Below are 72,089 nucleotides of genomic sequence, written 5' to 3' on the forward strand. Positions count from 1 at the left end.
CGTTTCCGGTCTACGAAAGAGGCCCCCGCGCGACACCCTCGCGACTTTTCTTTTATCGACTTCCCCCCTCGACCGTCCATTGTGCGTCGAATCAACGGGTGGCCGAGAAATCTCGTATTAAAAGCTGAAACACACACAGAGGACGCGTCGTCGCCGGCAACATTGTTCGACTCGAGGAACCGTAACGACGGTGCAAAAGACTCTTGACCTCCTTCCGTCGGCAACCTCACACTTCACGCTTCGCGTTTCCGCGTAATAATCGGCAGACGCGAGAGGACAGATACTCTGTAACGAGTTCCACCCTTTTGCATTTTCACGAGTAACCACGACCGGGTGCAAAGGTGTCTCGCCAAGCCAGAACGACTCTGAGCGTTTCGGACTTTGATATCAGAGCTCTGATGTTTCGAACCAGAAAAATTTTCATCTCGAGAACGCGAGAGAATAATACTAGGTTCGATTCTCTTTGCGAGAACTTCCTCGGTGACGATTGATTCCTTCGAGATTGCTTCTGTAATTGATTTATAAACGAACTTTTCTTCTCTTTAGTCTCAAACATCGCTAAAATAGGTTTTTATTAGCGAACGTAAATTATTTACTTCATTGTGTGAAGATACAAACTATACAAATGTATAAAGGAAGAAATATAATAGTGAGCAAGGTGAAGCCAACGTGTTAGAACCTTCGTTTGTATACCTGTTATAAACAAGTAGGATTTATAGTATTGGAATAGTTTAGATAAGATCTACGGTTAATTATGCTGAGTCACGAAAGTATTCAATCGAAGAATTTCAGTTCCTCGTAGTTAAATGTTATCTACCTTTAAAGAACTTCGGTGAATACGTTGGTTGCGTAAATTACAAAGGTTAAGTTGGGTCACGCAATTAAGATGGTTTGTAGCTTCCTTCACATTTAAGGTAGGAATAAATAGTAGAGGAAAAAGCTGAATGATATAACAGAGTCTATCTCTCTATGACCTTACTTTCTTCTTAACTGCAATAACGTGCCTGAAAACTACAATTGCACTTTCTTTAGAAATTGCACTGAATAATCCTTGCAACGTAAATCGATTCATGTATTCGCTCTCGAAAAGAAAAGAAAATGCTAGGAAACATGCAGAACACGCAGTAAACACAACATTTTTAACTTCTCAATAATTTTTATTTTGAAACATTAGTGTTTACAGTCTGTATAATATTTCGACCATAAGTATGCGACCATTTTCGAATACGGTAAACGAGGAAAATTAAAAATTAAATAGAAACAATTGTTACGTAGTAAAATCCGGGGTATGAAGTTTGAAGTTGAATCTGAAATTGAAAATTTGAAAAGCTGTCGTGACCGTTGCACGATAAATCACGGCAAGTAGCTGTGATTAAGGGTAGCAATGAGCACAGCTTAATTCAATAATGCTTTTCCTCCCTCGCCTGGATGTCTTAATCTTCGCTCAAGCTTTATCAACTCGCTCCATTTTCTTCCTCGGTTGACCTTGCGTCTCGTTTCCCTCCATCTTTCCCGGGTATCATTCGATTAACCTTGCGCAATAGCGAACGCGCCCGTTCATCAGCGAAACCCCTATGATTCAGCTCTCATTGGTCTTTCATTGTTCCGAGGTTGCGAGCACAAGCGAGGACCAAAGAAGCCACACACAGTCGTCTTTTAGACGAAACGGCGCCAACGACGTTCCTTTCGTCGACGATCCTCTCTGCCACTCGCAATAACACCGGCGCGAAATCTTTCAGAAATATTCGACAAAGAAACGGAACGTTCGCTGCAGGAAGCAGCAACGTTACGTCTCGGTGATTACATTGTTGCACGAGTGGCCCAGAACTGAAGTGAGCCTTGAACTAAATTAATTTCGCTCGAATCATTGACTGCCGCACGAATTAATTAAGCCTCTCGCGGGCTTGAACCATTTCGCCCCGCCACGAATGGGAGCTTCTCTCCGGGTGAACGCGGATTTTAAACAATTTTCTACCATCGCCACTTCAATATAGTCACCGAGCTACTAAATACGAGTCGCTGCTCCAAGGAATGCGACGATGGGTACGGTTTGCGTTTATCGTACAGTAGTACCTCGATTATTGCGCGAAAGTACGGCTGGATTAACGAATAGGTGCAGTAAACGCGTCCGTGTTACAGTTGACGAAGATGGTCAAACGAAGTCAGTTTTTAAGAATAAATTTACGATTTCTTCACAAAATGATAGCATTCCCTTTTAAAAAGTATTCAGTACACAATTATGCCACTTTGTATATAAAGTACTTGGAAGTTTTGGTTGGATAGAATTTACAAATGTATTGTGAATCTTTTGACAATTTTATTGTTTGATATAAGGCGAAAAGGATACTTAAGGATTCTTTTACTTTTTTGCGTTTCCGGGCTGTAATGCTCCTTGGCAAGGTGAACTAGCGAAATCAAGGTTTCGTACTTCGATCGTAGCAGAGATTTAACTATTTGTTGCTTATCGTTTTATCAGACTGTTCAAATACCCTTTAAGTCCAGAGATTGAATCAGTTTTCCTGCATCTCCCTCTTTAAAGCCTCATTGAAGTCCTGGGATGGGATTTTCCAAAAAGGCTGGGGTAGTTTACTGGCAGCTTTCTTATCGGCCCCTTCGTTGCCAGCTAATCCATGGCGGGAAGGAACCAGCATTAATTGAATTTTGTTAGAGATTTATTTTTGTATAAAATAATTCCATTAGAATTGAGAACATTTCAAGAAGCATTTTTTCAAATTATAAATTTATTAATTGAGTAACAAGTGTATATGTTCTAGAAAATATATCAGCTGACGTTCAAGATTATAATTGATTGAAGAAATAATCGCAGTGCAGAGAATGTTTTTATTAGATTAGCACTTCAAGTAAAATGTCTAATAACTATTCCAGTTTACAGTTCCAGGATAGATGGTCATTTTGTCCGTTCACTCGTATATTTAAAATTACAGCAATTTATTTCACTTGTTAATGTATCGAGTGCTCTTAATATCTCTGAAGATGTTGAAAAGCAATAATTTATTTGTGATTTTATAAAACGTCGATCATGATCTAAACCATCAATCATATTCCGTGAAATAGCACCAATTATTGCGATTTATCGAGATAAAATTAAAATTTTAAAAAGTCTTTCCTTTCTTAGGTTTAAAAACATAAAAAAGAATTTCATTAATCTAACAAAATTGTATTTTTGAGTAAGTTCGATCATCGAAACGACATTTTATGAAATTACCACCAACGGAAGCTACAGCTATTCGACATCGTTAGGAATACTTGGAACACCCTCTATATACAATCAGAGAAAGTTTTTAGAACAAACTTTTAGAAAGTTCTTAGAGTACACTGTTGAAACTTAACCTTTAGCAGAGGAAGACTCGGGGCGTTCCCAACAGTACACCAGTATGTGATTGTGATCCATTTTTAAATTTTAATTTGTAACTTTTCTATTTTTTATTTCTACGTAAAAATGACACGAACTATATACCATAACATAGTGATTCTATATATAATATTCGTTTGTTCGTAGCATATTTATTTACATTTATCTTTGAAGAAATCGATCTGCAATATATTCTTGTCCAATTTCGATCATTTACCGTCAATTTCAGTTCCTACATTCATGTTTTTACAGTTCAATAAATTGTGTTTTTCCGATCGTAGAAACTTAAACATTTTCTCTTTGTTAAGTGGCGTTACGTTTTTCTAAACGTCTTGCGTTCCAAGCATCGCCGTGTTGGTTTGGCTTCACGCAAAAACAATCGACGAGTTACAGTTCTACCACTTATTTGCATGATTCAGTCCGTTCACTTTTCCTTGCTTAATTCGACCACGCCGCGATTACCTTGGAAGGTTCTTGCCCACTAAGCAGGTAATACCTAGATTAAAATCGCGAGTATTGTCTGGTTTCGCATTTTTCTGATTTTATATCCACGATGCAATGTTTATTGGTATGTCGGTACCGTAATTCAGCGATTTCATCACTATTTCGAAAGCAAAAACTGCTGACATTGAAGGAAGCATAAAGAGTTGATGTATAGTGTAATATACATTTTATTGCTTCCTTTTAACATTTCTCTCTGAAACTTCAATACATAACTTAGCGTAGCTGTGCAAATTTTGAAATATTCATTTTTCCTAATGACTGAATCAACGTACGGATTCTTACGTTTTAACTAATTCTCCGCAGACTCGGTCATAATTTTGTACAAGTATTTGTTAAACAACAATAGCGGGTTGTCTGCTCGCTTTTGATTCGTAAACCAAAAAAACTGCAGTCATGTCGAGTAAATAGAGTGTATTTGTCTTTTACGTTTTCGGTGACCTGGATTGCAACCATTTTCAGAACACTAGTTATAATAAGAAAAAATACAAAAAAAAAGAGAAAAGATGTGTATATAGGACAAAAGAAATTCCTTATATTTCATTTGTAATTCTGTTTATTGTCTTAACTTCTGGAACACGTTAAAGAGAAATGCACTCTATTTTTGGAGCACTTTTCATTGTTGCATAAATTGAAATAAATTCTCCCTTAATCTCCGGATTGTTCACATATTTGACACATTTACATCTTCTGTTGTTGTATACTTAGTTGTTGTGGAACGGAAGGAAATAGAAAAGCGACTAATTGCTACAAGCAGGATAATTACAGTCGGGATAGAACCAACTGGTAGCTCAAGGCTATTTCGCCGCCTGTGTGTCACGCCATGTTAGCTTGCTCCTTTATTCCAGAGACAGAGTTAGTATGTCTAAAGGTTTACTCAAAGATACGGTAAATGGAACCACCAAAAAGGGGAGTACCTTTGCGATAGGGGTGGGGATGACCAATTCACAATGGTATTGAAATACCACTTGATTTTGTTCTGACCGTTGGAAAATTATAAGAATACACGATGTGCAAGTATACCACGTTGCTAATTCTTAACATCTGTAACTTTCAAAATTTTTTATATTTAATTTTTATAAGACTTTTCAATTTTTTTCGTTCAGATCTACAATTCGGAACATAAATGACATTGATACATTTTTCATATTTTAAGGGTTAATACTATTTTTTATAAAAACGACGAATATTCTAAAACCTGTTTCAATATAACGTGTCGTATTCATATCCTTCCCTTGTTACCAACAAACCTGCGAGCGTAGTTTATGAATTTGTCTCAATGCGCAGCGGGAAACCCTAAAATGAAACATCGTCGTAACCTCAAGTTTTGATTAAAGTTAGAAGCCAAAAGGAAACTGGTCCAGCTGACCTCGTTCTTGTTCTAAAAATGTAATTGGCACTGGAAGTGTGGCATACGCATTTTATATTCGACATTTGCAAGACTACGCACTAAAGGGTCGAACAGCCTATAGTAATGATGATTGAGTCTAACAGTCCCAGATTCAAAATGAACCAAATTTAATAATCTTCAATTCGTGTAAAACTTCATATAGAGTTAGAACTCCTGAGATAGAACTCCTCAATCGAACATTTGATTTTTAATTAGTAATCACAAGTTTCGGTCATAACTTAGACTTTTATTATACAATTCTGAGAGCAGATTGATGCCCAAAATAAATTACATAATTCGTTCCAGGTCTGGAGCTTCAAAATGAGAGTTGGAGGAAAGTGATTGACGTTTCGTTTAAGTTCTTCTAGTGGACTCGTTAGTGAAGCTGACTCGACAAACCTTGACTTAGACTTGCTTGACAATAGGATTTTAAAACGTCTGACTTTTGAATGGTTATTGAAGTGAACATTTCAGCAGCATTCTAAGGATCGTAGTAGTGACCATCTGGTGGTAGACCAACCATATCGTAATAAATAACTTGAGATTTAATATTTAGTTATTTATGATGATACCGAATCCAATCATCTAAATTACGAGTAAAAGTTAATTTCTCAAATGAGGCCCGAAAGAATTAAACAATATATATTTATAATACAATCACGAATGAATCAGCAGTCTTTGTAATTGGCAATTGTTTTGAATGTAGCTATTCACTGTATATTTTCTCAAACGAACAGGCGATAATGGTGATTATTGGAGACGCGGCGAACACTTTTGTAGGTATCGGAGATCTTGGTGCGTCGTGGATCGCATGGCTACGTGTAAATGACAAGTGTTTGGGGCAGAATGGGCGGGGAGAGTACCAGTTGCTAGCGAAACGTGGCTGGAATTGGATTCGTAGAATGCATCTGAAGACTTTAAATGCATAACAATGCTACCTATGTTGTAGGTAGAATGTCGAGTATGGAATACGAACATCACGCTTCTAATGTTAGTTTCAACTACTAGCCCTTTGCACTCCGGGCATTTTTTACTCCAGGAGAATTGCCTTCACCAGGCTCTAATGACGCTCACACACTACAGCGAATCTATAAATGTCGCGGCCTGGGCTACACGACGCTTATAAAGAATTCAACCTATTGCACAATATACACAAAAACTTATAAACTGAATTAATATTAAATTTTACGAGGTATCCTGTGAATAGTCGAGGGGGTTACACAGACTTAACTTATAATTGTTCCACTTTAATTATTGGATTTACAATCAAAAGGAAACAAGTGGGCATTAAATTACGCAAAATGGCGTAGGGGTTCAAACACATCGAATTCGCTAAAACTAAACATCCAGGTACCCGGAGACGCTGGTGTGCCGTAGACAGGCGGTGGTCAGTGGCCGCTGAAAGCGAAAGGACGAACGTCCTCCGCGAGAAAGGGGGGTAACCGGTGGATGTACGAACGTGTGCACACACGCGAATCATTTGCCTGTTGGTTCGTTCGGGGCACGTAGAGCACGGGTCGCAGTCGGTAGCGGCAGCCAACCAGGCCGCGAACGATACACCTCTGGCTTAACCGAGCGACGCTGAAAGTCCTGGGGGGGCCTCCTCGTGGGGAACCTCGCGGACCGATAGTGGTGGACTTACGGCCGTCGTCGAACCGCGGCCAATGCCAGTCGCCAGTGAAACGTGAAACGCGAAACTGGGCGAAAGTTTTGTGCCTCGTTTGGTGGCTACTCGAGCCCAAGAGGGAGGGCGTATTCGTCGCGAGGGACCTGCTGGCACCCGAATTCTTCTGGATCTTATTAGAACACGCGCGGTAAATCGGGACGGGTCATTCGGATGACGAGTGCCGTGAGGTGTCCTTGCATTTGGTGTGTTTATGTACTCGTCGGACTGTGGTGCGTTATCTTCCTTCCGTTGGAGCATAGATTGAACGAAGGTCAGTAGACGAGTGCCTGTACAGTGGTCCTGTTGTCACGAGTAGCGGTGAGATTCAACTCTGATCCTACTGGGATATGTAGTCTCTTAGAACGTATATCGGGTTTGAGTAACCGTTTGCACCTGTTTGATGCGAAGACGTTCGAAGTTTAGCTACTTTTAATGTGATTAATAAGGACTGTCGATTTAAATTTTGATACGTTCAAACGATACCCATGTCTAAAGTTGTATGAAGTTGTTGGGATCCGTTAATTGAAGTTTCGGCATGGTCAAACGTTTGCATATTTTTAACGTAGGTTTTGGTACGTTCGAACGGTTGCACTTGTTTGAAGAGGTTTGATTTGTTTGTATCTATCTAAAGTTGTTGTTTCCATGACCGAATATAAATACGTAAATTTAAATTTTAATGTGTTGAAACGTTTGCACTTGTCTAAACATGTTTGAAGTTTTGATATGCTGAAACGTTTGCATCGGTTTGAAAACGTTGAAGTTGCGTCTGGCCATAACGCGGTATAAGTTACTCTTGTACAAGTTTCTTAATTCTGGTATCGTATAAAATAATATGGCGGGTATTATAAAAACAAATGATAATTGGTAATGACTTAGGGGAGTAAGGGGGGAAACAAAACGAACCATCTTAGTTTAAAAATTTTGTCCTAAGTGATCCTCGCTGTTTATGACTTAGCATTGTCATGCAAAAGCACACCGCCCTTACGATTAATGATTGCTGGTCGTTCTGCTTTCAGTTTTTTCTGCACTTTCGCTAACTGATGGATATACAGTGTTGCCATAACTGTGTCATTACGTTGCAATAACTCGTAATGTATTATAGCTGTACGAAACCACTATACATAAAGGAAAATCTTCCTTCCGTAGCTTCGAGGTTTATTACAAAATGAACCATTTATGTTTATAGATAGAAATACATGAAACTTCCTTTTCCTAGCCTTTCAAGTGTGTCTTATTTTGATTGAAATAATTGTCGAGGATTCCTATGAATTTTTTAACATTTTTTAACATCCTGGAAGAAGAGTCGATAGTTCATAGTTTCAGCTATTATTTGCTGCCTCTTTAGCTGCTCGAACAGCTTTTTCACTCTTTAAAATACCTGAGAAACAATCACAATTCATCATTATTCGTACCAGCAATTACTTATGTCTGAACTTGAATCTGCTCATTGAATTCATTAGTAAGAATTATGTGGCAGATATTGCCTTAGATGTGACGTTATAAATCATTTTTAAGAGTCGTAAATGTTGTTCGTTCAATTCAAATGGCTGGCATGTGATATGTTAATATTCAGAATTTAAATTTCAACGTTTGATACTCTTCAAGAAATACAAATTACTTAAAGCAAAATTGGTTAAAGTGCTCTTTAATTATTTTTGTTACGATACGATTACATATAATTACACTGTATTTTTATAATAACTACACAGTAATTGGATAGTTATTACACACTTTTAAGATTTACAATTAAGATTATACTTCAATTAAACGATAATTATCGTCCGACTGCAGTGTTATTAGAATGTGATCACATGTAATCGTATCGTGACAAAGCCAATCAAATATTTAACTTTTACCAAACAAACTTTACCAAATATCAACATGTATATAATTTTTCTTGTTTTACTATAACAATTTTTTACAATTACAATATTTTTTGAATTTCCTCTACCTTCTGTTTTCATTTTTGAAGAAACTATTCTTCGTCTTATATTTTTATTTAACATAATTATATTCACCAATATTCAACAACAATTGCAGTAGAAGTACGGTAAAAGGGTGAAGTTTAATAAATTGCAAAGTTCTTTGTCGCGGATAAAATTGTTCAAGTACCCTATATTTATCTCATAAACAGTATTGACAGTTTTCACAAACAGAAACTAAAATTGTTTGATAGCAAGAGGGTTAAGAAAATAAGAGAACCGGAGCACGCAGAGACAACGTGTGCTCTGTTCGTTTGTACTCACGCTTCCGCACGTTTCTTCGTCGAGTCCCGTACACGTTTAAACATCCCAGGCATTTCTATTATTCCTCGACAGCAGTTTTGAACCTGTAGTTTCATCTCGTTTAACGTAACAACTGATGTGTTGTACATCGTAGTCTTTAACCTTTAATAGCCACTTATACGCACAATTTACACGTTTCGAGCCACGACTTTACTAAATTGTAGAGATCATAATGTAGGAAAGTAGACTCTCCGTTCAGTCCTGTCCCTAGAAAATACAGAAAATTAAATTTTGAAGTCAATTACAAGTAATTTTTCAAGCTCGTACTATTTCATTTTGTTCAAAAGAATTTTAATATACTAGACTTCACGACGAGTGTAGTAGCCTTGCGATTGTGAAATTTGGCATACAGAGTTCACGAGTCAGACTCAGACTCGCCATCGTGTGGCAAACGGTTGAATGCTCGAAGTTTCAAAAACGTGGAAAACTATAAGGTTTCTCGGTGTACAGTTCAACGTGTTGCGGTTCTCCTCGATAACACAACGGCTCAAGGCGTACGCTCGCGCCATTAAGACAGATACCGTTCACTCGCACAACGTGAAACACGTAATTGAGCGAAAGTTTAGCTTTGCAGCTCTTCGTCAGCCGGAACGGAAGTGTCGTGGCGCCGTTTAGAAGCTTCTCATTAGCCCCTGCCATCGCATCCCCAAGTCCAGCGTCTAGTTAAACCTGTCATAAGTTTCGTTGCACCAGTATTCGGCTCTTCTATCGTCAGAAGTATCGCAAACAAATTAGAAACGTCATTAATTATTAACAAAATAGTGGTATTATTAAAGGCGAATCGTCGTAAACTTTTAAAAAAATGTATTTATTTTGCACTTTCTGTGCTCGCCAACAGAGGGCTACGCTCAACCCGTACTTTTCTTACAAGTGCTCGATCGGCCACTTATATTTTCACTCCTTGACTGACGCAAGTTTATAGATACACTTATGCTTGTCTAGAGAATATTTAAGTACAATTAGCTGACAAATAATGTTGAGGCCGCACTAGAACATTTCATTGTACCTAAATAATTATGTTCGTGACAAGATTGCCTAGTTTTTCATCGCGTACGCGTGTTTTCTCGAAGCTCGCTCGATTAAGATTGATCGCCCCCATAGTGACGAGGCTAAACGTTCGCGCCGACACGAGCGACGAAAAACGGTGGACAAGTAACGGGGAGGTTTATCGCGCGTGCTTGTTAATCAGTATCCTTGAAGAATTCTCGAAGCTCGGTTCCATTGTCCCGTTGAGAAAGGGACTTGGGAGCAGGACAAATGCTGTCCTTTGGTGGCGCGCGGAACCGTGTTGAAACTCTACTCTTTGTTCGCGAACGAGCGTGGACAGGATCTGGGAATCCTCGATAATAATCCCGGAAAAGAATTCCCTTAAAGCTGCGTATCCGATTCCAGGAGCCGTCTCTGTTTTCTTCCGTGCCTGGTAATCGGATCGCATCGTCCTCGTAGAAAGCGCCGCGCGCCGTCCTTGCACTTGGTACGCTGAAATTTATACGGCTTTCATTCCTTTGCTACTTTAAAGTAGGTTTGGTATTTCACTCGTGCCCGATTCCCTCCTTTCCACTCTCTTTCTCGCCGTTTGTCGTTTTCTCCGCCTGTTTCGCTCTTCCTCGACTTCATACTGCGCTTCATCAGGGTCGAGCCAATGATCCGTGGCATTCGCTACCCATAAATGCTTATGGATCGTTACACGCCAAATTGATCACCTTTCACCATCGATGTTGGGAATTTTGTTGAAATTGAAGTACGATGTAGATCGTGTAAAATTAAGAGGGGGTTGTATTATCATTTTGCTGGTTTTGAAATTAACTAGGAAATACAGTCATCTCAACACCAATCTGTCAGTTCTGAAAATGTTACCGTTGTCTCGAGCTTAACAGTTTTCGCTTATAATTTAAAACTAACTAGGTTGCTGTTTAAGTTCTGTTTGCCACGTTGTTTGTATAAACTTTCTGTCGGTACCATTGCTTTTGCAGTGATACTAGAGCCTAAAAAAGACTGGAATAAAATATTTTCATTGATCTTTTAGAAGTGTTTTCATGAAAACAGAAAATGTAGCAAGTCATTACGTTTTATAGTTTCGTAGGTAAGCATTGTGAATTTAATTCGAAACCAACAAAACGGTGACTCGAGCCTCTGATTTTACGTAGACTACATTGTCTTTCAATCTTAACAAAATTCCCAACGTAAAAAGCAATTTGCAAAACGAATAAATACAAGCACATTAAAGACTTAATTGTATTACATTATCTGATACTATTGTAGTCACTTCTCGTTCGACTTGGAATGCATTACTTTTAGATTGGAACGTTCGTTTAAGTCTCCTTTCACTGAATATATCTTCAACTATGTACGCACGGATTATCAGGAACTCATTCCGCGAGGTGTCCATTGTAATAGAGGCATTGAAATAGTTGAAGGCACTGACGGTATGACACTGATGGTAACGATAAAAAAAGAAATCAAATTTCTATTCTAAATACGTACAGAAGTTCACGATCTATTCCGAAGTTCTCCGGAGTACGTCAGAGTGATTGACAGCCGCAACTCGTGTAACGCCAATTTGTTCGAGTTACGGTTACCAGCACCGTCGAAAGTGAAATCGATGCATGCAAAAACGTCGGCACAGATTTTTGCTATAATTTGTCGTCGAGTTCTTAAAATTTCCTGACACGTTTGTTGGCACAATTTTGCAACAGACTTTGCATTCAATTAACTTGTTTTCAATTTAATTATAGTATAGATCTTTTTATTTTTTTACAGTTTTATTACAAATACATATTATAAACGACTAACTTTTACATGTATTTAGTGGTAATTTTATCGAATTTATACGTTGTGTGTAAACTGTACCTGTATGGTATTCGTGTCATAGTCATGGTCCAAGTTCATTTCTTCCTTTATTATGAAAATGCCATTGTACATTGTAGAAGGATATTAGAAACTGATGTAGTTTGAGCATTGAAATTTCCCACGCTGAATATAATGAACCTTGCACGACGATCTTCATACCGAGAGATTAAAATCACTTTTCTTGAAATTCCTAACATAATTCCTTAAGTTTCGCTCATTGCTGCTACAACGTCCATAACTTTCACACGTTTGTTGAACTCGTAAATTGTTGCACGCTTTGCTTGCTCTTCATCTGTAAGTTTCTTTTTCATCCTGTTCAATTGCATACACGTCACTTGTAATTTAAAGAAATTAATAACTGAGTGTATGCGTAACGTTAGTAACTACTTCAACAGAAGATTATCGTCATAATTCATTTTGAAACAACTGTAACGATTATTTGTAAACAATTTTAATAATTCGTTATAACTTTTGCAAGCTTAATATCAATTAATCGTGAATGTAGTAATTGGTATAACTTTTATTTCAACAATTTTTCAAATATATTCTGACATTTACGATTTATAGACACTTAAATAGAAGAGACGGCTCAAATAACAGAGTTGCTTTCCTTCTTGATGCGAAAAAGTAGGACAATCCAATTGCGGCTAAATTCTTGGGATCAACGAACACCATTTCTGCAACGTTTCGTAAAAATCGGCTTGTATGGGTCACTTGTTAGGGGTTTCTTATTAGGCGAGATTTACCCTATACGGATTAAACGGTCTTTTAATTGCATTTATCTCATCCTGGCGACTTATCGTCGCTAACAATTTCATTTTCACGCATTCTGACAATTTTTATCTGGCCACGCACTGGTGTTTCACAAGCTCCGTCTAATGTATACAATTTCACCGCGAGAACAATTACACGATCTAACCGCGGACGTGAATGTATTACACTCGCAGATGCTCCCCGTGCTTTCTCTTTAACTTGAACTTAATTACACGGCGAACGTAGCCTCGCTTCCCTCTCAATGAGAGCGCTGTTATGCTTGGAACGTGGGTTACATCGTTTTCTAACCGACTAAAGTCTAACCGGTACCGTAAACAGAGAATCCCTCTAACCTCGCCGATCGCGAACCTACGAGGGTGATCTCAGAAGTATCCGGCCTAACAAAAAAAGATAAAGAAGGTTCCACTGTAATGAGAAATTGACCATCAATTTTTAATTGCACGTAATAATGGATGATCACGTATCCAGTATAATTGTATTTCGTTTGATACCGATTCATAGCATGAGCCGTAGCTCGTTCGAATCTTCATCGTTACGCTTTGGTGCGCCTTTTAAGAGAACCACGGCGTTGCGTTTAGCCGCGTGTATCGGACGCGCGTTGCATCCAGTTCAGTCCGCGAAGATGCAATGTCACGGTGCAGCGGCCTCAGCGATTGTCAGTCGAACACTCACCGTAAATAATTTCAGACATGCGCGAGGCTAAGCCGTGACCCGGGACGAAGAAGAAGAGGACCTGAACATGACACGATCAGGGAGGATGCTTTCGGATTCGCCGCTGATCCTGGCCGCGACGACGTTTCTGTTGCTCGTTACTAGTCTCGATCGCGTGACAGGTACGTCCACCATTTAAAAGTTTGGATAATTATATAAATAATAGCAACCTTTAAATTTCAGTAATTTTTAGATAGGTAGTACGTTCCACAATACTTCGCTGTCTCGAATATAGTGAAATTACATGCAGTATTAAATTCTCAAAAATAATAATCTTATTTTTTTATGAAACGCACATATAACACAAGTGATAAAACGAAGGTAGTAGTATAGCTTATGTGTGTCTGCTTCAAAGCGGATGGGCAAACAGCGTTGTTTGTCGTTACTGCTCCGGGCGCCAAAATATCTAAGCACGGCCTTGCGCGTATCATAACATGACCTAGAACCGACCTTGAGTGTTGATACCACATTGTTTGCCGGACAATTAACAATACATCTCGTAAAAGGCAGTTTAGTCGAATGATTATTTAAAATTTCGCTTCGAATATCGCTTGGAAATACTGAAATAATAAATACACAATATTATTACTATCTTCAAATTCACTTGTTGCAAACACCCCCTCACAATCGAGGTTCCACTGTACTCGTTATTAGACTCGACCTAGTATCAATTTAACCAACATAATACAATATTATGGAAATATTAGATTAATTTTACAATGATTATAAACAGCCACGTGTCTCCTACTTTTATTTTTTCATTTTAAGTTTGTTTGATTAATAATATAGACAATCATATACTGAAAGTGGTTGGGAGTTTATCTGAAAATATCATATGCAGCTTGTAAATATTACAACTATGTCAAACGTATATATACAGGCAAGCTGCCGTTTCAATTATTATTAATAAAAGTGTAAAAATAAATCGCAACGAGGATGCTTAATCACCAACAAACATCTCGCTTTAGCGAAATGAGTTTAAAGTACCAATAAAATTTGATTAAAGCAATTGAAATTGGAACGTTTGGTATTAAACAAGTTTCGACGAGTGTGGTTTACTAATTTATTGTCGATCACGTGAAGGGTACACGGTACACTCGACGAGCTTTTTAGTTTAATGAAATGGATTTAATCCTGTGATCGAGCAAAATGATTTTACTTGTCATTTGCAAATATTTGGAGAGTTCTAATTGTATCGGAATAATACTTCGTTGATGTTTTCACATCGAATTTCCTGCTTTTTCTCGTTTCAATACAGCGAACATTGTACATTCTTTTAAAAATTAATTAAATGAAATTTGGAAACCCTCAAAGAAACAATTTGTTAATTTGGCTATAAACGAATCTTGCACGCTTGGATAAAATTAAAGTCTTCGTTAAAATCAAAATGGAGTGGTAGTAAATTCCGTATACTTCAATGTGAGTTTGTATTTTATATTATAAAATTGCTTGACCCAAAATCTTAGACATGAAACGCTTAAAGAAACATATCGATTAAACTATGCTTGTTATTGCTAGATTCTTTACGAACGTTATTTGAATGCTTTGCATGTTTCGTGTATTAAAACGCATAAAATATTGTAGACTCTAATGCGGCAATAAGGACGCACGAAATGGCAGACACCGGTCTGCGTCGTTTCTGCCACGCGATATTTAATTCAACGGATTTCCTGTACCATTTCTTCGACATGTGACTTCGTTCACGGCGATCAAATTCCATTGACACGCTTGGATACTCCACTGCAAAGTTTTCATATGAATCTGCGACTTATTAAAACGGAAGAAAAAACCAAATTGTTCTTGTTTACCGATGAAAAAGTAACTCGCTGAGTTTTTACGCCGCTCATAATGAAAGGAAAAATAATGAAAATAATGTATACACTTCACATTGCATGTTTGCCACTTGTAAAGCTACAGAGTAAATATGTAGGGTGTTCCGTAATATATACCATTTTACTGGTGGATTGAATTTAAAATTAATTAAATGAGCTAAAGAAGCGCATATTCTATTTTAATTTATAAAATAGAATACTGATAATTAGTCTTCATTTATTTATTATATCTACACGTATATGTTTTAGTCGATGCAATAAATTAATTATGTATACTTTAAAAAATTTCCCGTGGCTTGTAAATAAATATGTAAATTGTAAAATTTTCAATCGATGTGTCGAATAGTTTTCTCTCAACAAAATTCAGAAGTTCGTTTAATTTTTAGGGTCAAGTTTTAGGGCGTGCGTATTACGGAGGACACTCTATAGATTTAGATAAATCTATTCCTGACCTACTATCGTGTACGACAGTTTAAGAAACACTGTTCCTTGTAAAGATGGACCGTTGATTCCCATCGTTACCATTTTAGATCGTGAGATCGAGGCCTCGTTCGTATTCAAACCGCAATTTGTTCGTCGTTAATGAATCTTTTCTCGCTCGTTCGAGCGCAAATGGATTAATTAAGTCGGTGTCTCGTTAGGCTTGGCGCGAATATCTTGGTGATCTTAGACTAGGAATAAAGTATTTTTAAATGTTAGTTGCATATTTTGTATACATACATATTGTTGTTCCAATTTTAGGTCCACCGAAATTTTTGTGCAAAGTTCAGTGACACGTGTGTTCGTTTTGTTTATAATTGTAAGTAATCTCGTTGACATCTCTTCAAAAGTAAAAGTTTCTTACTTTCTTAATGTTCGTTTTTTCCTGCTCTTCACCTCGCTGGTTCTAATTGTTTTCACGCCATGAACGCATACAGTCGGTTACAAAAATCTACATGCCTTGCATGAATTTGTAACATTATAGAAATTACGTGAATTTCGATACTCTTATGAATACTTTATTGGCAAAATTATTCTGAGAAAATAAAAATATGAATTTTAAGTTGGAAACTACAAAGTGATCGGTTTCTTTTGCGCGATATATCTTTGACAAGAAAGGCGACTAACATCGTCAGAATACACAATGATTACTTTTTCTTTGGACTTTACATACGATATATCGAAGCAGTGGAGGATCTTTGATCGCGGGCGTAAAGTGTATTTAGCTCCGTCGCTCGAGAATCTCGAGGATCCTTTTTCATGCCCGAATTAACGAGGACATTCCTGAAGGGAGGAAGACAAGAAGGACTGGAATGCAGTCGACAATGCACTGTCGCATAAACCGACGAAGCTACTTAAACTCGCATACACTGTTGTATACAGGGTGTTCGGCCACCCCTGGGAAAAATTTTAATGGGGGATTCTAGAGGCCAAAATAAGACGAAAATCAAGAATACCAATTTGTTGATGAAGGTTTCGTTAAACAGTAATTAACGTTTAAAGTTCCGACAGTACTGAATTTTTTTCTCGAAAATGCGCAGGATTTTGGGGGTCTATTCACCAAAAATGATTGTAATTGACCCCCGCAATCGAAAATAATTTTTGAATTTAATTGTTAATAAGTTTTTAACGAAGCCTCTATCAACAAATTGGTATTCTTGATTTTCGTTTTATTTTGGCCTCTAGAATCCTCTATTAAAATTTTTCCCAAGGGTGGCCGAACACCCTGTATAGTATTGAGACCAGTTTGCAGTGTATCGAAGACGAATTGTTCCATAGAACTTCCATTATAGACGTCAGAATTTTCGAACACTGTTTTGTTTCCAGAACAAGAATTATTTTTCGTTCATAATATACTTCTCGGAATAATTATCATTAAAATCTCTTAATGACGTGTGGGATAACAAACGGAAATAATAAAGTATCTGAAACAATTCGTTATTTAAAATTGTTACAAGTTATTTCGCTTCGAATAGAATGTGTTTGAGCCTACTGCTTAAACGTCTGGTCGGTTTACAATTACCGTAATCGCAGCTGTTTGTTTGCAATATGCCTGCACGTGAACGACACAAGGTGTTTCGGACTTATGGTCAACGATGTACGTCCAGCGATATGCTTGTGTCCGCGCCATAGCTCCGTCGAACCGATGGAAGTGCGGAAACGTGCAAAAAGCCGGTCGACCTTGTCCCACTTCCGTCGAAGCTTTGGGGAACGAGCTTACTTGTGTAAATGATACACAACACATGCAGCAGCCGCGGCCTGTGGCGCGTAGTCGAACCGTTTCGTTATGTAATCGTTTCGTTGTACACACTGGGTGTTTCGGAAACGCGAACAACCCAGAAGCTGTTTTGACGTTGTGATTAGTAAAGGAAACCTCGCGATTATTTCGAGGAGATAGTTTGAAATGATTGATCTTCTTTCCCCGAGTCTGGTCCAATGATGTTGCAGGGCGAAAGAAAAATCAATCCTGGTAGACATTGTGTTATCGAGTCAGGACCTTGACCTAACCCAGACCTCGAAAGTTCGGGAAATATTTTGTGTTCCAAAATTGACATTTCGTCCTAGATTGCTGAAGAGGTTGAAGGAGATTGTTTCACGATGATTGATCTTTCTTTTCCTGCTTCAGGGCTAATAACATAAAGGCCCAATTATATAGATATATTTAGTTTTATATTAGAGATACAGGATTCGACTGGTTCAAGCCATAGAGTTAAAACTGTAGAAGATAGAAGAAAATTATGTTAGGGAGAAAAATGGAAGGGTTTCTTTTCAATGATTTCTAGGTCACTTCCATTTTTTTAAACGAAACTATATGTATTTCTATAGCCAATCGGAGCAGTCAATCATATAGACTATTGTAAAAAGTTTAAAAAAAGTTTTGTACATACAATTTTAAATTGTAAATAGTCACTATAACAGTATAATAATACATAATTCAACGATCCCCTACTTTGTATGTAAAATGACAAACACTACGTTAGACATTAACCTAACAAGACCTATTTGTTTTAAAACAAGAAAGAAATATGTCAGGATTTGGAAGGTTACAAATCAAATTTTTTTTCTATTTTCCAGTGCTTTAACGCTATAGCTTGATTCAGTTTTGTGGGACATTCTGCATTTAGATAGTTAAATTGTCCTCACGGTCAGGGAAAGAAAGAAATAGAGAGACTTTGAATCTTGTCATCCACGGTGAAAAATATTGATCGGTAAACTAAGAATAAAAATAATACGACAAGTTTACGTGGTTCACCCTGTATACTTTGTATGCCTTGTATCTATTGTCGCAGCCGACGTATAACGTGTCCCGCTAAAGATTTGTCTTCGACGTTTCTTTCGGTCGTCTCTGGAAAGTAATTCTCTTCGAATCGACTCGAGAGAACAAAAACAGACAGAGTTGGAAAAAAAGAGAGACAGGGTAGAATGGGAAGTGCGAGAACAAGGCTGCGAGAGGAAAAGTGAAACAGATGGGGGGTGGAGGGTGAAAAAGAGGCAGTGGAACAGAGAGAAGGTCGAGATTTGCGAGGGGATTTCTTTTAAAACGACCACAGCCCTTCTTCTGTCTATTCACGATCCTTGAAAGCGCGCTTCCAAGCGGTTTGACAGTTCCTACGGGCGGAATTTCCGGCGGATTATGCGCCGTCGGTGTTTTATCCGGATGAACGATGAAAAGAATCGAGCGTCGATTGCTTCCACTAACAAACGTAATTCAGTCACCGCGAGGTTCGATACCAACTGCTGCCATAAGTACGAAGGACGATAAAAATGTTCTAACAAGGCATGTCGCGTAACATTTTGTCGACCGTACGCCTTTCGTGAACTGCTTGCAATAAAATAACTTAAATGCCTGCAATATGGGAATTAATAACATGAGACTTTTTAGTAATATTCATTGTGTCCCTTCGAAGCCATTCGAGGACAAAGTTTCTTGAAATTTTGTATTATGATTAGATTCTGACAGACACAAAAATATTCAGTACTTTTTTTAATGATTTTGGATATATGAAATTGCTATTTATCAATGTTACGTATTTTATTCTAATAAAATTGTTTATAGATAACTGGTTTTATTAAACGTTTATAGAAAATTGTTCGCTATGTCTTTCTCCCTCGATTCCTCAAAGTACAAGAGTCTGCTCAATTCGTTTCTACACTCCATCCACTGGATCTGGGTTGATACGGTGTCTTTTTACAAATCCCTGATTAGGCTAAGGGTTTATTCATGTGGGATGTTGGAAGCCTTTTAGCGGGAGCTTCGTCACGTTCGTTTTAATTGCATTTACATAGTCGAATCTTCACCTATTCAGCGTCATTTTGTTTCTTGAGAGTAGCATAGAAATATATATCTTAGTAAGAAATTCCTGAATCGAAAGGTCATAATGGCGAAATCTTCAATTAGACTTGCTTAACATGAACTGAAGAAGACGTTTACCTTGACAGAAATATTATAAATAATTTTACGACTATCATTAATACGTTGATTGGTGATTAGTAGCGATTGACACACCAAACTTATGTCGTAAGTATGCCACTATAGTTCACTGTAGTTAATGTAGACTTGAAAGAATCGACTTTTTAAAGGTTCTGGACTAGTATACACTCTTAAGCAGGGCCACAGGAGTTTGCAAATTAGGTGACAGGGTTGAGTATTCTCAAGTTCAAGGATCATCAGTGGCTTCGTTCAAGTCCCCTGAACTAACCCATGAGGTTGGATTATCGCGGTGGCGGTGGTAGTCTAGAGTTAGAGTTAATACTTATCGCGTGAATTGTGGTTTATATGTGTCAACTTGCACACTGTTCTACGGAAATAGCATAAGTCTGAGAAGCACCGATCGATGTGGGTACGTGAGAATTACAACCCATTATCATACTTATTCGTACTATGAATGGTCTGGATACATGTATTCCAATCTCAATCCAATTTTGTATAGACAAAAAAGTCGGGTCTGGTGGAGATATTGTTCGGCTCAGCGAAAACGAAGTTCGTAATACGCATGCGCAAATCAGTTGGCGCGATGCATGCTGCGTTTCGTCCCCCGTCATTTATCTATTCCGTACTCGAACGCTATGCCAGTCCTAGTCTTGCGGTTGCTCTCCATTTCTAATTGTGACATTAATTGGCTCGTTTCTGTGATTCGCCGATGGCACGTAAGCTGGAACACGTGTTCTGACTCGTAACTACCCTATTTGCTCGTCTCAGATCTAATTAAAGTTTATGTATCCATCTATATCATTAAAAGTGGTCCACCTTAGATATAACTTTTGCTTGGACGAACTATACATTTCAGTCACATTTATTGATTCAACTTGAGGTTTTGGGAACTTCTTCATATTCTACACCATAGTTAATTTAGAAAAAAAATTGTAGAATCTACCTATTTTTATAGTTCATTGGGGTAATGTACCCCTCTTATGTCATATTTTCCTGAAAAGAGACAACGTTCGGTCGTTAAATCAGGAATATATTATGCAATATTAACGAGTCGTTTCTCCTATCACCAAACAACATTCATGCTACCTGTTTTACGAATCAAAGTACCTCGTTTAACTTATTGAGTTGCATGTGTCACGCGGCAGTTAACATGTAATCTGAAAACAAAATGGAGTTCGACTACCTTTCGCATGTACCGTATCTACTAATTTCTGCCTTTCGTTAAAAGCCTTGTGGCCGTAATTTTTTTCTCGAAAACCGTGCAGTTCGTCGTCAACGAACAATCAAAGCGTAAAATCTGGTCCAGAAACGTGTCAAATTGTTAATCGAATTCGGTATCTTGGTTGAAACTTTTTAATCGAACCGTTTGTACGAGTTTCTCAAGAATAGCGCAATAACACATTGCGTTGCGGTCAGTGCATGTGCCTTTAAAGACACCGTTACCGTAGGAACAAGGAGTTAGATTATGACGTACGATCGATAGTTGTAACTGGAAAAACCAGACGCGAAAAGAATGCCGAATCGATCGACGTATGGTTCGACCGTGCACTTTGATGCGTGTCCGACTGTTAATATCGGTTTCCAATCGGCATGCGATCGGGTGAAAGTACCGTAAGAATACGTATATTCTGGAAACACCTGTACACGTTTAGAAACACGCTGCTGGAATAATAGTTCCAACGAGTTTAGCGAACCTTTGCTGCCAGTTGATGGTAATGATCAACCGTGGACCACCGTAATGACAGTGATTTTCGTTTTTAAACGTAGCGTATACTTGTAGCCAAATATTTTTTCCCTCTGACATCAAAAGCAAGTGTTTGTTTTGGCCTTAGTCGTTACATCAGGATGATAGAAATATGTAGTTTCGTTTAAAGAAACGTTTCGACCACACAATTTGTTCCTTAGGCTCCTAGGCTCCCTTGTATCGTTAAAAGTAACGCAGATATGGCTTTGTAACAAAGTTAATGAGGTACTTTGTATACGAACTTTCCTGCAGTTTAGATTTACATTTGGTGTCCGGTTTCAAAGATTTAGAGTGTTTGTGCTAGATTGTTCGAAAAGGACCCCCTGTCGAGGGTGTCCGACCACATTACGATACAATGGTTATAATGTGACCAAAAGGTTTAGAAATCTATATTTTTTTAAGAAACCTTTATTAATGATATTTATTCTACAAATTTTTAGGGCAATCGTTACTCTTGGTCCTTGCTTTACGCTGATAATCCGGAACCTGAATCGAAAAATTATTCGCTAAAAAATTTCCTAATCCTGGTTGTTCTTCGTCCGCAGCACGCGAATCGCGCGAATTCAAACGATTCGAATCGGCGAGTTCTCAGGTCAGCGATCATCGAATCGGTCTGAAGCAACCGTGAGCAATTCCGCGACGCGTTGCGGGGTCCCTAGATCGGATCGACGCGATGATCGCGGCCCTGAATAAATTGAGATACCATCTGGCCGCGGTGAGACACGAACATCCTCCGCTGCCGGGTTACTTACGTGTTCCCGTATCGCCCCCCGATCTTTTCCCTTTCGCAGTCGGAAATAATGTTTTACGCTCTCGTCCAGCCCGCGCGAGCTAATTAGCCGGGCCTGCCTCGCGAACTAGATTCAACGAATCTACAGGGTGGCGCACGAAATGTCATACACCGAACGACTTTCATTAGCGGAACAAGAATCAGACTGCCGTGTCTCTGTTCGAGAGCTTATGATTCAAAGATCACGATGTAGAAGGGTTGGATCGTCGGATCCCTTTAGATCACGAGACACAGGGGCGCAAGAAGGGGTCATCTGCATAGAATTTCCATTGAAAATATGCAGTAGCATAGTTTGAGTTTGAACCGCCCCGGACGGTCCTTCGGTTTGCCACACCCTCGAGCATAGAACATAATAGCCATTAAATATTTTGAAATAAAAAAATCCAATGATAAATTGGCCTTAATGGAACTTTTATCGTTTAAATCCACGAGGAATCCACAAATTGTGACATAACCTGTAAGATGACCTTGACCTCAGAAATTTAGCTTCGATCAACAGGTTAACGAGGTAAATTATTTATTTTAATTTTACACATTCCACGTGGTAAGTTGTATAGTGTTGCAATATTTTGTTCGAGCAATCCAGTCTCTAGGAATAGTACGAATGAACGCACGCGGACAAGTTATGTTAATATTTTTTCTTATGTCATCTCTTACGTCTTTTCTTACGTAGTGACAGTATTGTAGGTATGACTAATACAAATATGCTTAAGTGATTGGAACTGTGTTTGCGAGAAAACGGACTACGTTTCATGCACCTTTTTTCTGAAGTCAAGGTTATTCGAAGATCATAGCAGTAGATCATTGAACTTTAATATTTGCCGCTCCTTTTGCAGTAGAGCCAGCTGTTTCATTACCCGTTATGCCTTGATGGGAAGATACGCAGGTTATATCTTTGTTATTCTTGACGAGTTCTAAGTTTCTTGTGCGTTGATAATGATTTTAGATTATATACGGCTTTTATTTCACTCATAGAGTCCGTTCAAATAACATGTGTGTATTTGAGGCCTCTTATCTTTGCGAAATTATGAGCCACAGAACAGAAAGATTATTAAAAAATTTCCTCAACCGAATAATCTCGTTTCCCTATTAGTTCCGACAATGGATGTTCTGTCTAGGTTTGGTCGATCGAAAGAGTTTGTTTCATCCATCTTGAGTGGCTCTTTTTATGTTATCCTTTTTACTGTCTCGTGGTACCATTTTTCTCGAGTGACTCTTCGTTTCGTCTCTGGGTTACTTTGTGTTATCTTGGCTACGTTTATCAATAAATAACAGTCGAGTAAACTGGAATACGACGTTATTCAAATCTCCTAGATTTGCGTTCTTACGAGTCTGATTATTTACAGTATAATCTACTTCTCGCAGATCCATTTTCTTGGCTTTGACCAATACAACTTCCTTCGTTGCACAGTACCTTGATGAGTAGATTCTCTCGAGAGAAAGTGTCCAGTTCTGATATAATGAACGCACACCTCAACTTTCCTCTCAGATATTTGACATTTCTAACGATCGTTCTCCAGAATTAGGAGCTCCTAAGGACCGAAGACACTGACCGAGCGAACAACTTTTCAACTTCTTGTCCCGCTAGAGTCGCGAAGATTGCCGGTTGGCGATTTTCGTATTTCACGGGACACTTTACGACGTTACAAATTGCCAGGTTTCTTGGCGCAAAATCGCGCGAGACCAACGGTGGATGCGTTTCGCGGCGGATAACTGTCGACCTTTTCGAATGCTTCCTGAACGACGGAGGGGAAAAAATATACTCGATTACGTTGCCTCGCGTTACGGCACGTTGAACCGCTCCAATCGCCGGGAAATATTAGAAGGGATAAAAATCGCGTTATCGAAACGAAACGATACTTTTTACGTCGCGTCTGGTAAAAATGTTGCCAACTCGTTTTCGCTCGTGGCCCGACAGTTATCGACGTTTCGAATGAAATATGCGCGCGCCTGGTCGACGCGTGCTACTTAATTGCAGGGTGCGATTAAGTCGACTGTGTCCGAAGTGAATTTCGTAACGCTGATAATGAAAGTGGAACCGAATCAAGTGTTCGAAACGAACGAACAGAGCCGAAAATTTATTTAATTGATCGTTCTATTATCGAGAGAAACTCATGCACTGGAGCATCCTTCGATTTTTATGCGAATAAAGCTTGCTTTTTTATTATTTCCTATTAAAAATACATGTTTCAGGTATTGAGATAATAATTGCTGACCGTAAATATTCCTCAGAAAAATATGAAAAGTTTATAAAATTGCTTCATCAATTTACATTGTCAACACTCTACGTCTTAAATAAATATTTTTATGTATTTTATGCTAGTTTATTCTTGCAGTATACAATATAATAAAGAAAATCGAAGATGTTTTAATAATCATGTATCGACCAGGCTTTGATTAACGCGACAGGATCGTGAGATTCGAGTTATTTTTCGCTAACGAATTTTTTAAGTATCGACAAAAATTTCTTTCCACGTAACGATTCACGAGAGTAATAAATTTAATGGTTTAAATTTCAGCGTGTCGTGTCCGAAACGTGTTTTTCGCCACGTTCAACGAGTTTGAACCAGTATAAAATTCGATAGCCAAATTAAACTTACTATTATGCAAATTTTCCCTAGAGTCCTTTCACTTGAAAGCGAACTCCATATTTCTCGGAGTTTTTGTGCGAAACGTGTTTTTATCGCGTGTGTGGGTCTATAGATATAAACACTGTACGTTTGCTTGTTACGATTAACCTTTTCTACATGAAAATCTGGTTTGTTAGCAAGAAACGGTAACGGCTGAACGAACGATAAACGAAACAATTATGCTATTAGACATTGACGACGGAGAAATTGGTACAATTTGATTGCAGACAGAGGAAATTACTTAATTATCTTCTTGAGTTCGAGTTTAAGTCACGGAGAGCAACGATTACGTTTTCGTTTACATTGTAAAAAATGTTACAATATCTCCATTTGTCTAAAGATCAATGAAATGACTCCACGAAATATAATCTCAATATTGAATAAGAAGCATAAGAAAATTGTTTAGATTAGAATGCGTTCGTAATAAGAAGTTTACAAATAAATTCATTGTTTCTTCTATTTTATTGTTTGATCATAGGATGTCAGTTTTATCCAGTGGGGGAATATCTAAAGTTCGTGAGAGTACCGGAGAACTTGGCAAAGGGAACGGAAGTCCTATCATTGGAGGCACATCCGAGAAATCATCTTTCGATTATGCCAGTGGATAAGGTAACTGCTCGTGTCTACAGTCGTGTCGAAGGAAAAATCAATTTCAATAATGAGGACAAATTTACTTCCACTTTTTACAAGTAATTCGAATAAAGTCATGAATTCTTTTTTTTTTTTATTGAAAAAAAACCTCATCAAATCATTTCGACAAATGCAAGAATTTTATTTTTGAATTTTCTGCCGTTTAGTGGGATTGCAGTATCATTTTCATAAATTATCGAGTAGACTTGTCTATATTTAGGTGCGCAGAACGCGAATAGTTGAATCGAGCATAAAACGCGACTTAAATTGCGATCGAAATGATTACGTTTGCAGCGTTGTGTTTACCGTTGTACGAGGATTAATGAGCCACAAAACGAAACAATTATCCGCGAGCAGCGTGTTTACCGTTAAACGAGCATACGTCGTGACATAACCGAGTTGTAACTGTTGCAGGACGAAGACGCCCGTTTCTTCGCGTACAAACAGACGAATAGAACTCACGTTTCGCTGGTGCTGGCGCAGTCCCTGGAGGACCTGGTGGACGCCGAGTCGCCCAGAAATCTCCTCAAGTTTCGCGTGGTCTGCGATTACAACGATGGCGGCGATTCTTTGGTAAATCGTACAAAATACCTGGCGCTAAATCGATCGTAACATGCACTTTTATTCGTTCGAACAGGCAGAAGAGCGATTTTACAATTCTTGGTTGGTAGTCTTAATCACAGATACGTTCTGAAGTAGTGTTGGGAAAATTCTACAACATCGTCGCCAGCTGTTTTCCTCAGTTTCCGCTAGCCAGTATGGAGCTAATATTCTCGATGGGTGTCGTAACGGTTCTGAGATTATTTAAATGTCTCTCTCGTTCTACGTGTGTTTCCGCGTTAGACACGATCATGTTTAATTAGATCGTCTGGAAAAACTAGGTTTATGTTAAATCTTATTAGAATCGATAAGCAGACCTTATAAAAAAGAAAAATAAAAGATATAGAAAATATTTCTTTGATTCGTTGCTTAGCTTCCGAGGAAAACAACTTGTATGAAATTGTAATACAAATTTAATCCCTTTTTGCACTAATTCCAGACAATTTATACTGTTATTAAAATATCCACTTTGTTCTTTTTGGTTCATGGATGGTGGGTACGTCACTTCTAATTTTCACTTCGTCAAAGCAAGGTAGAGGTTTCTATTTTACTGAAATTTTTATTCACTCCTAAAAAAACATAAGTTTCCTGTTTATTTAAAATATATCGAGTAAAAGTTTCAGCGAATACGTTTCATTTTATACCTGTTGCCTTAAAACAGAATAGATAACAGTAAAAAAAATCCCTGTCATTTCATAACTAATCGGATACCTATGTTAATAATTTTCTTCTGTCCCTGGGGGCAAAAGTTTCTGAACGTATTCCCACCTTTTCTCTAGAAGTCTAGTTCTTTTTCCATACCCGTCGGAATAACTGGAGCGTGCAGGTACCGGTCTCAATCGAACCAGCGTGCCCACGCTACCGGTTTCGCAGTTCTGTAACGCGCTAATCAGCGTTTATGCAACTATTTCGTAGGAATGCCGTGGATCAACGAAACCGTTACGATACCGATTACAGTTTTTTATTCGTCGATTTAATTATCCTCGAGCGCGTTTCGAACGTTAATTTTGCGCGGAAAAACGAAACTGCTTCTCAACGAAATTTTCCCTTCGCGTTTACTTGCACTCAGAAACTAATACCAACGACGAAACAGAAGAATCGAAGGCTTCGATCTTTCTAGTTCGACGTAGTAGATGCAGTGGCATGTTTTCAGTGAAACAGTATCACGTTGTTTCGTGAGTCCTTGCGGTTTTCTTGTCCAAGTAAATCCTGTTTGCGAGAAATGTGTATACTACGGAAGCTATTAATCATCTGCAGCAGTGTTTCTCAAACTTCACTTTCCCTCTGACCCTCTCGACGGGAGAAAACCCTTGGAGAATCCCTAAAGTAGATTTTAAACGTTACCTTTTATGCGTATTTACAAATTAAATACATTAGATCGGTATAGCGTTTCGCTATTCGTTTGGGGTAATATTCATAGCATATTGTACGTTAGGTCGAAGATTCATATAATGAAGTACGTGAAGAGTTGCGAAATAACCTGATTTATGCAATGAAATGATGAGAGAAGTGTAGTTACTTAACAAAAAAATAAAAATCACAAGCTACCGTCAAAGTACTTAGGTACAGTTGCTCTGATGATAGTAATAAGCAACTATGAATCTGTAATGAAGCTCATCAGTCGTTATGTACAGTTATATAATTGTGGCAAATTTCTGTTATGCTTTACGCCTTATTCTACTGCACGAAATCATACTGAACGACGTATGCAAGTGTTTCCTTTATTGATTTAATAATTCGAATACGCAATGGCAGATGTCCTATTTTTATCGTTTATATTACGATGCAAGTACTGGTTTTCAAGTTCTAAATTTATTCTAAGTTTCGTATTATTTTGATAAATTGCTCTTATAAGTGTTCTTATAAGCATAATATTAACAATTTTTAGACATCATATTCTCGAACGCAACAAAGATATTTAATCGCTAAGAATAAATGGAACTACCTGTTTGCATTGGAAACAATTCGAAATTCGAATATAATTTCTCTGTCTGGGTAAAGGAATTCGAGTCTCGTCATGAATATAATCAGTCAACAACTCCTCGAAGACTTTTGGTCGGGGAACCGCTATTTTGCACAACTATGCAATAAAACCGGCAGAATGTAGATAGAGTCCCGCTGTTACGTAGCTCAGGATTTTTTTCGGTCGTGGCGATCAGATGCTACGTCGTCATGCGTTAATACAATCTCGATAAATAAATCTCGAGTGATACTGTTATGTGTCCCGTCTCGTCGCGGATATTAAATATTGAAGAGAGAAACAGAGAATTCCGAGGAAATATGAATGAGTTACATAGAAAGCGAAGGAAAAGAATATTAAAATCAACGGAGTACGCAGTACTATGCAAACAGAATATCTCGCATAGACACCGTAAAAATCCACTCTGAAACGATTCTTCTTATCGTTTATCGTTCTGTTTCGTATTCTAGTTTTTCTCCGTCGCTGTCTTACCGCAATAACAAATTTCATGCTTGTTTCATACAAAAAGTAGGTATTTTAATAAATTAAACTTTTTGTATAAATTTAATTCCACCATAAAAGTATATTATATGTATATACAGTATATACAATAATTCAAATATAACCGTTCCATCCTTCAGGTTGTCACATAGTTATTTCTACTACTTTCCAAAACCGCTCGTATCGCGTTGTTTCTCAGTCTCGTCTTTCGCGGGAAGAAAGACGATCGATGATGAGAGCGCGATCAAATTTCACCTACTTCTTTGTCAGATTGTCACAGGTTCCTAGCATAAATTCTAAGAAACTACAAACTCCTATACCGATGTATTTTATACTTTTTCTGTTCTTTATACACATGTAAGTTTCCGTCCTCCAACTCTTTCTCATACTTTTTATTTATTTCTCTGGACGCAGGAACAACCTGCCGGCGACTTACGACAGTTTTTCAAGTTATCAAACTTCCACAGCGTTACACCGCGTTACACAGTATGCGACGAGTCGCGAAAGTTGTTTGGTAACAGCCATGTAAACGCAGCAATATGCTAACGTTATACGTTAGAATATTCGAGAGTTCGTTGCCAAAAATAGGCACGTAAATATATATTATATTTCACGTGTTAATCTCTATTTAACGACAGGATTTTACGATCACGTTCACGATAGACATCGCGTGAGTTTACGATGAGGAAGTGAGTTCATTTGGTACATATTACAGGAAGCAGTGCACTGAAAAAATAATGAAAATTGCAGATTTTCCCCTTTTATCGCGGAACTTATTTACTCTCAATCTTCTCGTAATAGCCAAATTACGTTTAAAGCTTCGTGTCTGAGTTGTTAATTGCTAGAAATAGACGAGAAAAGTAAAATTTGACCACTTATGTAAAATATCTCCGAAGTATTCTGTAAAAATTAGAAATATTTTATACTTCAATTGTATTTATAGTACTTTTCTTACAAATCATGATTTTTATTTTATTCTGTCACTTAGAATCACCCCCTAAACTAATTGCCTACTTGAAGTATCGAAATATTTGTCTGTGACACGAAATGTTCTCCCATAAGTCAATATTTCCATTTATACTTTTAGGTGACGTCGCACCTGTCAGTGACGGTCTACGTGGAGGACATAAACGATCATGCTCCGCAATTTGTCGACGCGCCTTATCACGTAACCGTGGATGAGCTTACGCCAGTCGGTGAGACACACTGCATACGAATTAGTCTTAGGTTGCACTGAACTGAGGGATGATTTTTACTTCCGAATGGTAGCTTTGGACGTACAATTTTATCGGAGAACGAATTACAATCGAGAATTATATTTCCTAACTTAGCGACCTTTCATCGCTTTATGCAGTCATAAAACCCTTGATTCATAATTTATGATACACCATACGTACTTGGTACTTGACATTTCATTTTATAAAGGGCGTTCAAACGCGCGTTTGCTTCATTAATACGTTGCACAATCCGAGAAAAGACGATTCGTATCGGAAAAAGTAATAAAATTTTTCTCGTACAAGCTTTTGTTTTTCAGATTAATTTTGAAAATACTTGGAGAAGGAATTTATACGAGTGTAAATAAATATGTTACATCAAACAGTTCGATTCTCTCGACTTCAGAATTTGAATTTTTCATATTGGAATATTTTAACGATATGAAATTCGATTTGACGCGAAAACGTATAGGACTTTTCAATTCCTTTTATTGGTATGTATGATCTTCCAAATTTTATCGTTTTATATGTTCGAAAGGCGTTCGTCCCATTCGTGTGCCCCACTTGTTAGTCTTAGAAACGTTTCGTTGGGACAGTTGGAAAGCGTTGAAAACCTAGATCGATCCGAATTTCGTGTCTAATCGCAGGTGTGACGATATTCCGTGGGATTCACGCGGTGGACGGCGACAAGCCCAACACACCGAACAGCGACGTCCACTACGCGATAGTGAAAGGCAACGAGCAGGGCAAATTTTCACTTGAATCCGGCCACAGAACCGCTCTTTTACTTCGTAAACCGGTGGACTACGACAACGGCGATCGAGAGTTCACGCTGGTCATTGCGGCCACGGTGAGTAGACGACACGATATTACCTGGTGCGTTCCTATTCGCAGAGAAGCCAGCTCAGGTGAAAGTCTTCTGCTCGTCGATATTATCGCAATAATTTCTGGTAACGAGCGCGTCAAACCCTGTACACGCTCGGACATTGTCTGCTATGTGTTCATAGACATGGTTCGTGGCCACTTTGGATGTTCATAAACACCAGCGAACGTGCATTTCTTCTTTCGAGCGAAGAAAGAGCGTTTTACAACCCTGTTTGGACAATTCTAGCATAATATTTAAGTTCAAAAGAAGCGTAATATGAATACATTTCAACTGAAACGGGAAAAAAAGTATTTTTTGGAAGCTTTTTTAATGAGATGAAAACTTTTCTATATGCTTCTTTTGTAAGGAAATATAAATAGGCATTTAAGATAAAGAAAAATAAATGCAAAGTAATACTTTAATTGCTTCCAAGATATTCTAAATTCTCTCGTACAACTTACGTTGAGAACCACTGTCCTAGACTGTTGGTGGATTCATTAATAAGACCGATCCAACAGCCTATTTATTGCCTTAGACGCAATTACACGCGGTAGAAACGGACTCCTATGTAAGTCACTCGCTTAATTAACTCGCGTGAAAATAAATTAAGAAAATGCAACCCAGTGGCGTTGTCCAGAGGGTAAAGTTAGGTCTCTAATGCCATTTCACTAAATCTATTTTAGATCAACGTTCTGCTTATTAAAAATAAATTCCTACAGTTAGATCCTGTATTTCGTAAAAACATTTTCGTTCGATTATATTAATTCTGTAATACGTTGATCGAACGACAATCTTGCATGGTTTATAGGATTGTAATGGTACTTTGTCCGCAGACACGGTCTCTTGTTTTATCATTTTAACGAGGAACTAAAGACAGGTCGTACTGGTCCGTGAATCTGCGAACAAACTATAAAATTTCACGGACATCCACGAACCTTGTCTGCAGACAATATCTGTAGGTGTGTACGGGGTATTACATTGTCGGTTCTTCCGTTCGTCGTGTTTCAGGACCGTGGTGTGCCGTCGAAGACCACCAACACAACCGTGAAGATTACGATACTGGACAACGACGATCTCGACCCGAAGTTCACGCGGGACGTGTACAGGGCAAAGATTTACGAGTTCTATCCGATGCCGGTAAATATCAAGTTCGTTTAATTTGTCATTACACGGTGCTTTTTGTCGCTTGGGAAACTGAAAACTTTCAATCTCTCATTTGTTGTTGGAAATATAAACTAAAGGTGACAATCGTTAATGCTATTTTCCCCTGGTTTATAAATTAAAGATGTGATTTTATATCTTTATATTAGTGGAAAGTAAATATTGTTGATCAAAGATGGAATCTGTCGATGTACACATCATCCAACGAATTAAAAGATGAAGATCGTGAGTTGTAGATGGAACGATTAGTAACGTATCTTTGTGTCCTTCTATTAGTGTAAGGTAATGATCGTTTATTATAATTATATGTTAAAATCTACGTCTTTAAATAAGATATGGATAGAATCTCCAAGCTAACGGTGCATCAGCTAAAGGTCGTAACTATCGACGTACCTTTATGTTCTTCGATTAATAGAAATCACTCGTACCTTTCTACGTCTACACTTGAGATTTATCGATATAGTACTACGCCTCTCAATAAATTTAAAATGAAGACTCTAAGCTAACGGTATAAATAATTGATGCAGTTTTATACTTGTTAGTACTATGTGTGTCAATGAATTAAAGATTGGTAGAAGGTCGAAATCCTTGACTTTGCGAGTCTTCTTATAAGCCGAAGCTTAGATCTGTCCACCTAGCTCTGCAGATGGAGAATCCAGATACAGTTTTACGTTCTTTCATAAGCTATAAATAGAAATCCTAGATATTATTCTACAACCATTCACAAAGTTACGATCGAAAGTCACTGTTGTTGAAGTAATTGAAAGTGTTTAAAACTTTAAATAAGCTCGCGGATGAACAATTATTTCATCAAAAACCCTATCGATAGAACTGACAGGGGCTAGCAACTTCTTAACAAATTTAGAACAACATCCAGGATCTTCACTTTCTCTTTTGCGCGTACGATGGATGGTGTACAAAATTGTATTTGCAATTTATTTGGCAATATCGAATCCGACATTCTAACGACAGCGAAACGCGAGTTTCTTACGAACATAAATGACGCAGTGACTCTTTCAGCAGTGCAAAACTAGACACGTCGCATTAACGAAATAAGCATAACGTTACATTGTGAAAGAAATCGATTTTTATGTGTAAAAATTGAACACGGTTAAAACAAATTGACGTACACACGATTACGCTTATTTTCCCTGGGTTGACGCTGTTCGAACGACGAATCATTGGGCGCAACAGCTTCTGGATAATCAGCTCGATACGGGAAATTGAAAATTCAAGGGGCACTTGAAAAAAATGTGTCAACGTTAATTAGACGTGCGCGGCAGGATAACGCAACAGCGCGCGGCAGCTTGTAATTTCGTGCTAGAAAATATTACAGTATAACTGTGCAAAACTAGTTGTAATTAAGCATCGACGGAGATTACTTGATTACGCAATCGCGAAACAACTTTGCCACTTATGTTAGATATATCCGCCGGCAATGACCGCGTCAATGCGCGACGGTGGATGATCGTCGATGGAAGACGCATATTACGGAACAAACGAACTCCAGGGGAACTTTCTACACAGTCATCGAGGCGCATCGCTTCCTCGAGTCGCGACTTTTGCACGACATCGATCGTTGCTTATTAATTCTGCAATCCTGCGCATCTTGAAATGTTAAAGAATATATGTGGAAAGACAAATCCTTATACTGTAAAAAAATTGTCAAATATCGCTTCTCGTTTTACCATTTTACACGAGTCTCGCCCCTCAAGTCTTCTCAGTTGTTTCGAAATTATTATCTTCCCGATCATTAGCTATAAAAGCGCGCTGGCGGGAGCCCGCAAGCGAGAGCATCGAATCGAATTTCACAGTCAAGTGTTCGGCGAACTTTTAACGTAAATTCCCACGGAAACGAATCCTCGTGCAATAACAATTCATTCGGAAAGTTCCGTACTGTTTTCTGTCCCATTAGCAACGGTGCTCGTCGCGACGGACGTCGCGTTACACGCGACGCTCGCGATCTAGGCTGTGCCACATCGCATTTACAGAGAATGTCAAAGGTTAATACTTTCTTCCGCGAGAACCTTGAGGTATAAATTTCATTCCAATGGAAAACATGATCGCGCAATTCTGTTCACCGAGATATTTATCGCAGGCCGCACCGCGTTCGACTTTCCAGCCACGCTGAGTCGTTCGAGAAGATTTATTTATCGCGAGTACGTCGGAGGTTGAAGTCGAACGTACCCGCAGACGCACATGGAAAGCGCGTTCCAACGCGACGAATGTTAATTTTGCGTCGATTTGTATTGCTTCGGCAATGGTAGATTTATGAAAGAAACTATTAGACATGGAATTTAAATACAGTATATATTTTATATTAGAGGACTTGGATATTTTGGCTCCTGTAACAAAGATGAGACAGTCACATTTGAGGCAAACTATACTCTAGATTCATTAGAAATTTATATTTCAATTCACTCTGGCGTTATAAATTTATCTGATTAAAAATGTACATTAAAAGAAGAGACAAACGTCGAGAAATCTGAAGGTCAACCAAGATGAAATTTCGAACGATTCTAATATTTTATAATACAGGAACATTTGTGTCTCGAAGGAAAGGGATTTCTCTTCATTTCCTGAACACATCGATACATCACAACAGATCTTGCGACCTCACTGATTTACTCACACCGACAACATATCAAGCCACGTTGAGTCGTTTGCGAAGATTTATTTATCGCGACTCCGTTTAAGGTTAGACCCGGCTCCGGTCAGAACGTACCGCCGTTCGCTTGGAAAACGCATTCTGACGCGTCGAACATTAATTTTCTGTCGATTTATATTGCTTCGGCAACTTTGGATTTACGAATGAAACCGCTAAGATAGAAATTTAAACGGGTTTGGAAATTTTTATTTATATTATGGAGTTCAGTGGGACGTTTCGTGCGGTATAAGAGTAATATCCCGTCATCTATAATCATTTTGATGGAACGCAATTTTAATTATTTGAAAATTTATGTAATCCTCCATCAGGTCATTATTTTTTAAATACGTTGAAGGAAAATTTATATCTAATTACCAATTTGGTAAAAATTAACATTAAGTAAACTAATTCGGTTGAAATTTAGAGTCCACTTGAGGGTTAAAGAGACTCAAAATTACCAAACTCAGATTAAAATTTGTTTATATTCCCACTGCTCTCTACGTTGTGGAAGATCTCCTTTATCAATTAATCCGTGTAAATTCCCAAAGAAATACCTTCTTCAGTCTAAAAATCCACCACTAATCGATCCAACCCTCGTGTTTTACAGGAGTACCCGATCTTCATGCAGATAAACTTTAGCACTCCGATCCAGGCGACCGATTGCGACCGAGACATCAACGTGCCAGTCCGCTACGACATAATATCCGGCAACGAGCGAGGCTTTTTCCAGCTGGACCCAAAGAACGGTAGCCTGTTCCTGAAGCGTGCAATCGACCTGGACGCAGAGAAGAACCTACCCTCGAACACCTTCACGTTGCAAATCCACGCGTCGCAGGTGGACAACCCCCTGAAGACGGCGGTCGCCAGAGTCGAGGTCGAAGTGTTGGATCTGAACGACAATCTGCCTGAATTCGAGGTGGACCTCTACAACATCAGCATCGTGGAGAATCTGCCAAACGGTTTCAGCGTGTTGCAGGTGGTTGGTCGCGACAGGGATCAAGGGGAGAACGGTCAGTTCGATTACGAGCTTCGTGACCCATCGGGAGCTTTTTCTGTAGACCCCAAGTCAGGATGGCTGACCGTGAAGGACCAGTCTGTCCTGGACCGCGAGAAACGGGACCATTTACGAATGAAGGTCCTCGCTATAGAGAGGAAGGCTAGCGTGGTTCGACGAGACGCCTCGAGAACAGTAGACGGGTCGTCCGTGGACGTTGCAGTGACTCTGCTCGACGCCAACGATAACAATCCCATCTTTGTGCCAGGAAATCTTTACGAGCTGGTCGCCAGAAGCGACTACAAGGTGGGCGCTGTGCTTGGACAGGTGCACGCGGTAGATGACGATCTCGGTCCCAACGGTATGGTCAAGTACAGGTTGCAGAAGCCGGGGAACTCGACTGCTCGCACGCCACCCTTTCACGTGGACGAGATCACCGGTATGATCACCGTCGCTGAGAGTCCGATCCTCGAGGGACGACATGCCATCTTCGTGGAGGCCGCTGATCAACCCGCCAATCCCAGCGAGAGGAGATTCTCCCTAGCTGTCGTCACTGTTGATGTCTTTAGATCTAATGGTGAGCTTCTTTTGAGAATATTTTATTAAAACTTCTTAATATTATATTGAGAAGTTTTATAATCGAACTAATAACACTTATTATTTCACCCAAAGTCGATAAAACGTAACGAAAAAAAATATTTGCATCTTGAAATGTTAAAAAATATATGTGGAAACTGGCGAAAAGTTTCATCAAGATCTTCTGTTACAAAAAAATTGCCAAAAATCACTTCTTGTTTTGCCATTTTACATGAGTCTCCCGCCTTAACTACAAGTAAATACACAGTTTTACAAATTTACAATTAAATCGTTTTATCGAATTGCCCTAGAATATGGTTGTCCTTAAAAAAAATTGATTCGCGACTGACACATTTTGCTGTCATGCATGCGCACTTTTTTCAATAATTCGGGTGAAGGGTACGAAGAAACGCGTCTTCTCGTCTGTAGAAATCTATACGTCGTATCTCAAAGTTATTCGTCGCATGTAGCACAGATACTTTCCATACTTGGGCTGAAATTTTCATCGTGCCACCTGCTAGACAGAGAATTCTAAAATATTTTTCGCGCGTACTATTCACGCAACGTTCCCGAAGCGGAAGGAATTTTTATTCTAATCGAAATGATTGTCGCCAAATGTCGCCAATTTTATTTATACGCGTGCTCGTGAATCGACCCATCCATCCATCGACATCGTCAAATGCGGATAAAAGAGGAGAACAAATTTTCTATTTTTAAGGACCAGAGTCGTTGGAACCGGACTTTTTGGGAGCACCTTATGAGTTCTGGGTCGGTGCCAATGTGCCAGTCGGCACTAGCGTCGGTCAAATACGCTTAAACGACGCTGTAAAGACGAGCGATTTGATCTACGATCTTCTACACGGCTACGAGGAAGGAGGTAGGTATTCAATGAAAGTTAAATAATTAACGTATATCCGTGACGTTCATACACATTGAGTGCATTTTCAGTATTTATTTAACGTTAAAATTACTAGAAGAATTCCCATTATTATCTCCTCTGCACCACTCTCGAGGGACACAAAATCAATTCAGAATCGATACATAATTTCTGTCTGTTAAATCTAGCCTTATCGAACTTTAACGATCCCACGAGCAATCTGTACACCTAGCAGGCAACCCTAATTCCCGCGCATCAGTCGCGAGAATATTCTACCGCCCATGGTAATACGTAACACATGCTGCATACATATGGAATTTCAGTTCCTTTCGCTGTGGAGGAGCGTTCGGGAACGATTACGGTCGTCGACGAGATCGAGAGGTTCGACCGGTCGACGTTCGATTTCGAGGCGATCGTTACCGACGACAGGGAGCTGATGCTGATCACTAACGTCTCGATCCACGTGGTCGACCCTAACGACGAGAGGGGCATTTTCACAAAGTGAGTGACACTACAGTTTATTCACCGGGCGACGCGTGCTTTATTTTAACGAGCGCCAAGTGAAACGCGGGTCAAGATTGCTTTTGTTTCTCCTCGTAATTAGAGATTCGAGATCAACGATTCAGATAACGGATCTCCTCGTTGGGTTTAATTTCTGCCAAGACCTTTATTTATCGCTTACTTTTTATTTCTGAGTTCATTTACAGCTTGTTTTTCGGCTTTTTGGAGACTTGCCATTTATTTTTTTTACGATGTATATTTTTACGTACAAACAAAACGTACAGGGCGTTTCTCCTGATTTACTCTCTTCCGGTGTGGAACAAAATGTCGATGGACCACATTATTTGTTTGGAAGGTGGAAAATAATTTTTTCAAATTTTTCTATCGCTATAAGTAGGCAAGTTATTTAGACGATCATTATTATGCCTTAGTAATCACGATTAATCGAAAAGGGGTAATTCGATACAATACAATTTATTCATATAATGCACCGGGGGGAGACTGATGTAAAATGGTAAAACCGGAAGTGATATTTGACAATTTTTTCACAGCATAAGGGTTTGATGAAACTTTTCGCCACTTTTCACATATATTCTTTAACATTTCAAGATACAAATATTATTTTTTCGTTACGTTTTATCGACTTTGGGTGAAATAATAAATGTTATACCTTATGTGCAGTCTAGCATTCTTTTCTTTTGATCTAGAATAAAAAAATCAAATGACATTTTGTTTATAATGGTATTACGTGTCGTATGAACTACCATCCTTCATGATAATAATTATTTAAACATAATTAAATTAGAAATTTATTACAAGTATCATTTTTTTGTGTTCAGAGATGTGTACCTTCGACAATTTTGTATTTTTTAAGGATTTTAGTTTATACGACGCGTAGTATTATTATGAACAAAATGTCGTTCGATTTTTTATTCTAGATCAAAGGAAAAAATACTAGGCTGCACGCTGATCAACGCCGTCGACGAAGAAAAATTGATTCACTGTAAATAAATCACAAATTTAAACTTATTGGGCGATACATAACAATGGGGCCTCATATTTAGGCTAAACAAATGAACGTAAACATTACGAATGCTTTATTAATAGCATAACTTTTATTCAACTTCAGGGCTTAACGCTCAAAATAAAAGAAAAGTTCCTTCCCTTCCGATAATGGGCACAGAGTGTCGATTTCGTTTTACGAGAATGGCGGTTGTAAAACCAATACCCAACGGAATTCAAGTTCGGCCAAGAGACGCGCGATTATTGCAGGGTAATTGATAGGTTGATTTTGCCTCGCGAGCTCGAGAGCAAACACGTCGAAAGGTCAGGAGTCAACGGCTCCCGGGTCGGAGTTCTGTTTGCTTACCCGGAAACTCGATGGCCGTTGATTGCAGGGGAACGACCACCGCTCCTTTGGTCTTCCACGCCAAGGAAAACGTTCCTGGCACGTACATCGGGCAAGTGCTACCGCAGAATAGCACCGGTACCACATCCACCGGCACCAGGTTTTTTATCGTCAATCAACAAGACGTTCCCGACATCTCCATCAGCGAGGACGGCGCCCTGTACGCGCCGGAAGGTCTCGACCGCGAGACCAGGCAGAATTATAGCATCACCGTAATTGCTGAGAGTCCCCGCGGGGTCGGAGTTTTCCAAGTAAGTTTTCCCTCGATAATTAACTCGCCTCGAACCGACTGTCGGCGAACCGTCCCACGAAAGGGGCGTCGCCGAGAGGCGATCGAGTACGTCGAACTCGTTAAAGGGCACTCGGGGGAATTTCTTTTCCGGGTTCAAAGGGGCGGGGAATTGATTCCGTTTGAGTCTGAGAACGGGACACGAGAGGGACGCGGATGCACTTTAGCTACCCTCGTACCGAACACTCGGGGTATGGGGGAACTTTCCACGCTGGCGGAAAAAATTATGACGTTTTCATTTTATTTATATCATTGGTATTTAGGTAAAGGTAAAAGTAGTAAGTGTAAATTAAATTTAACCGAAGTAGTATAATTATTATGCAATTAAGTTTTATATATTATATACTTTCATGGTGCATAGATTATTTAACGTAATGATTGAAATTAATATTTACATTTGCGTTGAAATAAGGTATATTTAACGAAAATGTTGGTTAATTGTCGAGGAACAAAAATAAGAGGACAAATATACAAATCATATAATTATAATAAACGAATTTGAAACACACAAATTAAAATCACATTAATTGACAACACAAATTACAATCACGTCTGTCTTTCACAATCACTCGTTTCATACTCCTTGTTGTCTCGCTGTTCCTAGTTACCCATTCCTTCTCGAACCTTCAATGTAATTTTTATCAATATTTTCAAATGCCGATCGTAATTATTTAAAGCAACTGTTCTTGTTCTGCCGTTTTTCTAATCACATGTTTAAATTCAACGTTTTCGTTAAGTATACTTTATTTCAACACAAATGTAAACATTAATTTCAATTATTTCCTGTTACATGCAAGGCAAAAGTATTTATTTCTAAGTAATATCATTGTAAACTAATATTTGGATGAAATTTTATGATACTTTGAAACTCCTAATGGGTGTATTTACTAATGGGTAGACTCGTCTTTATCTTGTACCACCACGATCATTCGATCGAGTTAACTTTTATTTTTTTTTTAAATTTCTGTCTTTAAACATTTTACTTCACGATATTATAATACCACGATTCGAGGAAAACAAAGTATTTTCTTTTTTCTATTCCTGTATTTCGACAAAAGTGCGGGTGGTATCCATTTAGATATTAAACTGGGGGAGAAAGAATCTGTTGACAGGCCGGATAGGTAACGCGGCTTGGATTCATATCTCAATTCAGGAAACTGCGTGAGTTTCTTCTTAGAAATGTTGGCAGATATGTGGAGCAGTCGACAATAAGAGACATAAATTCTTTTTATACGAATATCTACCATTTCTTATGCACGAAAACATGGGTATTGGACCACGATTCTATCTCCGGCAGTTCTTTTCCTGATCTCGTTGTAAGTTGGTTCATCCATCATGTTCGAGCCACAAGTGTGTATCTCGAATCTTACATAAGAATTTGATATACGTATATTCTTCGATCCGCATAACTGAATTCTAAGTTAACATCGCGTTACTTTTTCGTACGATGATTTAAGGGATAAGTTTCAATATAAGGGAAGCTATTTTGAAATCTCTACGACAGTATTAATACTCTTAAGAGTTCATATATTTCTTTTCTTATGTATGACATATATGTATATCCTGTAATACGTACGACACTAAAAATAGTACAAATGAACTAATGTTGCGCCATTGTAGAAGAGTTAGTTTCTTAAAAGTTCGATGAAACGCCTGTCTTTTAATTTTACGTATCGTTTTAGGTGACCGTCATCGTAATCGATGAAAACGATCATCCACCGATGTTCTCGTTGCCTTTGTACGAGGGTCGAATACTCGAGAACAGCCCTCCAGGCACGAAAGTGAATTTGTCCAACCCTATCGCGGCCACAGACAAAGACGAAGGAGTCAATCAGATATTCGTGTTTAGTTTGTACGGAGCGGGCAGCGAGCTATTCAGAATCCATCCAACGACGGGTTTTGTGTATTTCGAGGGAATCGATGATCGCACCCTGGATAGGGAAGCGAAAGCAAACTATAGCTTCAAACTTGTTGCTAAAGACAGTGGTGAGTTCTTCCTTTCCTGCTGACATTCACGATGAAACTTTCGAGTCAAGTTCTCGTAAGTGTAGGCGAAACTTTTGTACCCTTAAATGTATCTAGCGTCATATTGTTGTAGGGTCGAACACAGTTGCGAAGTTTTACGTGGCTGAAACGGCGAAACAGTGTTCAGCGGTTAAACATGATCGTGTATTCTACACTTCGATTTGCAATAATGCTAAAAAAATAATTGCAAATATAATATGTATTCTCGGAGAAAAAATTGATCTGAAAATTATATCCTGCGATAAAATATTCAATTACTTCTAACATAGAAAAATAAATCCCTAAATTTAATATTGATATTACATACAAACTTTCATAAGAATTCATAAAGTCATCTCTCTCTTCCACTTACCATGCAACAGATTCCTTAAAATGCTAATTGTTTTATAGAAACAATTGAAAAAATTTAATTGAATTATCAATAATTCACCTAAGGGTTAAAATTGATTATTTACTCGAGTCGAAAAAACTTCGCAGGTGGTTTGACGTCAGAGTCGGAGCTGTGGATAGCAGTGACGGACGCGAACGATAACCCGCCCGCCTTTATCAGAATGATCGTCCTGCCGGATCAGGGCGTTCGTGTATCGAACGAGCCAGATATGGAGGCAGTGTTGGAACGGAACGATGTCCTCGAGATGGAGGATTCCTTTGCCGGAAGTCAGCGTCCCAGTAGCCGCCGTTCGCCTCTTCTTCTCGTTCCAGAGAACGCGACGATCGGCGCGCCGATAATACGGTTGCTCGCGGAGGACAAGGACGAGGGTGCGAACGCCGTGATAACGTACAGCCTGGGGAACGAGACGACATCCGGCGACGACGTCGGTTTGCGACGATTCGACACCACCAACCGAAGATATTTCCATCTCGATCCAAGGTCAGCGGAGATATCGGTGGCCAGAGGATTGCAGGCGGAAAGAAACATCCGTTTGTTCGTGGTGGCCAGGGATTCGGGCGGCTTGGCCGACAATATCACCATCAGAATCCACGTGGTGGACGTGAACGACCATCCACCGATCTTCGACAAGTCTTGGTACACCTTCGACGTCCCCGAAGGCACCTACGCTGGCTACGCCGTTGGTACCGTTAGGGCTTTTGACTCCGACTTCGGCTCGAACGCGAACGTCAGCTACGAGCTGACATCTGGCAACGAGAACCTGGAGAATCCCGAGAACGCTACGAGGACGTTCGACGTGGCCCCTTACGAAGGTATAATCAGAGTCAGCGGGATCCTCGACAGGGAGACAGTGAGCGCTCATCGCCTCTTCGTGACGGCCCACGACAACGGTTTGCCGCGACTCAGCTCCACCGTGGAGATCGAGGTGAACGTGTTGGACGTTAATGACAACCCGCCCACGTTTTATGGCTACGACGAGACCGAGACGAATGACCGCGGGAACGTTCTGCCCGTGTACCTCGCGTCGGTCTTCGAGAACAGCTCGATGGGCAGCCACGTGATTAAAGTGTACGCCAATGACACGGACTTCACCGGGAACGGGAACGGTTTGATCCTCTTCGACCTGATCCACCAGGAAGAGCCCGACAAGCAGTACTTCGCCATAGACAGCAAGGAGGGTCTCGTCACGACGATCGGTATTCTGAACTACGAGACCCGGAAGAGTCATCGTTTGCTGGTCACCGCCAGCGATCTAGGGTCACCGGTGAGTCTAACGTCCACCGCTGTCGTCGTGGTCTCGGTGTTGAACGTGGACGAGGATCGAGACGAGGTCGAGAACGAGGTGCAGAGGACACCGTCGTTTCGACACCGATACTACGAGCTGGAAGTCGAGGAGAACGTCCCCGTGCCCATGGAGATCGCTCAGTTGGACCTGGTGGACGGTCATCGGAGCGAGTACATCAGGTACAGCGTGGTGGCTGATGACACCGACGCCAGGGAACGGTTCTCGATCGACCCGAGGAACGGTTCACTGTATCTAATGACGGACGTGGACAGAGAGGTAAACGATCGATACGAGGCCAAGGTCAGAGTCGACAGGGTGAAGATTGGTCGCGGGATGCCCGTGATGATTTACCCGGTTGTCGGTGAAAGGCTGAATGGTCTAGCCCCCAACGAGGCCAGGGTCGTCGTCAGGGTGAAGGATGTTAACGACAATGCGCCCAGATTCAAGTCAAAGGGCCGTCCCATCCTCGCCGCTGTACCCACCACTGCCCATTATGGGTATGAGGTTGTTAAAGTGGAGGTACGTATGCACGCGTCTATATTCGGTGTATCGTTGGTACTGTGTGCGCGAGACGGCTCAGAGTGACCCAGGTTTTAATTCATTTCAGTTCTCGTGTCGCCTCTTACATTTTTTTTCCACCCCTTTCATCGTTACATCAGAAGCCGCGGCTTCCTTACTCTTTTTCTTTTCCTTCGTTTTATTTCTTTGTACCCTTTCTCGTCCTTCTGCGTGTGTGCTTCGAGGCTAGGCGACCGGGTTCTCTCGCCTTTTATCGCGAATGATTCTCGTACGATGGATTTTCTAATGGAAGTTTTAGAAGGAGAAATTATAAAAAGACTTTCGCGCGAATTAGCATCGCACGGGCCGTTTCCTTTAAGGGGATCAGGCGGTCAGATCGAGTCTTTGCTGAGGTTCAGTGTATAAAGGAACATTTTTTACGCATGCAAAAAAAAATTTCATATCAATCCGAACTAATTTTTTTTAAAACAAGTTTTCGAGAATTTAAAGTTTGGAGAAAGTTTTGATTTCTGTAATTATTAGATATCTCTTTTAAAATCATTTGTTTTTTATAATAACTTATAGAATTATATAATAGAAAATATTTATTTGGACTTTTAGAGCAATACGCGTGTATTAGGAACGGTTGAAAGCGACGATTTCTACGTTTGTAAAATGTCTTAAATGAAACTTGAACTATTGTCTCGGATTTTCTCGATGGCGACCGGTTGTCGCTTTGAAGGACTAGGCGTCTGGCCACGTACTGCTAGGAAACATTTGCCAGAGTTACGTCGACGATATTTAATTACCTAAATATAATTGGAAATATCTCTTTGACCAAAATTAACATTCTTAATTATATTAGTCTTATCAAGACTTGGAGTATCTTTCAAACGTTTTCGATTGTAAATTCTGCCCTCTTTGTCGGATTAAAAAGTGAACGATCGATGCAATTGATCGCCCCACAGGCGGAAGATCCAGACGAGGGTGCAAACGCCGAGATCCGGTACCAAATTCTTGGCCGGGAGGACGCTCCACGATTCGCCATTGACCCACTGAGCGGTCAAGTACGATCCGTGGCGAGTTTTGGCCGTGACGCTGGACGCGTTTTCGGCTTCGACGTCAAGGCCACCGACAGACGGGGCGCCGAAAATGGACGTAGCAGCATCGCCAATGTCTTCGTAAGTTCCTCGTCGCACCACGTCCCATTTCATTCGACAATTAACGCATCTTAACGCATTAACTGTCCATTGATCCGTTTGACGATTTCGATTCCGGAAATCTATCGAACGCGGACCGATTCTTCGACGTTTGGTAACAAAGATTTAAATTTGTCGTTGTTGAATTTATCAAAAATATGACAAATTTCTGTGCACACTAATTTTCACAATTTATTTTCTAGTGAACATACGAACAAACGTGAAAATGAAATAAAGTATGAAGTATCTTACGTTTTCTATAACTTTTATAATTTTTTTTAAACCGTTCTTGATTAAATACATATATATTTCAAATTTCTAAAAATTACAGTGTTGTTTTCATCGAACATTTATTATAAATGTTTTTGAATATTTGTTTCGAGAGAACAGTTTTCAAGAATGTCTGAAAATCCTTGGGAGGACGAAGTAATTACAAAAGTCTATGTTTTTTCACGAATGTATTCAAAATCCATTACATGGAATGGAAGTTACGAACCAGCACGTGAACTTCGATTGAAAAAGTTTATGTATGTTAAGAGGTTGACCGATAGATTAAAAACTAATAAAAGAAAAATCGAAAGAAAAGTATTGAGTAATAACATTGGTAATAAAAATAATAGTAATAAGTAGGTGTTCAAATAAATTATAAATAACTTTGCCAGAATGAAGGGTTCTTCGATAATATAGTAATTATGAATTCATAAATAAAAATAAGGGGAATATTGTTGCTTATTGTAATCTAATTTATTATTTGCTTTTGTTTGTTCAAAGGTGTACGTACTGGATGATCAAAAACAGGTTGTGATGGTCGTAGGTCGAAGACCTATGGACATAGAGCCTCAACTCGAGAATATCACTGCGTAAGTATAATGTATTTCGAGTTTATGCTTGTGGCTCGATTGTTTCTAGTAGTTTAACTTAAATTCGACGCAAGATTAGTGGTACCCACATAAAAATGTTTCACAGAAATAAATTTATAATCTTTATAAAGGTAGAAAATTTAAATATTGCTCGAAGAATCGATACAATGGTAAACCAAAATTATTGCTAATTTAATTCAGAGTACTGCACAATGTAACTGGGCTGGACGTTCGAGTGAGAAAGTTGGAGCCACATATCGAAAAGAACTTGATCGACACCATGTCGTAAGTGATTCAAACTAACAATTTTATAAATAAACAAGAGAATTGAATATCATATAATAAAGATTCTTCGCATTTAGTACCGACGTTTACCTTTACGCCATCGATCCCCATTTAAATGTCATGATAGACATGGACACCTTACACAAGTAAGTAATCAAACTTTCTTACTAATTCTAATTAAACAAATATTACTCAACCGAATTAGGACTTAATAGTAATTAAAAACATAGTGGTCGTAATAGTCTCAATTTTCAGTATTTTATGTTTTTATTCTACTTAATTTTTAATTCCAATTAATGTTTTCGTGTCGTCAGCGTGTTTCACACAAAAAAGATGGAGATAAAGCGCGAATTGGACGAGTACGATGTCCTAGACATCGCCGGAAGCGCTCCGCGTCGAGGTAATCAACGTTACCTGTTATCCACCCTTGAAGTGGGCGTTGTGGTTCTCGGATGTGTCGTCTTTGTGGGCGCCTTCGTCACGGCCCTCTGCGTCACTTGTGTTCGCCGGAATAAACGGTACGAGATACACGATTTTGCATGATCCGCGTTACGTCTGATTTATCCTTAACTACTTAGCTTGGCTGATTAATTTCTGGGGTTTTGATGGAAGAAGTAACTATAAGCAAAGTGTAATCCATTGCTTCGAAGCCTTTAAACACGGTAAATTTTGTAGTTACTATAATAGACCGCGAGTAATATAATAATATTTAATAAATAACCAACATTGTTTGGGTGAAGAATATCATAGTAAATTAGAGGAGTAAATATTAACTGATAAGTAAAAATCTGCTCTGAAGGACTGCAATACTTAATACCTTACTAGAGACTAGTTTCTTGTTAAAAGTCTCCTGCTTGTTGTTAATATCCCGCTGTCGTATAATTTTTAATAAAACGCTGTTCATCATCTTGTACATAGCAATTTCTTCTCTCGCATTAACCCGAACAATACGTTCTCAAAGTTTTGCTCATTAAAGTTCAGATGCTCTTCAATGCTTTTCTTCATGAATTTAATCCTCAATTGATTAGAACTAGTTACAAGTGATTTACGCAATTTCCTTTTTTTTCTGAATACATGTTCAGCGTGCTATGAAACTTCGAAATAGTGGATGGAATTTTATAATTTTTGACAATTTCTGTAATACAGTATCTTTTATTATTACTGACGATTGAGAAAAGTTTTACTTTATTTGAATTAATACAACTGGTTCTAGTGTTACAGAAAGAAACATAAAGGTAACAATAATATTGAAAATTAAAAATTTCACAACTCGATATTAAAATATTTCGCTATACCATTTTCATTTGTGCTACTACTAACCCTTTGTGCTTGTAAATCAATTTCATTAAATTATCAGCTTTGAATCAGAAAATTTTATGACGAGCACTGTATAAAAGCTGTTGGATCGAACCCAATGGCCAATTCGCGAAAAACTTAAACAAAGAGTGGCCGCAAAAATCACCGGTTTTTAGTCCCGCGATTTTAGAACTGAATTGTGTGCCAAATATTTTAGTATGAAACAATGATTACAAAAAATTGATAAATCGAACCTACTTATACAATATGGTTTATTACATGGTGTGTCGGATATTACAGTAAAATCAAGTGTAAAAATGTAAAAATAAATGTTTTCCTACGAGACACAGCTTCCCAGATAATCGATTCTCAAAATTCGTAGAGCACGCGTCTGACGATAATAGTTGGCTAACGTGTTTGGCCATTAGAGGCTAGTTCCACTTTCTTTCCAAACTGGCTGCGTTATAGTATTATCTGTTTCAACTAGCATGATCTAGTTAGAAGATAATAAGATGAACGGAAAACAGAGAATACTGCATTACTATCAATGTTCACGAGCACCAATGCGAGTAAATATAACGCGTTATAGTCAGACGCGTTAGCGAAGTCGTCAGTCGGACGCGTATTTAAGAAACATTCAAAATTTATTTTCTCGGGAACAAAGCAACGTATCGAAAAATGTCATTACACATTTTTGACTTATTTTTTCATGAAGAATCATCTTCTTAAATTCTTTTAAAGCAGATCTTTTTTCTAAACAGCCAGCTGTGCAAAAAGTTAACTATTCCTTTCTTTTTGAATAGTTTTTTCTTAAAAAATAAAAATACTATTTTAATGACACAGTAGAGAGTTGCATTTGAACCAGTTTCATTTGCACGCAAAAATAGTATGAAAATCAGCTCGCACGTATATCCGAGACTTCCATTAATTCTTGATGAACGCGCCACGAGACGTCCGTTCTAAACGGAGTTCCTGAATTTCACCCGTTAGTCGCAAACGTCGGCAGAAAGCAATGTTCTCGACGACCAGCCCGATTGGATTCGCATTGGCAGATCCAGCCGCGACGCTGCAGAAGCCGTCGCTTTTCCCGACCTTTGTCGACGGCCTTCACTACGACCCTGAGCCATTCTGCACCGACATGACGAGGCGACAGAGTATCTGCGAGCACGGAGCCAACTGTGGTCGCTTTCACGCGTAAGTCCATCAATTGACGTTTACAATTTTGTTAGGCCCCCCTCGTAGACGCATTCACAAACGTATTAACCGTTTGAATACGCAGAATCGCGTTCTGTCGATGATACATCGAGACCTTGGTAGGCTTGCAATACTGACGTGACATTGTATTATTATAGACAAAGTGTTCAATTACAATCTGAAAATTAATTTTAGTGAATTATTCGCAAACGGTCGTGTGTTTGTAACCTAATATTTGAGAGTGATTTAAAGTTTGAAAGATCAAAATTAAAAGTAATTTAATAGTTATAAACAATTAGTGATATTTTGAGAATAATAGGCAGAACATGAATATTTATATTTTGAAATACAATTGCGATATTTTCGCGGGTCAATGGTGTAAGTAGTATTATCCGATTTATGGCCAGCCAGCTTCGATCAACACGTCTGACTATGTATCATTCTTTCTACTTATACCGGTGTTTGCAAACACTGACGATGTAAGTTTCTCGTATAACTTTGATCAATGCAATTTAAAAGAAACGCTACTAACGAAAAGTTAGATCAAAATATTTGATTATTTATTTAACTGATAAAGCTTTTCTAGTTTAACAAATTTTATGTATTACTCGCTCCTACTGGTTTTAATTAGAGGATACTATGAGATTGACGAAGGACAAAAAATTCTATATCATTGCCACAGTTCAGTAACATTAGTGCAAGTAGAAATAACGAGCAATGGTCAGACATCGAAGCTAAGCGGTACATGTTACTGAATGTTAATAATGATAGTGATGAATACTTTTACTGACCTCAATTAGTAAAGGGAAAGAAATTCATGAGTATACACTATTATTAGTAAATATGAGTGATTCGCAGACAAACGAGTATTTTAAAAAACATGCGCTGAAAAGAATAGGGAAGGTATACAGCAACTAGTCATAGTCTACAATCGCTGTAATGTCCATGCTCGCGATGACAGATAGAAATCAAATCGAGTTATCGAAAACAACGACAACCGATGAATTCCGCGAGGAGTCGAGCAACCTTCCACGCGCGCGTGACTGGAAACAATCGCTCATTGTTGCCGACCTGTCAGCCAACAGGGGTCCCGTATCCGGGAATATCAGCGAACGCTAGCGATGGGACCAATCCAACGACATATTCATTAATACGCATCAGTTTCCATATTTAAAACTTTCCTAATAACGAAGAGAAACAATGACAAAAATCTTTACTATCGATCAGTTCTGTCATCCTGGGTCAAATAGGACTATATTTCGTACATTTCCATAACGAAATCTGGATAAATAACGAAGGACGTGAACGCGTGAATTATGTTAAAAATTGAGGAGAAACGAAGACAACATTTTGCAATAAAAATATTGTATTCGTATTCGTTCTAAGCTACCAAAATACATCCTGTAAAACGTAAATTATTTATACCTAACCGTTTTTTTCTTTAATAAGCCCTTACAAAGAGGCTCAATTTGGCTGTCTGGTCCCTTTAATCTTAATAGGAACGATCGATACGATCGAACGCCTGGATAGGTCCAAAATTGTGCGGAATAATTCCATCGAGCGAATTGATACAGGATCAATTTCTGACGTCTGTCGATAGTATTTAAACAGGTCTTAGTCCCATCGGAAGGGAACGCGAGCAACGCGGCCGAAGTAGCCGTGGCAGCCGAGGAATTAAATAAAACCGCGACAGAAGGGAATGCATTTATTATGAAAGCATTCCCCTGGCCAGCGAGGTCGGTCTGCAATATACCAAATATTGTATCAGGGAATTTCCATATCTTTCGCGATGTCGATGCTAGAGCTGGGGGTGGTTGCAGGACGGGCGGTAGTAGTAAGCACGCCGGGAGGACGACAGGGACCCCGAAAGGCCTCGAGGCATCCGCGACGTCCTTGCATTCCAGCGGTCAGGATTCTGGGATCGTGGCGCGCGCCTCCTGCCACTGCAGTCACTCGTCGAGCCCCTCCAGCGGCGAGAGCAGCAAGTAAGTCGAATTACTTACGGAGCTATTCGTGCTATCTAAATTGAAAAGAGTTCGGGACAGATCGATCGGCCATATCAGCGCGAGAAATTCACGCGCGCGTTGGTCAGAGTTTCAACAATGCCGGTAGATCCAAGTTGAAGTTGCGAGAATCTCGAAATACGCGACAATCTAGTCTTTTTTCTTTACTAATCGCGTCGAGTTCGATACCTCTGAGTCTTCTGATTTTTATTTATTCATTTAATGGGTAAGATTTTTGCATAAAGTTTACGAAGCAAACCAAGGTCAAGCTTCTCTCGAGACGATCCTTTCCGAGAGTTGTAAATATAAATTGAAATCTTCTTCCCAAACTTTCGGTACATCCGAGAATTTCAAATATAAATTGAATTCTCCTTTCGATGGTTTTCCTCCAGAATCACGATTGTAATCTAGGACATCGCTTCTTCTGAAATTCTAGGTTTATCCGAAAATCTCGGGCGAACCGAGATCTCGGTTGTCAACAAGGTCTCGGTTTTCCGTTGGCGTTAGAAAGAAAAAACACTACCGCTTTCTTAAGGGTTGATCGTTTACTCGACAAGTTCTTAACCCCTCTAATAATAATTGGCTCTTTCACAATGAAAAAAATGATGGATAGCGTTGACAGCTTGCGAAAGAAATGCATATTTCTGAATACAATATTTTCACCCTTTCTATTACACACAGATTTTCGTTTTTGTTTCCGTAATAGCGGTTACGAGGACTCTTTGAAATCCTTGCAACGTCGCGAACGGGGAAACGAAGTCTCCCGCGGTGGCCACGACACCTCGAGCATCGTCGGTAGACGCGCACATCAGGCTACCTCCAGGAGGCGACAGCGTTTCAACTCCTTCTCGAACGGGGAATTCATTTACGCCCACGAGATGACGTTGCAGAGGGAACAACGTTGCTGCGCTGGGACCGAGAAGAGACGAAAAAACGAGGGGACCGCGCGCGAGCATCGTCGCGCCCATTCCGAGGCGGAAAACAACATCACCGAGACGGTGATACACGAACATCCTGGAACTGAGATCTCACTGTCGAGTTCATTGCAAAATACGTCGAGCCTTCATGGTAAATCCCTCATTACAAATTAGAAAATAATTCTTTTACGTTTGACAATTATTTAAATTAAATGGAAGGCTCAGATCGTTTAAACAGGTATAGCTCGACCTATCAATACGTATATATACTTTCGTTAATTTTAGGAGTTCGATGATATGCTTTTTCTAAAACTATTTTTTCTATTTTTGTTGAATAGACATACCTCCAAAATCCTACGTACTTTCGAGAAAAAAATTCTTTACCGAAAATATACTGTGTGGCCGGAAATGTTTCTATAATTTTTTAATGAAGTCTCAATCAACAAATTAGTATTCCTGATTTTCGATTTATTTTAGCCTGTAGAATCTCTCATTGAAATTTTTCCCAGAGGTGGCCGAACAGCCTGTATATTAAAATCAACACAAATCTATTCTTTTTCGTGGCCAATTCTTGTACGAACAAATTTAAACAAAATTAAATAGTATACGTTTGAAAAATTACACTAAATCGTACGTCAAGGGGTTAGTAATACTTTGTTTCAACGTTTCTTTTGAAGTTATTTCCGTAAATATCGTTTACAGATGTTTGCTTAATACGCGACACGTTTAAAACGTTTGTTTTGCAGGTGCAACAAGAAGCAGCCACATGCTGTATTAACGATAGCGAGACCCAGTAGAGGGAGAACTTCCGAGGGGGAGCAAGATAATAGTCTTCCTGGCCATGAGTTTTCTTATTGTCCATAGCATACACCGTGCAAGGTACGCGGCTATGCCCACGTTCTCCAAGGGTTGTCCCTTCTTGCGCGTTCTATTGAGTGTAACGAGCGATAAGATTAATTTCCTTCGATCATCCGCGTTGCACCGCGAGGACAGTTTTTCAGCTCTGCTGGTTTTGTTCCTGTCTTGGCGAATGCCGTTTGTCCTTTGATGTACGGAAGATGATCGAAACGTGGATCGATCTGTTTCCGGGACAACGACACACAAACTTGAAGCAACGATTATTGCAAAGATGGAGTTTATTTTACAGTTTAAAATGATTCTCGTGATTTCTGTCTTATCGATATTCTTTTTGCAATTAATGGAAATTCAGCGATGATTCTCGAGATTGACCTTGAATATAATCAATTGTGTTTCAGACGTTGCACCAGGCGCTGTTTGAGATAATTTATTTAATGTAACAAATTGTTTTGTAGAATTTTTCAGGAAAGCATCGGAGACATTAATGTACGATGCAGCCATACGCGAGAAATCTCGATTCACCGACAACTGTGATGATATAAATGTTCAGTTAATGCTGTGGTATCGCATAGAGTGCCCTTCAAGTTGTCGCATAGTCGTCTCCACCATTTTCTAAAACTGGTGGCACGGATCTTTATAAATTTCTTGCTCTCATACGAAAGGACAGAACTAGAAATAATTAACAGTGCTCAATTCTTGAAACACCTATCTGTCTTTCAAGTTGCAATTACCTGAAAACTCTTCACTGCACGAACGCAGAGACCCATTGAATTCCTCTGTTATTCGAACATTTACGTATTTCAAAAAGCTTTAAAAGTTTAAGGAAAAATGAAGACTCGAACGATAAAATATTATTCTACGCTTTTGTTTATCGTTTGAACGAAGAATCATTTCTTCGTTGATTGCACCGTCAATTTGGCCATTTCTTTCCACGCAGAGTATTGGCTTTACATACATTTTTATTTCTCCAATTATCATGTTTTTGTGCAAGATGCGTGTGCCTGAAATTTGATCGATGCTTAGTTTTGATCGCGTTGTGTATAGGAGGAGGATTTCGTGCGACTGATGAAAGATATATTTTTAAGAAGTTACCAATAATCTTGTGCCCGAAGATGCGAGGAAAACGAATCACCAGGTGGAAACAACACGTTCACGATTCGCGAGTTACTTCCTGTTTTACGCGAAGGTATAATTACGCAAAATGTGTCATCACGTTACCAAAGTACTCGTCATTAATTCGAAAGTCACTCATTCCTGTATATACGCGAGAAGCTTTATCGGAACTTTGAGATTCATTATTATTATTCCTTTTTCTACGTGTTCTATTCGTTAATATTACTTTTTCTACGCGATTCGAATATTATTTATCGTATAGAAATGTTCTTGTAACATGTAAATGTGTCGTGTACAGTAAGGTATACATTTTGCGTTGAAAGTTTTGTGAATATCGTGTATTCGAGCACCGTTGTCGTCGATCTCTTTTTCCATTGAGAAAAGCATATAATTTTAGGTTAAAAGATCTTTTCATCGACTAACTTCATAAATAGAAGTTTTACGATTAGAAACATTTCATGAAAGTTGGTTTTGCGATGGAACTATTTATTATGCATATAAATTTATCGAGTACTAAAAAAAATATTCATCATTCCTTTCATATCAGAGTAAAAATATTATTTTCACTCGAATGGTGTTATTTATTATGTTTTAAACGATATCGCTCGTTTGGGTATACGTACGCTCTACGAATACACGAATTCTGTAACGTTCACTGTTGCTGTCAATGAATATAATTAATATATTTAAAACCACTGTAAGAAAGTGTAACATATGTATGTAATAATGTATAATTTATACCGCGGTCCGAGAAGGCTCGACAAAAAATAACTGTGTTAATAAATCGTTAATAAAGGCAATTACCGTAAAACTACGTCTCTGATCTCCGGGTGGCGAAATTATACTTTCCCCGATGACTGTAGAACGCATATAAAATCAATAGTCCTTTCGGCGACAAGAGAAACGAACCTTTTGCAATCAACGTTACGATTGCCAACAAAGTGGCTTCGTTTCTTTTGGCCTGTGTTCCCCTTTCGTTCATTTTAACTTCATTCGCAATAGACCCTCTGTCGAGTGCACCTCGATATACGAACACGCGAAAGTACCATTTTCGCGGATTAATTCGAGTGGATTAAAGTCGAGTGGAGAGAATTAAATTACGTTAGACGTGATTTTGAAAAAAGTCATTGAACCTCGAGACGATTTCCAAACCAAGACTCATCATTAACTCATATTATTTTTAATTTTTTGCTTTCCTCTGATGAAAATCATTGCATTCAAATATAATACGTTTCATACTGAGATATACAAGAAATTAAATAAGTCGTTTATTATTTTTTGTATTGTATTTTAAAGTATAGAAATATTCCGCGATACCAGTTATGTTTTTCAAATACACGATATGCCAATTTTAGGGTTAAAATGATCTCCCCAGGGGGGAGGTGTAAATCGAATGATCGCGAGACGCGCGTGTCCCTTGTCCTTGACACGAAGGTCACCTTCGCATAATTCTCGATGGCGCTTCGGCGCCTCAGGAATCTCCATCCCCGGCGATCAAATCAGCGTGGGTGTTTTAATTACGATCAAATGAATCGTACGAGAAGATTCCTGATCCGACGGTGTCACCGATATATCGTCGATCGACGGTCCTTGAATCTATTACAACGCGACCGCGAATCAGCCGCGTTCTAGATCACGGGATCCCTCCCCCCTTCTTGGTCCTAGGGAAACTCGTGACAGTGGCATTGAAACGGCGGCAATTGGACGAAAAAGTTTTCAAGTTCCTCGAAGAATCACGGACGATGGAAATGCAACGGTGACAGAGACGAAGAAGAATCGTTTCCGGGGGTGGCGTCCACGCAAGAACCGTTTTCTATGAACAATCGCGAGAGCAAGGTGAACCACGTACGCTTCCAGGACCGTGAAATAGTTTGGGTGTAGGTGTAGAGAAAAATAACTTCGAACTAGATGGAAATAAATTACAGTGAGAATTGTTTACTCGAACAAGTACATGCGTAAAATACGACGATAGTAGGATGTGATCTGAAATTAAAATTACAAGGGTAGGTGTCCCTTTCCGGAAAAATTATAATCTCGAATGTAAATCGATGTCCTTGTAAACAAATAAAAAATTAGCAAAATTATGACTTCGACCCTGCCTAATTTTCGATTTTATAAAAATCTCGTGCAATTTTAAGTTTTCGTTTTTATTAATTTAAAGCGTGATTATTGAAACTATTAAGTAGTAGAAGAATACAAGTTTGGATAGAAATGGAATTTCAATGGGATTCAATTTGAGTACCACTAATATAATGATTTAAGTTTATCGTATAACGTTCCATGAAATTTTATAACGAAGACGGTGTAGTTAGAACTGGTAATTAGCTGGTTAATTAGTTTACGTACAAAGTGGAGTCTAGTCGTCGTACAACGTTGTTCGAGATTCAATAACCCGAGTTGCAACTCTATTAAATCAACATTATGGCAATATGTAGACATAGGTGCATTGAGGCGGTCGGAAACTAACTATGCTGTACTTTCTCAATTATGGCGTATTGCATTAACACTTTGACTGCTACGTCACCCATATATGGATGACAGGATTTACCATTATGATACTAGAAAAATTGATTCTCAAATTAAGACGTCGAGGGAAATAAATTTGATTATTAATTTAATTATATTCAAAATATTTCGAGATTATTTTGAATCGATATTTTAGATTTCTTAATATAGGTAGTCCAATATTTAATAAACAGAAATTTAGCAGTATAGAAGGTGGTAGGATGTGTGGGACTGAGAACATGTGCATCTATAATATAATTCGAATGAAGAAACATGATTCCAGTTTATAGAGTTCAGATTAATTATCGTAAAATGGTCATTAGATTTAAAGTTTCTTTTCTCGACACACTTTAAAACTTCAGAGGCTTTAGACACGAGCGGGATAAGGAAGGCAAGGACAGGGTGATACGAATCGCAAAGTAATAAGATGTCAAGAACAGGAATGATATTTATGAAGAGTACATGATCAAAAGAGTTAAAGATCATATTGAATTGGGAAAATTTAAAAAAATTCAGAAACTCACTGTATTGAAGAGTATAGACTTGAAGTTAGAACCATTAAAATTAGGATCTAAGAACAAAAATAATTGAAAATTTCCCACTTATTGTAAGTGGAAAGGAAAATATATTTTCTTGTTCTACTCTCATTTTTGTTTCTTTTATCATCTTCATCTGTCTTATTTAATTATTTTCTTGTTAATTTATAGAAAATTCAAACCGACGCAACTCGTGGAAAACGTTCTGAATTTCCAATTAATGCCTGTCGGCTATTCAATATGAATTTGTTTCGCTGTTGTACAAGCATTTTATTGCCAAATGTTTAATTCAAGAAACGGTTGAAAGTAGTCCAATGTATGCAACCTTACCCTTTGCCCTTCCTTGCCATTAGTTTGTCAGGGAGATTGCGTCGGTCTAGCCTTTGTAGCCCTCGAACTGTGAAAACTGGTGGAAATTCGGTCACGTCATTGAACACGATTTTCCATCGTGACGGTGATACGTACCGCGGAAGAACTCGGCCGTACGGGAAGGGAAAAGGGTCGAAGGGGGTAGAAAAGATGGTGTCGTGGCGCGGAAAAGTAGCATCACGGGGTCGTTGTGGGCGATGTGTGCTAATTCTTCGGAAGGCCCTCGTAAGTGGCCGAATAAATCATCTGTAAATGGGTTAGGTTGTAATTGTTCCACCCACACGTCGGACCGCTGTGTCGGAGGATGTCAGGGACGCTCGCTACAGAAATCGGTGAACGCTGCAACTACATCGTGTAAAACACGTATGTCGCGATTCTCTATTAGACCGCGGTAATTTCCATAAACTTTGCAATTTTCATTTACGTTTCGCTCGATTTCTTTTTCCGGAACGGGATTTTTCTCGAAGATTTATCTCGATCAAAGACGCAGGGGTAGTTTTCTAATACTTCGAATCGTGATATTCGATGAGGGATATGAACTAAATTATTATCTAGATAATAACTTTTTTATTAACATTTAAATATTGTCAACGAAACAAACACTTGTAAGTAAACCATTTTAATATTTTTGTATTGTAGATTGTCATTCGTCTCTTAGTCTTTATTTCTACGCAAAGCAAACAAACCGGAGACAATCCCAAACTGCGTTAAAATACAGAAAACGATCCTCGACGATAGAAATCAAAGTCACGTAGACTACAAGAGAAGATACAAAAGCAACCAATATTGATTCATTCGATGAAAAGCGACCAGTTGTAGAAGCTCAATTGTGAAGAGTCAACCATTCAGTCGAAGACGATCACTCAGCGAGTCGTACAGCAGTTTCATTAGAAGAACCTCAGGAGTAAGACTGTTATCCATCCACTAAACATCAGAGAACAATCGGAAGAATCAAGTTAGGATCTCAAAAATTTCTTTTCTACTAAATTGAATCTATCTGAATATATTCTTAACTTCTCACTCGATTAAGCCGAATGTGACTCGAATTTGAGTCACGAGGCTCGAACTAGCAAAGTTGTAACTGAATTACGAACCAAATCCCTTTCGTTTCAGTCAGAATTCACAGGAAGTAGATCCCGGAAGAATAATTAATTGAGAATCTGGCAGGTGGGACGGAGCCAATTTGTCGGGCGATTGCTTCTTTCTGATCGCGTTAAAACGTACAGCTTCGCCAAATTTTTCCTCTCGAACCGAGGAAAGGGTGTAAAAAGCGCTGGAATTTCCGCAGCAAGTGAAAAGTCCTGCGGAAAAGCCGTCGAGGTTGTCGCGCTACGGGTCGTAAATCATTTTCGAAGGACAAGAGCACCGGGGTGATTTCTGAGCCGAATATCACAATTCGAGTAGTAACTGCGTAGGGAATTTGACGGGTGTGTGATTTATTCGACGCGACGATTGCGACGCGATGAAACTGAGGACATTTAAGCGTTCGAGGACTTCTCAAAACGATATTAAAAAGAGGTCTAGGTTATAAATCTACATATTTCTGGTCCAGGAAACAACCGAACATGTAAAATAAACAATGCATTTGTTTTTTCCAATAGTTTGGAGGACTATAATTTCGCTATGTAAATATCTCGTTCTTAAATTTGCAAAATTCAATTAATCGCACTGAAATTATGAGTTCCTGTATCGGATAACGAATGCAGCATCCTTTATATGAATTGACAGAGATGGGCAGTTGTTGTTATGCAGTCTATTTAACAGTAATTGTTCTGGAGACACTAATGGAGATAAACGTGTTGTAATTGATTGTATTCCATTCCACGAAATCCTATATCGATTATGTTGCCCCCTGAACGTGCATGCTATTACGATACCTATCGTATATGTTAGCTATTTTAAAACATTAAAATCAAGTGCAAAATATCCAATAATTTATACAAAGTAAAATAACGTATTTTAACGGAAGAACCTTCGTGTTACAATTTCTGTAATGGGATTAATGAATAAATGAAAGAATAATTAGAAGTAAATAAGAATTCTCAAGAGGATTTATTCAAAATTCAATCGTGAGGATTTTTTATTAATAAATCGTATCAGTACCTTACTCATGGTTGTGTTTATCAAAAATCAAAAACAAATTTTTGGGTAGGTGGAGTGCGGCAATATTAAAAAATTTCAAACCGTTCTGAAAAAATTATTTTTAGTTGCGAGGGTCAATTGCAAACATTTTTGGTCAACAGACATACCCTCGAAATCTTGCGCATTTTCGAGAAAAAGATTCAGTACGGTCGAAACTTTAAACGTTAATAACTTTTTAACGAAGCCTTCATCGACAAATTGGTATTCTTGATTTTCGTCTTATTTTGGCCTCTAAAATCCACCATTAAAATTTTTCCCATGGGTGGCCGAACACCCTATATAGGTATGGTCCAATTATTCAGCATATTTGGTTTTCCAGCATTGCTTCAGTCCCTTGTATGTCGGATAATCGGAATTTTACTGTACCTAAGTTGCAACGTAACAAGGTTCTAGCAAATTTTAGTACAATGCTTCCCCCGGTATTCAATTCTGACAATAGCCGTTGCACCGCGTTTGAATCCTAAGCATTATCCTCGCGTTCCAGAGCAAAGCCATCGACATCACGGGGCTTACATCACGGACGAACGTAACTGGCTGCGTCGTACGCAACACAACCCAAGCATACATACGGTGAATTAGCCACGACGCGCGAGCTTGTTATCTGTGCACGTAATGAGGTACTCGACCAATATCGCAGGCGCAAGGTATCGATTGTTCTCGGACATTGCCGCGATGTTAATCTTTAGCTATGCGCCCACACGCCACTTTATACGCCGGTTAATTCGAGATATTGCGTACTGGTAAACACGGAGAAACGTTTGCTTCCAGCAGCTAAGTCTGATTGGATACTTGTTTGCAATCGCAATTTTTATCACCGGTTAAGACTACAAAATTAAAAGCCAAAATCATGGTGTACGAATTAAAATTGTCCAAGTACTTGAAGTTCAAACCAAGTTCTACACATTGTTTCAAAACAAGTCAACATTATCCAAGTTTTCTCGGATAATCAAGATTGCTTAAAAGCAATAAACTATTTGATTTAATTTAAGCAATCCAAGCTGGAATTTAACTTGTATTTGACTTGATTTAACTGGTGTCTTCAAGTACTAGGACGCATCTAATAGAACGATAAGCAATTCTGTGTCACAACGGAGGCTTCCATTTATCCGTACAACCGCGAATGGCCCTGGCGGAAACCGAAAGTTGAGGAAGGTTCCGTACTCGAGACGCTAGTTGACCAGTACTGAGAACTGTAGGGCAACTTGATTGGAAACTGTGTTGATGCTGCGACCACGGCTTAAATAGTACCAGTGAGGGTCTACTTTAAGAGGTTGACAGCATTGACCGTTCCCCAAATCCTTTGCAAACTTCAAAGCTGACAAGTTAAGTAATCCCCAGTCCTCTAATCGACGCCTGAGGTTAGATCGTTGCGGTGGCAGTTGGTGACTCCGCGTAGCGGTGTAGAATTTCTTACCCTGAGAGTTGCTATTAATCAGCCCGGGCATTATCCACGCAGAGACACTAGAAGTTTAGATAGTCTTCGTACTAATCAACGTAGATGCATGGGGATTGCAATCCGGTATCGTACTGCCGGTACTCTGTACTGATTAAACGTATCTCAATCCCAAGGCTCTTGGGAACTGCATCTTTAAACGAAGGTGAAATGTAAATGACAACCGCGGAAGTTTATTTCGATATTCATTCACGATTGTGTATGACTATATTCTCGTCAAACAACGTGTTTGCACGTAGAGCACAAAATATGATGTTTTCTGGAGTCACTAAGGTTGTAACTGGTACTGAACTCCTTACGACTTGACTAAAATATTTAAAATATTGCATACCAAAGGGAATAGCTTGGAAAATATAATAAAAATTTAACTACGTTGATTTTATTTGTAATAATTGTGCGCACAGTGTTACAATAAATTAAATAGTTTATTCCTGCGAGAGATTTTGCGACAGCGCGATCGAGAAATGACGGTTCGCCGCATGGACGATCTTCTCGCGGAAGATATTTTGTGAAAATGAGTTTTAGCCGCTCGATCGGGCCGAAACGAATCGAATTACCGAGCGGTTAATAGGATCGCGACGAGGTGTCGACTGGTTTAAAAGAAGGACGATTAACGCGCGACCTTGACCCCGGTGACTGGATCCCTTGGGATTCCTGGGTACTGATATTGGTGAGGGATTGCACTTTCGCGCAAAATGGAGGAAGCAGGAACCACGGACGCGGGATGCGAAGGGTTGGGACGAGGGGCTGATGGAAAAGTCGGAAGCTTGCCCTTGCTCCCGTCACGGAATAAGTAGCTAATATTTCACCGGAGTATTCGAATAACGCTCGGAAAGACGGCATCTTGCAAACCGAGACGATGTCGTCGAACACGTGCCGCTTGAAGAAGGTTGCAACCTTCAATTTGATCTCGAAGACGCTCGAAATCCTTCGCGGCTTAATATCACCGCTCCTCCTTGGTTCGAGGATCGACTCGAACCTTTCGGGGACGAAGTGCCCGTTGAATTTTTTTATCGAGCCGTGCTCTTCTCCATCGATCTTTCGTGGACGCTGGGAATTGATTTCGCAGCCTCTGAATTACTCGATCGACGATGGTAAAATTGAATGTTCTCCAAAACAGAGCCACCAGCAAGAAAGACAGAATTGCTTAAACATTAATTTCGATTAATATATTAATCGTCTTTTCCACGTGTCATATAAACCATTTCCTTGTATAAAGTAGATTAAAATGACAACTTGGCTCTGTTTTTAAGAATTCCTAAACGATGTCTTCTTGACAGTAAAGGTGCATCTATTCAAGAAACTTTTGATAAACTGTGTTTGACCTGACAGGCATTTCAAACATTACTTGTATAAACAAGTATTCGTATGACAGAAGTCAGAAGAGACCTCGTTTATTGTTTTTCTGTATTCAAACAAGTTCAAACATTAATATTTCAGAAAACGACAATAATTTAATAACCTGTTGGAAGATTAATTTCTTTGAAGATAGCAACCTAATTATTCCCTCTTTCTAGCCCCGTATTAGTACACGATAACTAATAACAAATGATATTAAAATTTGTAATGGACACAGTGGCAAAGGCTGCTGGCTATACCATCAAAAATTGTTTGTAGTTGATAATAACTTTGGAGGACACCGTATTTCCACAGCTGTGTGCTCTGATGCCACCAGAATCCGGCAAAATTTTTATAACGAGCTCAGAAACCAGGACAATGGACACCTATTACGGGTCCTCGTGCTTGGTATCATTCTGCCAAGTACTCGCGGCTAAACCTTATCCTTCGCCCCCGCATTAAAACTATACTTCTCGCCCGTATACTGTTTATTGCACGAAATTACGTTTTCGATACTCTCGACGACGAGGCAGGTTTCTTTATTCAAATAATGCCCTTCAAGTCGTCGTTTATAATTTATAGGGAGAAAACGAGCGTTTGTCAAACGTGGTTCGACGGTTGACTAATTCTGTTCCAATTATTTTCTAATATTACTTCACATTCAAACAATTTCTACTTTCTTTATTATATTCGTATAATTCTTTTTGCTTCGACGTACTGTTTGTAATTTTTATTTTACGCTTACAGAATTTATGTGAAAATACAGTCGGCGAATTCGGATAATCTTGTGCAAGATAAAATCAGAGTTGGAATGCGTTTACTTAATTTTATCGTTTTTAATTATGGATTCTGATTTGTCATGGTTTGTTCAGTGGTTGGAATCCGAGGAATCGTAAGGTTAAACGAAGTTAATTCTTAAAGATGTCAAGGACGCTCGAAGATCGCGGAATACTTTCTTTCCGCGGATTCCTTCTTGATCCGTATGGAGAAGGAAGAGGAAGAAAGGCGACGACGGGAGGTGGAGCGAAATTAAAACCTGCGCAATCGAAACGGGACGCCCCACCGTCTAGTGTAAATCTATCCTCAAATGGAACAAGAGCGGAGGCCAGGTTGTCGAGAACTTTCGATGCCCCGGGGGTAAAATCGAAGGCTGCAGCCTTACCTTCGTATTAAAGGCGATTTTGTCTGGTTTCGGAGGGGGGGGGGGGTGGCTAGTAGCGTCTTGGAACATTATTCAAATACTTGAAGTTATTTATAAATTAAGACATACCAGGGAAAAGTGCAGGGAAACGAAAGGGGAGGGCCAGAAATAAGTACAGTAAGCAATCGACTTATATTGTTAAGCTTGGAGAGACTGAAGAGGGGGATGGAGTTTGTTTGTGCACATCGACCAAAAAATTTTATTTTACAAAAAGGGATTTAATTACTGCTCCGACTTCCGCGATACATAGAAAAAATATATCCTAATTTTTAAGACAACGATGGACTTAAAATAAAATTGACGGATTTAGCAGCAACTTTTATTTTTTTAAACAGAAAATATAAGAAACATCAATTAAATATGACAAGTCGATTTTCGTGGAATTTCATATTTTCTTATTTACTTTTTTTGTTTGTTGCATTTGATTCAGTCAACGGTGTATATCACAATACAGGTAAGTACTGTTTTGTTTGCAATGAAATTCTTATGGAAATATTCTTCTTTTATAAGCACGCTGCTTGAAGGGAGTAATTTATGCATTTCGCTTCCATTCCAGGCAATCCTATCATTTTCTGGAGCATTTCAGGGAAAGATGTCTGCAATCAGATTAAATCACTCGAAGATATGAGCACGATTCTCAAGACCATTCGGCTCTTCTATCCATTCTGCACAATTGGGAGAAACATCTTCGTGCAGCCACGATACGTATTTAATTTCATTTGTTCCTTGCGTAGAAACGTAACGTGAATTCAAAAATTTCGTTCACTGAAATTTTTCAGGTACTCGTGAAACGTAAAAAATACACAAACGATGAACGAAGTTTCAAAAAACCGCCAACTTCGCTTTCAAGATCTCGTCTGCCATTACATACGACAGGTTCGATACGATAGCATACAAATTATTGATAGTTATTGACAGTTCGTGATATGGACGTTTATCTTCATCGCATTCAATCATTTCGAATGGTAAATACGACTTGAATAAACAGATAAATGGATTATTATTGACCTCATATTTGCATTCCAATGACAAAACCTGGTATTGTTTCCATCACGTATAGTACTTTCTTTTTGAGTTGGGATTTTAATGTCGCATGATACTAATTACACAGTAATATTATACAGGATGTTCGCCCACCCCTAAGATAAATTTTAATGGGAGATTCTAGAGGCCAAAATAAGACGAAAATCAAGAATACTAATTTCTTGATTGAGGCTTCGTTAAAAAGTTATAGAAACATTTCCGGTTACACTGTATATTTTCGGTAAAGAATTTTTTTCTCGAAAGTGGGTAAGATTTCGGGAGTATGTCTATTCACCAAAAATTATTATAATTGACCCCCGCAATCAAAAATAATTTTTTTAGAACGATTTAAAATTGTTTAATTTTGTTGAAAAATTTCACACCTTCTCGAATTTTTTTCTCCAAACTGGGTAGGATTTCCGGGCGAATTTCATTGTTTTCTTTTCCTTAAACTCCTCCAGTGGCTTTTTATCAGGGAAGCTGTTTTTAGTTCTTAAACTACTTATCGTATTTCTCCACGTATTTGCTCCATTCATTTTTAGTTTGCTTGAAGAGTATCTGAGAAGGTCAGTGATTAATGGGAAAGAAATTTTTTGGAGTTACTCGTGCTATTTGTTTCTTACTTTCATCGCGTGTTACTTTATTGTGACATGGAGAGCTACGAAAAATGATCGTTTTATTTTTGGTCGTGCTGTAATTCATTTTTTAGAATCTCCAAATTTTCTTCGTCAAATCTTTTATTATTTTCCTCATGCAAGATTAAAAACTCTAGAACGTTTTAAAATTACATATCGACTTCCAACACTACTTCGTAATGCTTGTGAGGCGAATGAAATAATTCTTTGGATAATTTATTTCCAATGTTTGTGCAAATATTATACTACAAAATTATCGTTGGAGGAACAATATTCACGCGATATTATAGTTTTTCTAGAGTGCAAGCAACGCTAACATCTATATAGCTGTTACTAATGATCCTAATAATTGTTCCCATAGCACTTTTTGCTACAGGAATGCACCGAATAATTGGCCATAGTCGAAGCTCAGGCGCAAACTTTAAGCGAAGAATTTCAATTTTAATTTTACGCCAAGATTCCGACGCCCACCATCCATTACGCGCTTCTTGCGAATGGCACGATTCTTCCTCATCGAATTAATCACCGTTTTAATCGCAGCCTCGCGAAGAAGCGCTGAGGGTGTAAGGTCGTAAAGCGTCGCTGAAGAGTGTGATCATTGTCGTTGGTCGTGGGCATTGATTCCTCTGGAATTATTCACCGTCGCGACTGCGTCTAATCGTATAACACGGTAAACTATGAAAATTATGGCATCAAAATTCTCTACGGAGCGACCATCTTCTTGCACGACTCTTTTCTGTCGCCATGTTCACTTATCGATGTCCTTTCCACAGAAATGTGCCGGTATAACTTAAAAAACTCGTCAATTTTTAAACTGAAAAATTCATGTCTTCGCAGAACTATCTTCAAAAATGAAATGTTTGCTTCTCCGTCAAATTTGAACAGCAAATAAATGAAACAGTGACGAGCACGTCAAATGGTTCTAGCTAGTAGGACTATATTTATGTATACTTACGTTGGACTAAAAGATCGCGTAATTAAATAGATAAAGACTTATAAAGCAAGGCCTAGCACAATAGTTAAAAGTTCAGAGATCTAAACAGATAGGACGTGGCATTAGAACCATTTCTCTCGCGATGTATTGCTATGCGTACAGAAGTTGGCAACGCACGGAACTTAAGGATATATTAAATGTTAATTTCGAATCGGTACCCAATTTATTTAGATGTGTTTAACGAGGAACTAGGAGCCGCCTAACGGACAATTATTGCTGTTGTTATTGCGCAGGTGCATTTACGGAACGGAAACAGCGACGAAATTCCGGCATTAATAACTAACGAAGCAATTAAGAAGGCGATCGATGGGAAATCTTTTAATACCAGAGTTCATGGTCCGCTTCCACGAATGTAAAATAACTTACAGCGTTTCGCTCGGCGAAGGACGAATTGCATAGTTGTCAACGTGCATAGACATGGACCGATAAAATATATATGGAATACGTTTATCGTGACTCGCAGCACGCCTTTAATTTAGCGAAATCGGTTTTGTCCTCCTTTATCTTTCTTCAAATCTTGTCGCAAGTTACCTGAATCCTACGTTATTTAAACTTTTTCTTAATCTATAATTCGAAGTATTATCTTTTGAATGTTCCGTCCCATTACCCTCGCTCACTATTTCAAAATCCTTGAAAATCCAAGCAATCTCCACAGAAAAGGCATTCAAACGTTGGATCTTTGTTAGATCATTTCTATACCGTTATTGTGTTGGAAATTCAAGCTCTGAATCTTTGCCAGTTCATTTCCGTATCACTGTATCGTTATCAGTACGTTTCTATATCTGTATTAGAATCTTTGCTAGTCCGTTCTGGATCATTCAGTCTTCACATTTTGCCAGAATCTCCATTATAGCGTGATCGTAAGTTCTACTGACCATAATAAGCGATTTACTCGGAACGCTTTCAACCTAATTAAGCTTAAGAACAAACATAGATTAATTTAAAAAATTAACACGTTTACAGTACCTAAGAAATAATAAAATTAATAATAATAGAGATCTCGAGATAAAAATTATTAAGTAAAGGTGAAAATTCCTTTAAAAATCTAAAGATTATTCCTTAATGGGGTACTCAACATTCCACGATCTTCGTAGGAGTCTCTTCCGTTACGTTAAAGTTTTATAGGTCATGGAGTTGGTGATCGTTTAATACTTTCGAGTAATTTATTCACACTCTCGAAGAAAATTCTACGTAATTCCTTAATAATTTTTCAAATCGTGTACAATTCCCTATTTAAGTGTTCGTCGAAACACGATATTCGACAATGATGCACATTGTAAATTTAAATGGCGTATTCCCTTGAGACGTATGACCTCCGTGCAGTACATCAAGCTCGAGAATAATATTTAAGCATGCTCTTTCTGCGAGTTAATATCAGCGATCGAATGAGAATTGTAGAAGAGGTGCCTTGAATAGACTAGGGCATCTATAATCTACAATACATGATGTACACCACTGCACGCACAAGTATTCAGCGGATAATTTTCTTATAGCATACTTACCGTACTGAAACCAACCATGTTTTCATCTTGATTACTGATTTTCTTCTTCTCCTAGATTGCATTTAATTTCATTCGTTTGCTTAATATAGACGAAGGATCAGTTTCTGAAATCACTTTATTCATTGCTTGTATTCTTCGTTAAAGTAGATATCTTCCTTTGACAAACATATAAATATACTTTCTTAGCAACCTTGAGGCATGCTTCTCCTTCAAAATTCAATTCTAATATCACAACAAACGTTTAAACTGATTTTCTCGTACTCTTAAACTATCCATTTCGTTGTTTAGATCACGATCAGACTTTGTTTTATCGATACTTTGTTCAGAAGTTTACGAAAATCTATTTAACAATTTACCGTAATAACAAGAAGTTTAGGTGATCTCTATCACTTTTAAAACACTGATGACATTTAACAAAATTACTACAAAATATTAATAACTGGCTTCTGAAAAATTGTCTAATGCGTACAATAAGGACAATAACTGGAAAGGAAGATCAAACACTCTTTTTATTGTTTTCTTTTTGCGCAGAATCCGTTATCGAAAAGGTTCGTCTGTACAATTGAGTGTAATTTCGTCTACGGCCGTGACTTCTCGCGTTCGGATTCAAGATCGTCTCGGTTTGGGGGGCACCAGAGACGAGCATTGTCCGTCTCGTTAACAGAAAAATGCTCGTCGTTGGGAATCGACCGTCGAGAAAGTTGCGGTTACTCCCAAGAGTTCGTTTAAGCCGGTTGGCAAGAACTCGACGGCTGGTGCATGGACCACACAAACACCGACGATACTCCGAGATTTGTGATCCCCGATCGCGCTTCTCGTCGAGCCTTTTTTGGCATCGAGTGTTGTCGTTGCTTTAAAGTCTTCGCGTGAATACGAAGGCGTCGAGAAAAACTCTTACAACGTTAAGGGGATTCCCTCGTATCTCGGATTGAACAATACGCAACCATCAAAATTGTTTGTCTCACAACTGTCGTTGAATACCATTATATGTTCCCTCATTTTTCTTAAATTCTACTTAATGTTTGTATTTAAAAAGTAGTTCATCAAAAATGGTCGTTCAGAATGTGAATGTTTTTGGAGGATTATGTCGAGAAATGTGGGGGTCAAAGAGTTGGAGATTCGTTTGAAAGTTCCACAAATCAGCAGTTGCAAAGCTCTAAATAATATTTATTTTCATGACGATTGAAACCTAGTGTTAAAAATACTACCAAGTCTATAAGCTGCGACTTAAATACTATTTGGAGAACTATAAATGTGCTTAAGAACGAATGTTCTATGTTTTTCAACGATGAATCTTCATAAATAAGCTAGATCTATTTCCAAGCATCTTGTAAGATGCGTATCGTGTATGAAACTATCAAGGCTGGCTTCCTCTTCAACTTGGCGCCAATTGCGTCTGTTCGTTGTACAGTATGTGTATTGTAGATTTATCTCGATTGAATTGTTTCTTTTACCAAGCAACAGAAGAATCGTAATTTAATTGCAAAATACTTTAGTTGCTCACACAAGACTACAATTTTGTTTTCCTTAACAATCACGGAGAACGTGTTTTTTTCGGCTTTTGTGCGATATCAACAATGATTTACGTTGCTCCAGAATTTCTTTCGCTCGATATCGTAAGCGGTTCATTTTTCGTTGTTCCAGGCAGTATCTGCTTTAATAACGGTACGCTTTCTCTGCATTTGTACATACTGTCTCAGATAAAGACACAATCCATTAAATATATTTCGGTCAAATTGAGCGGAACTCGTGCATCGAAGCGATTTACGCAACGGAGCATCACTAAATGATCGCGGATGGCGGTTTTCGATATTTTGAGTACTTGCCAATTCTTGTATAGCGCTGGTTATTTTCGATCAGTATCTTGGTGCAATCGATCAGTGGTCAGACATCTGCCAGAGCGATGTTGACGCACCGTGTATAAAATAAACGAAATTCGAAGAAATTTTAGGCTACATAAGAGAACGGTTAAATCACTCAAATCAATCATTCTTGCAGTGAAATATATTACACCACTTGCTAAATATTACTAAAATTTTTTAAAGTAGGTACACGAACAATTAAATTTTCGCGTACTTATATAATATATAATGCCAAGTACTAAAATAAACAACATAAAATGTCAACTCTTATTGAATTTGATGTTTCAGGTTTGCGAGGAGTTTGTGCTGGGAAAAGTCCTGGACGATATAAAATACGCTGGGAGACGAAGAACAGCAAGAACGTGAACGATAAAGAGGGGGAAGGAAAGAGGAGGAGAGGGTGTGAGAAATTAATCGAGATTCTAATTGAGTTGTCACTGTAATCACATCTTCGTCGATAATCCCGTGCCAGATAGAATATGTCCACAATTTGGTATCTCATATCCGTTAATTAATCTGAAAACTTCCGAGCGGGAGACGACGCGAATATTCTAGCTGCTTTTAGGTGATCGTGGAAGAGACGGGTGACCATGGGAAGTGGATCAGAATACACGCAAAAAAAAAAAAAAAAAATAAAAAAGAATCGGCAAACAGAATTATTTGCTAGCAGGAAATTGAAAGGTAAATAATTGGATTTAAAGTTGAGGAAAAAAGGAGACGACGAAAGCTGATAGGGGTTCGTTGCGAAATATCGAGAGTATCGCAAGGACGTGGCAAATGATACGAAATTTCGTCGAAGGATGCAAATATTTCTCGATTTATATATAATTGAATCTGTATGCTTTGTAGAATTTAGAAAAGCATCGTTAAAGTCGCTTCGTCTACTGTCAGTTTTCCAAGCTCGTCGAGGAGGATTAGAAGTTACAAATTGTTTTAAACTACTTGGACTTTTAATAATCCAAATAGTTTCGCTCTCAGAACAGTTCGTAGGAACGAGTTTAACTTCCGCATGGAAGGTATATCGGTCTTTGCACTAGAGCGATTTCAATATTTCAACGGTGTGGATTTCAACTCTCTGAACAACTTTAACCTTTGCACTCTGTCTACTAGAACAATTATAACGTAAGTGCGGTACGGTATATCTATGCGTACTGATAGCACCATATACCCACCAGGGTACTCTGTACTTTGGAGTTTGTCGCGTTATTGTTATATCTTTGTTCGTAATAATGAAGTCATCCCTGTGTTTGCAAGCACGATGTTTGCTTGTTAAGTAATAGATTCCATGAAGTCTGGGCAAGCTAACAATCGTGGTGTTTTTAATAAGGGATGTTTCTCGTGCTTAAACTTAGAAAGCAATTCAATTTTTTATGTAGAACAATTTTGCAAACAAAACTTGTAAATGTGGAATGGAAGGTTGAAATAGTAAGCATGAAAAGCGAAACTTTTCGTAATTTAAATTATATAAAAATGATACGAAATAATTGTTAATTGTTTTGTACCTTCGTAAACTGAAAGAGAGGATAAATAAATCTGGGAAGGGAAAAGTACTAAATAGAAATAATAAATCCAGAAATTGAGAATCAGCAACAGTTGCAAAGAAAGGGGTATTGTTGTTTTCTATTTTCTTCGAAAATAGGATGATTGGTAAATCCAGGAACCTAGAACACCACTTTGTCGATATTCGACGAAGTTGTATCCACTCATTCGACGATTTATTCCCCGGACAATTCAGAAATTCTTGGACAGCTATTGGCGTTCGTTTTTACGTGACCGGGAAAAACGAGCACGTTCTCACGGTAAAGTGTGGGTGTCACCGCAAGAAAACTAGTAACAAAATCGACCGCCAATTCGAGAGAAGAAGCAGTATTATAGGAACGAGGTAAAATATCACATGATATTCTTCTGTTTTGACTCGTTTCGAGATAAAAATTATTACCTATCCTGCGAACTGGCGATTCCTCTTATTTCGAAGAATAATCTCGATTATTGCAAGAAATCGGGGCTGAAAATTCTTGGTTTTTTCTATGAATTGTTTCAGGGATAACTTTCGAAACGTTGGTATTTTACAAAATTTTCTAAATTTTAAATTTCATTTTACACGATACGACGGACCGTTCGTGCAGCGTGCTGAAACTTATAATTGTTAGACAGAAAGAGAACCATTGCTCGGAGTCATAAAGCCACGCGACCGTTATCATGCAAAGTTGAAATAAAATCGATCGTTTGGTACAAAGAAAATAACCATATGGAGTATAAAGCCGGAAAAAATAGGATGAACGTGGCGAAAGAGACGCCGGGGCGAGAGATACAAAAGAGACAAAACGAAGCGGAATATTAAGCGAAATGAAAATACATTACCGGGTGCACGGTTCTCTATAATAGCGTTTTGATAAGATTCGCCAAGGAAATTGAAAGCTGAGAATTTTTAACGAGCGCAGTTATACGATTTAACATGATCACGTGATCCACGTGATCACGTTCCACGGCGAATCTTCGAATTCAGAATTTATACAGAGCCTCCCACGCAACTTTTACGATGATATTGAGAATCGAAGTAAACAAAGACCAATTAATTAATGACTTTGGGTATGCTTAGAATTCGTTAGAATTTTATATATATAATATTATATAATTCTGAAACGTATATTATAACACATAGAATAACCAGTGTTCCTTTTTATCGTGAGTAAATCAAAGGGTGCTTACGAACCGATTATTTAGATATAACAACTTCTAATCATGAGTGTGATGTGAATCCTCTTTGAGTTCTCGTGTAACCGTAGAACCAATAAACATCCGGGAATTGGTGTTCACGGATTCCTCGAGCAGGACGATTCGAATTGAATTTGGCATCGTGCGCGGCTGTCGCGCGATCGATCGAAGAAGAGATCGGCCCTGCACGCTCAAGGATTCTAGCTTTTATTTCGACGCGACGAGAAAACGAAGGAGTTCCTCGGTTGGAACTCAAGCTGCGTTTCGTGATTCCTGGGAAATACGCAGGATCGATCAGGAAGCACGTGCTCCGCGGAACGGTTCGGCCGACTGAAAATAAAAGCCCGCAATGCAGGGAAACTCCTGCACCTTTGAATGAATTGTTTCGAAGGAGCAACGGCCCGCATACACTGTAACATCATCGACCAAAGCGTTTCGCGAAACCTCAACGCCGTATAAAATTCGTCTGAAACGCTCATTCGTCCGCCATTGATAATAGAATTCCACTTCGTATCGATGCGTAACGCGTGTATAATGATGTCCGTGTTCGTTTATTTATTTATCGTCTCCGTTGTAGAAGAAAATAAAGCATGCACAAAGGTACAGCTAAAGCGCTGCTCCCAAAAAAAGGAAAAAATGGATGAAAATAGAATACGTATAATACTATTAATGGTAACAATACGTATAAAATTAACGGTAAAACAAAAATG

General features: G+C 38.7%; 1 protein-coding gene across 1 annotated transcript; it reads left to right on the plus strand.

Moving 5' to 3' along the window:
• Positions 1–25,074: 25,074 nt before the first annotated feature.
• Cad89d (cadherin 89D) lies at positions 25,075–52,385 on the plus strand. Its single transcript, XM_076773791.1, has 21 exons — positions 25,075–25,085; positions 25,389–25,566; positions 26,002–26,160; positions 29,736–29,844; positions 30,510–30,712; positions 31,736–31,864; positions 35,143–36,106; positions 36,824–36,982; positions 37,306–37,483; positions 38,881–39,142; positions 40,863–41,166; positions 41,683–43,400; positions 44,348–44,560; positions 45,350–45,438; positions 45,640–45,723; positions 45,801–45,869; positions 46,038–46,241; positions 48,010–48,213; positions 50,034–50,198; positions 50,923–51,284; positions 51,880–52,385. Exons 1-21 carry the CDS (start codon positions 25,075–25,077, stop codon positions 51,909–51,911), a joined length of 5,796 nt encoding a protein of 1,931 aa, XP_076629906.1. The 3' UTR covers positions 51,912–52,385.
• Positions 52,386–72,089: the final 19,704 nt, after the last annotated feature.

The sequence above is a fragment of the Colletes latitarsis genome, chromosome 10 (assembly GCF_051014445.1).
Source record: "Colletes latitarsis isolate SP2378_abdomen chromosome 10, iyColLati1, whole genome shotgun sequence".
NCBI classification, from domain to species: Eukaryota; Metazoa; Arthropoda; class Insecta; order Hymenoptera; family Colletidae; genus Colletes; species Colletes latitarsis.

Bases quoted from the DNA above. Each gene is read 5' to 3' on its own strand.
- Cad89d (XM_076773791.1), top strand. The intron at 37,484-38,880 runs GTGAGTGACACT...CGTTGATTGCAG, and splicing joins GAGAGGGGCATTTTCACAAA to GGGAACGACCACCGCTCCTT. The intron at 45,870-46,037 runs GTAAGTAATCAA...TCGTGTCGTCAG, and splicing joins GACATGGACACCTTACACAA to CGTGTTTCACACAAAAAAGA.